At 41.3% G+C, this 69,826-nt stretch overlaps 7 protein-coding genes across 8 annotated transcripts; 1 reads left to right on the forward strand and 6 right to left on the reverse strand.

Moving 5' to 3' along the window:
* Positions 1-3,688: 3,688 nt before the first annotated feature.
* Positions 3,689-4,825, reverse strand: s100w (S100 calcium binding protein W). Its single transcript, XM_086309984.1, has 3 exons — positions 4,669-4,825; positions 4,217-4,368; positions 3,689-4,111 (listed from the first exon to the last, which is right to left on the reverse strand). The coding sequence occupies exons 2-3, from the start codon at positions 4,358-4,360 to the stop codon at positions 3,917-3,919; spliced, it is 339 nt and encodes a 112-aa protein (XP_086166110.1). The 5' UTR covers positions 4,361-4,368; positions 4,669-4,825; the 3' UTR covers positions 3,689-3,916.
* Positions 4,826-11,297: 6,472 nt separating this feature from the next.
* On the reverse strand, positions 11,298-12,505 carry s100a10b (S100 calcium binding protein A10b). Its single transcript, XM_086311720.1, has 3 exons — positions 12,358-12,505; positions 11,716-11,870; positions 11,298-11,586 (listed from the first exon to the last, which is right to left on the reverse strand). The coding sequence occupies exons 2-3, from the start codon at positions 11,851-11,853 to the stop codon at positions 11,434-11,436; spliced, it is 291 nt and encodes a 96-aa protein (XP_086167846.1). The 5' UTR covers positions 11,854-11,870; positions 12,358-12,505; the 3' UTR covers positions 11,298-11,433.
* A 1,441-nt stretch (positions 12,506-13,946) lies between these two features.
* krtcap2 (keratinocyte associated protein 2) lies at positions 13,947-16,623 on the reverse strand. Its single transcript, XM_086311719.1, has 5 exons — positions 16,470-16,623; positions 15,851-16,005; positions 15,611-15,674; positions 14,305-14,371; positions 13,947-14,202 (listed from the first exon to the last, which is right to left on the reverse strand). The coding sequence occupies exons 1-5, from the start codon at positions 16,471-16,473 to the stop codon at positions 14,082-14,084; spliced, it is 411 nt and encodes a 136-aa protein (XP_086167845.1). The 5' UTR covers positions 16,474-16,623; the 3' UTR covers positions 13,947-14,081.
* A 301-nt stretch (positions 16,624-16,924) lies between these two features.
* Positions 16,925-19,828, reverse strand: LOC147319257 (transmembrane protein 107-like). Of its 2 annotated transcripts, none has more exons than XM_086309986.1 (5): positions 19,456-19,828; positions 18,284-18,351; positions 18,106-18,206; positions 17,517-17,613; positions 16,925-17,389 (listed from the first exon to the last, which is right to left on the reverse strand). In XM_086309986.1, the coding sequence occupies exons 1-5, from the start codon at positions 19,540-19,542 to the stop codon at positions 17,320-17,322; spliced, it is 423 nt and encodes a 140-aa protein (XP_086166112.1). In that variant the 5' UTR covers positions 19,543-19,828; the 3' UTR covers positions 16,925-17,319. The 2 variants fall into 2 exon arrangements, with proteins under 2 accessions (XP_086166112.1, XP_086166111.1); XM_086309985.1 differs by lacking the exon at positions 17,517-17,613 and adding an exon at positions 17,686-17,782 and having other exon boundaries at positions 16,940-17,389; positions 19,456-19,827.
* Positions 19,829-20,324: 496 nt separating this feature from the next.
* Positions 20,325-28,914, forward strand: trim46a (tripartite motif containing 46a). The gene is made up of 12 exons (XM_086311721.1): positions 20,325-20,566; positions 21,334-21,592; positions 22,068-22,215; positions 22,998-23,196; positions 23,275-23,421; positions 23,514-23,609; positions 24,005-24,258; positions 24,346-24,467; positions 24,565-24,894; positions 25,541-25,770; positions 25,887-25,954; positions 27,205-28,914. The coding sequence occupies exons 1-12, from the start codon at positions 20,507-20,509 to the stop codon at positions 27,650-27,652; spliced, it is 2,361 nt and encodes a 786-aa protein (XP_086167847.1). The 5' UTR covers positions 20,325-20,506; the 3' UTR covers positions 27,653-28,914.
* An 8,748-nt stretch (positions 28,915-37,662) lies between these two features.
* slc50a1 (solute carrier family 50 member 1) lies at positions 37,663-46,918 on the reverse strand. The gene is made up of 6 exons (XM_086311723.1): positions 46,716-46,918; positions 46,338-46,415; positions 46,142-46,265; positions 45,893-46,054; positions 38,948-39,067; positions 37,663-38,827 (listed from the first exon to the last, which is right to left on the reverse strand). Exons 1-6 carry the CDS (start codon positions 46,781-46,783, stop codon positions 38,720-38,722), a joined length of 660 nt encoding a protein of 219 aa, XP_086167849.1. The 5' UTR covers positions 46,784-46,918; the 3' UTR covers positions 37,663-38,719.
* Positions 46,919-51,809: 4,891 nt separating this feature from the next.
* Positions 51,810-62,316, reverse strand: efna1b (ephrin-A1b). Its single transcript, XM_086311722.1, has 4 exons — positions 62,055-62,316; positions 53,482-53,777; positions 53,202-53,390; positions 51,810-53,059 (listed from the first exon to the last, which is right to left on the reverse strand). Exons 1-4 carry the CDS (start codon positions 62,150-62,152, stop codon positions 52,938-52,940), a joined length of 705 nt encoding a protein of 234 aa, XP_086167848.1. The 5' UTR covers positions 62,153-62,316; the 3' UTR covers positions 51,810-52,937.
* Between the last annotated feature and the right edge of the window lie 7,510 nt (positions 62,317-69,826).

Consider the following 69,826-nt stretch of genomic DNA (forward strand, 5'->3'; position numbering starts at 1 on the left):
GTAAAAGACACAAATTCAATATAAATTGGCAGCAGATGAAGTGTAAGGCCAGAATGCATGTGAGCGAGTTCATAGTTTAGTTATTTTACAGTGAACCGTGGCAGTGTGAATGGACTCAAACAGAGAGGAGTGACATACTGTAGAAGGCATTCCTGCCGATATGATAATTTGACTGCATTCTCCTTACTCTCTTCCAGGTGGAGCAAGTGTGCTGTGTATATCTGATTGATTTAAAAATCTGCCAGCAGCCAGCTGTATTGACTGCCTGCAGATATTACTCTTTACTTCTTCCAGGTGGAACAAGTGCACCTTATATCTTGGATGGATATGAGCTTCTACCAGCACTTTGGATGATATTAGCGGCAGTACTTTATGCATGCATGCATAACCTATTGTCAAAAACATTTTCCTTTGTTTCCTGTATTACCGATATCAGAATCGAGGGGGAATCTAATGTACATATTGCTGTGATTGCATATAATCAAAAAATTATAGTAATATTAGGCAAAGATGTCCTGAGAAAATACAAAATGCAATTTTTAAATGATGATTTAATTTATTATGGGAAAAAGCCAACCCACCCTACCAGGCTCTTTGTGAAACCTGATGATGACTGCAATTAAGGATTTGTGATAACTGACAATGTTTACGTCACTGTGGAGGCATTTTGGCCCACTTTACTTTGGGGAAATGTTCATTTCAGGCGCATTTGAAGGTTTTTAAGCGTGAGTGGCCAGTTTAAGGTCATACCAACGCTTTTCATTCAGATTTAATTAGGTAGCTTCAAAACCTTCCTTTTATCTTTTTCAGCGATTCAGAGGTGGACCTCCTACTGGTTTTCAGATCATTTCCCTGCTGTATGATGCAAGTGAGCTTGCGTTTCAGGGCATTGAATTGATGGCTGGACATTCACCTTCAGGAGTTTTTGGTAGAGAGCAGTTGCCCCTCCAACGGTCCTCCTTGAGCTCTCACACTCTGGCCTCTGGATGTCTGGGGCCTGGATCTCCTCTATGCCTGCTTCATGCCCTGGGGGATGGGGCTATGGCTCCCCACACCCTCAAGCAGATCGTTACATGGAGAAACCTTTTGAATACAAGCGTGCTCATCCACACACGTGTGCACACGGGTGTTCTCAGACACAAACTACACTTTTCTTGGCTGCTACCTCAAAGCACATTGTGTGCTGTCGGTCTTGTGTGCTGCACAATAGCATTCAATATTTAGTATTTACTGTTATTTACACTTAACTAGATTATTGCAGTGGTGTTGTGTTTATTATGTTGCTCTCTTTTTTGCTTGTTTTTTCTTTTTTTCTTTTTTCTTCTCTCAACAGGTGATCCAGGTGAATTTTTTAAGTGCCCTTTCTCTCTGTCTTTCTTTCCTTCCTATCCCCCAGTCAAGTCTGTCCTGTCTGTAACAACTGAAATACATTAAAAAAAAAAAGAATCATAAACTTTGATCTTAAATGAGGTGAGTGAAGGCTACAGTTCTTCGGTTCTTTTGTGACCTTCTGGATAAGTCGCTCATCTGCTCTTGGAGTTATTTCATGAGATGGGCTGATCCTGCGAAGGGTCTGCTACTGTTCCGAGTTTTCTCAAGGAGATAATGGATCTCACCATCATTCACTGGAGTCCCAGAGCCTCAGAAATGGCTTCATAACCCTTTCCTGACTGATCAATGTCAGTGTTTGTTTCCCATCTGTGCTTTAGTTTCTTTAGATTATGGTATGTTTTGTTGCTTTTTGAGATCTTTTAGCCTACTTCGCTTCATCAAGCAGATTATGTTTAAGTGATTTCTTAACAGGTCTGGCAGTAAACGGGCCTGGGTGTTGCAAGTGAAATTGAGCTCATCTTTCCAAAAAAAAAAAAAAATGTGGTTAATAACAGTTAAGTCATTATTTTACCAGGGGTTTAGGGGAGGTAATTAATTTTATAAATGAAATCTTCACTTAAAAACTACTTGGGTTGTCTTTAGATAGATAGATAGCAGGATGTTAAGGTTTGCTCTAGACAAGTTTTGTGCCAATTAATTACATTCACACACGAAATCAGCATGACATTTATATTCTCTGGCTTGCCTCTTTCATTTTAATGCCTTTGGACCAAAAGTATGATATCCATGCTTTAATGTGTAAGACCGCATGCGGGCAATTATAATTTGAGGCAAAGTTTATATTTCAAACAAGTATATGCAAATAGAGTACTTATTGATTATCTGAGCCAACATCTCAAAGTCCACATAAACACTAAGGACGCAACTTTCCCTGCTCAGAAACCTGTGTTTAGTTTTATTCAACCTCGTAGCAAATAGTTTAAAAAAAAAACAACCCCACTGCTCTGAAACATAAATTCAACAAATTATTGCAGACTCTCAGAGCTTATGTCTTTGTAGGGGTGGCTGTAGGGGTGGCTGTAGCTCAGGTGGCAGAGCAGGTCAGCCACTAATCAGAAAGTCGGTGGTTCGATCCCAGGCTGCCTCCTGGCTGCATGCCAAATATCCTTGGGCAAGATACTAACCCCATGTTTGCCTACTGGTGGTGGTCAGAGGGCCCGGTGGCGCCAGTGTCCGGCAGCCTCGCCTCTGTCAGTGCGCCCCAGGGCAGCTGTGGCTACAATGTAGCTTGCCATCGCCGGTGTGTGAATGGGTGAATGACTGAATGTAGTGTGAAGCGCTTTGGGGTCCTTAGGGACTAGAAAAGCGCTATACAAATGCAGGCCATTTACCATTTGTATCTCACCCTGATTTTATTTCAGAAATGTTTTGAATTAGGGATGTTTTTCCTTACACAACTTATAGTTATGCAGCAGTTACAGTCAGGTGTCTGGGATCACTTATACAGTAAACTGGATAATCCATGGGTATGTTAAGTATTCGATATCTGGAGGCTTAAATTGATCCAGAAATTAATGCATGTTTTAACTTTGATGTTGCTTGCATGACTAAAAGTGGTGGTGGATGCTTGTATCTATCAAACATATGCAGTACACTTGCTCCACCTGGCAGCAAACAGGGGGAATGGATAGATTAAATAAACTTTATTTCAGTGACTAAAATATTTCTGCTTACCGTGGACGTTTGATATCCCACTCCTGTTGTCAGTTATATTGGGTGAGGCTTTTGAACACAGGAGTCCTGCTTAACCTGTTTTCACTGTGCAGCTTTCTCACGAGAGCTTTTCAGACTTGTAACTTAACTTAATGTATGACAGGGTAAAAGAGATGCAGCTCTGTCAAATACTTTACGGATTAATCTATTGAGAAATAGCATAAAAATAGCCCCCCCAATTTCACTTTCTCTGTTTATAGTAAATACTAGTACTAAGAAATTTTGTTCATCAAGATGAAGGTAAAAATTTGGGATTTAAATTCTGATCATTCTTCGCGATGTCTGATGTCATGACACATTCATGGTTTAATACAGCTGTTTTGAAACAAATACATAAAAAAAGAAGAATACAGACAAACATTTTCATTTCCCTCATTTATAGCATAGAAATTATATATTAGATGAAGCTTTAACTCTGAATTAATAAGACATCCTCTGTAGGAGGACTGACAGTGACATGTGACTGAAGAACAAAGTGAGGGATATCTGTTTAAAGTGTGATGAGCCAATGCTTTCCTGCAATGACACTGAACACCCAGACACAACACATGAGGTAATTGCATGCATAGATGAATAAGGCCAGTTTAGACTTAATAGGTTTTATTTATTTTCAGTATGCGATGGAATGTTTTTGAAATCAAGTTTATACAGATGATGATGACAAATCTGGAAATTATGCACACTTAAACACAGAGAAAGCTCAATGGTCAAAACCCAGTAGCCTGCAGATATACATGTACTGTATCCATCACATGCACCAGACGTTTTTAAACATAACGCTACAAAATGAACATTAATATTTGTAGCTGCCTCAGTCTTCTTGATCGCACTCGTCTTTGTCATCTTTCCCCTTGCCTCTCTTCCCACCCCTGCCTCTCTTTTTCTGGTAGTAGCATTTGGCAAGGACACAAATACACCGGCAAAATTCACGGAAGTTGACCTCGCCATCATGGTTTTTGTCCAGCAACTGCATGGCTTCCTCAATATCACCTGCATTAATTTGATCCTGTAGAATACATTCATACAGTTAACACAATGAAGCTCATGAACAGAAAAGCTTTGTATTCCTCTATTAATAGATGTCTCATACAAATGAAGTTCAGTTGTTTACCTTCAGATCGGGGCTTTGAATTTGTTCCTCCAACATTTTCTGGAGCTCTTCTTTGTTTAGCTGGCATTTTTTGCCTTCACCATCATCAGCATACTGCATAAATATATCCACAATGTTTGGAATGACCTGGTCGAGCCGTGCCATGGTTGAACCTACACGTAAAAACAGAATGGCATTAAAAACTGCATGCAGTATAAGTTTAATGTTTGCACACACAAATGGAAGAAACGTCAACTGTGTCACCGTTAAAAAAAATCCTCAGAGCTACTTATTAAAGTTGTAGCGAATACTTTTCCCATATTAGATCAACCTTAACGGTGCTTCTTCAATCTGTCTTTTTCGTTGTATCATTCAAGAATAACGCTCTGTATCTAGACCGAATGCAACCATTTCCTTTTATTTCCTTCCTCAAAACTCGCTCCCCTCACACCCCGCTTCCCATCACTACTCACCTTAGAGCCCTAGGTGAAGAGAGATCGCGTCTGTGTCACCAGCTTGGTCCTAGGAGAGACTGTTGTCAAACTGAGAGGGAAAGCCTCCTCTTAAAGGGTACACCCACACACTGTATGACTCACACATGCACACAAACATACACGATGGCATGTAGGCAACCACACAAACACAAACCAGCAGTGATTCATGCTCCTGACATGTGCCTGACTCCACCCATTAGAGCTGTACCGGATCTGTCTCTGCTACACAGTGCTGTAAAATAAGGAGGACATTAATGTTTATGTGCAGAAAAAGTAGCTGGACTCGTTGTCCTTACATTAGTGTTATGTGCAGATCTGGTACACAAATTAAAACGAGTAAAGCAGGAATATTTTCACCAAAAAGCAGCTCGGCTGGAGCTGACCCTCTGGAAAAAAAATAGAAAGCCAGGCTAAATGGAAAGTTACAGTCAGTTGGTGCAATCTCCACACTGCATGTGTGTGTGTGTGGTTGCTAATGGCCTACGCTCAAAGGCATGTATTTAGTTTTTTTCTTTTTTTTTTTACCACGTTCAGGAAGCTTTGCAAATAAGTGCAGTGACGTGACCATAAAACCAATGCTTCACACTGCTCAGTCTCACTAAAGGTGTCTGTGATCGTCCTACTTTAATACTCTCACTACTTATTCAGACTAAATAAAAGCAGCTGCAGTTAAAACTCAGATTGAACGGCTTCCCTGTGTGCTTGAACATGTTTGTTCCTCATGACAGTCACCTCAGTCCATGCGTTATGTAACTCACTCTTCATTTTCCACTCCTCTGTTCCAAGGCATCAGAAAGGCAGCATTTTCTTCTTCTCTCTTGCCCCCCTGCCAAGTCGCCTTTATAGGTCAGTTCACTCTCTTCACTTAGGTCATATTACTTTCACTTATTGAATACTATCAGTTTCCCGTCGCAGGGGAGGAAAAGAGAATGGAGATGAAGTATCATGTGGTGTTAATTACAAAAAAAACTTTATCTTTCCACACTCTGCTGGCAGGCATATGCATTACGGTTTCACTGCTACAGAGGCCGTGAACCTTTTCGGTGGTGAATTCGTACCATGAGCATGAAGACTCTGTTTCTTTTGAAAGTTTCTTATTAAATATACATAACTTTAAATTCTTTTTTTCATGTTTGTTTAACCATACTGTGATGGGAGTTAATGTTTTAATGGTGGCTGTATAAAATACCCTTTGTGTAACATTCAGACTGCTTTTTTGTGATTTTTTTTTTATAGATTTAATATAAAAAAATCTGCATTTTCACATCAGTCCACATTTAATGACCCAAAATGATAAAGTGAAACTATGTCAGCGAGTAAAAGAGAAATAGGATGCAGACCTTTTTTCAATAACCAAGCCAGAAGGTGCAGATACTCTTTATAGACCCCTGCAGTTAAAATGATTACAGCAAAGGCATTAAATCATTTCTAATGCTTTTTTCAGAAAACACACTGGCCTCAGTGATTCTGACCTGCAGAACTCTTAAAGTATTGTGCAAAGGTTTGAGCCACCCCTCATTTTAAAAAATACTTTGCTAGGAAAATGTAAACTAGGTGCAGCAATTTATTGAAACTTGCAAACATACATGGGATTATAGTGTACAAAGCAAAAAGGGAGAAATTTTATTGAGCTTCAGAGCTTGTAATGTCTGTAAGTAGTCTTCAGGAATATTTCTCCAGGCTTCTTAAAGGACATTCAAAGCTCTTCTTTGGATCTTGGCTGCCTTTTGTTGTGTTCTCTGTCAGGAGGATCCCACACTGCTTCAACAATGGTGATGTTGGCACTTTGAGTGTTCCATAGCCTCTACCGTGTTTTGTATATGGCTGTAAACACTCACTGTTGCACCTCTCTCCTGACCTCCTCCATACATATGTGACGGCAATTTGAACCAAAAACTTCAATTTCAATTAACCACTCTATAAGACTTGTTGCTGCTGATTTTCAGTCCAGTGCCTGTGTAATTTGGCACACCTCGGTCTTTTTTTCCCGTTTCCCTTTTTTAATAAAGGCTCCTTGACACCTGCCCCTCTACTTAGACCATTTCTGATGAGGCTTCAGTGAACAATAGATGTCTCAACTCATGGTCCAGGTGTATTTTTCTTGGCTCCTGTGTCAGTTCTTTGCAAGATTTTTTTCCCGTTTCTTAAGAACATGACCTTCTCATACATTCATGAACTCGTTTTTAGGCCTGTCATGTCTTCTTTTGTCCTTGATTCCAATAATTTAGATTTTGTTCTTGTGTTCTGTTATGTGTAGACACAACACTGGTTAGTTTTTTTTATGCTTGAATGATTCAACGGTCAATGTTAAGGGACTTAACAAACATACAAACAGGAAACAATGGTGTGAAAATGCTCAGGTACAAGTATTGGACTGAAAATGATTGAAAAATCAAGAGTTTTGCACAGCACTGTAGTTTGCTGTTCAAAAGGAATTAGTGATTGAGAGAAGCCTTTGCCACTGGGGTGACCAGGAACACAAAGCTCTCTCTAGCAGAGCTCCAGAAGTCCTCTACAAAGACGAGATGCATGGCCATCTCATCAGCACTCCATCAATTAATCATCTGTAAGAGCAACACCAGTCTTGAATAAAAGGCATCTGACAGCCAGTAAGAAATATTTTAAGGATCGTTAACCAAACAGGATCCGTATGACCACTTTTTTAATGGCCACAGCGAACAGTCTATATAGTTATGTAAATAACTTATTTAAGTTAGTGAGTAACATTACGAGCTGATGGTTGGAGTGAAAATGCTTTCTGTTAGTAGAGTGTGTACTGTCCAGAAAAGCAACAAGCCACGTTTGCTAGAACTTGCAACAACATTGGAATTAATTGGAGCTTGAAACAAAAAAAAGTGTGTTAGAGTTTTCCTCAAAATAATTGGTGTGAGGGACAGGTTCCTCTGCATTCTGGTTTGCACAAACGCCCCTGAGTGAATCCAGTAATGGTGTTATGTGTCAACACTAGCAAATAATGTACATGCACATCAAAGTGTCACAGCTCATCACTCAACCTTCTAATCATCACATTTTTTTCTGCAATAGATAGTTTAAACCTTAAGCAGCTGCATTATGTGAATCATGTTTATCTCTTTTTCAACACTAGTTCTTATATAACTGTTACAGGTCTTTCGCTTTACCTCAATACACAATAGCAAGAGGAGCAATTGTGTATTATTGCCTTATGTCATTTTTTTCTACTTCAAGTTTATATTTTACTTTTAGATTACCGTAAAGGTAAAACACAAGAAAACACTTCATTTAGTTTACATGTGAAAAAAAATCATTCTTAATGATGTATGCTGTACATCCCCCACTGTAACTGATCATAGTCATCTTTCTTCTCAGATATTTTTTTCATCTTTTATGTAGCTCAAGTAGAGGTAGAGCAGGTGATCACTGCTCACACCAAATTGAAGGTTGGTGGTTCAATTCCTGGCTGCTCCAGACTGCATGCCAAATACCCTTGGGCAAGATATTAACTCCAGGTTGCTCTCATGAGGCATGTTGCATAAAGTGCTAAATAAGAAAGAGTCTATTTTCCATTAATGAAAAAACATGGACAGAGACCTGATAAAGCGTGTGCATAGCTATCAGTTCAAAGCAATTTTTTTCAGTCATCAGTTTAATCTAGTCAGTTAAATCCAGTTGTATTGACAAAGAGCAGCAGTACCAGACCTCCTTGGGTCAATCCAGGTATAACTCTGATCCATCTTTGCTTCTAGTAACTTCCTGAGTTTTAAAGGTTAGACTTTTTTTCATATAGTCATTCTTCCCACTTACAGCATCTACAGCCAAAGGTAAAGAGGTTATTAAGGGTTCAATGGGGCAAAGTGATCAGATCTGAGCAAAAGAATAGTTTTATCTCATCTTTTTCATGCCTTTTCTGTTCTCGTGTGTGCTCCTTTTCAACTCCATGTACTTCCAAACATCCACTATCCTCCGAATGCAACTACATCTGCCCTAATACATCAACTCAGAGCTGAAAACAGGGCTTCTTCTTAATTGGGGATGGAAAGAGGGATAGAAAAACCAAGAGAAGAATCACTGAGTGAACCAGCTCTCTCTAATTGGCTTTCAGGAATGTTTCGGCAGGTAGGGATAGAACTGAATTTGAAATTGTTCCAATTTTGTTTTACCAACATGATGAGCAAGCAATAGCAAAACACTGACGCAGCAGTGCTGTGACTGTATTTATTATTTAGTGCATGCATCAATGAAATGCATGAAACACTGTTATTAACCTTTTTTATATATCGGCCAAGCACACTTATTAAATCAAATTTAAAATCCAAAATTTGTATATTAAATTGACGTCGCTTAACACTGTTTTCCTCGAGGCTTGCTTCTTTTTTCATTGTCTGGCAGTCCTGAAGTTTAGACTACACAGTGTTTCAGGACTTCTTAAATGTAAATGTATTTATTCATTATGGTTGGTTTAAACATTGCTGTTTAAATGGAGCCATGCACGGCCTAAAAGTTACACGCACATCCTCTGTCGCCTGCATCGCTGCCTGTCTTCATTCCAAACACTGTAGCACCATCTTCTGGTCAAATAAAAAAATATGTCAAATCAAAACTTTCCACCAGTCAATTCCAGTGCGTTTCATTTTTTATTTATCCCAAAATGTGTCAGATTTCAAAAGCAATAAATCAAACAGGATGCAGCAGTCACCTGACTCATTTCAGTTCAGTAAAGCATGGACTCGACACTGTGTGGCTACAAAAAATGTCTTGATATAGAAAGAGTTACATCTTGTATCATAGCATTACAACAAATCACATGACCATTTTAGTGTGTGTGTTTTTTTAAAATTCACTTTTACTCACAGATTTCCAAACTTTTCACCCATCCATCCTCTTCTTGATGCATGAAGAATCCAGGTAAGTAAATCCCCAAAGTTTGATTCTGTTCATATGGACGCAGCGTTTTCAGAGGGCGAAACATTTCGTCAATCATCCAAGTGACTTCTTCAGTCGAAGGCTGACTGTTGTTTATAAGAGTGGCGAAACTTGACTGCAGGTTTCCCCAATCTTATAAACAGTACGTTTGCATAATGATATGTGAAAAGGGAAAGACCATCTATGAATCGAGGGGGGGCCTGAGGGTAAATCTTTCGCCACCTTACAATCCAGAGTTGGACTTCTTTTTATATTCCTTGGTGGCTTCATTTAATATAAAATCATGATCTGTCTTTTTTTTTAAGTTCAAGAATAGAAGAAGAACCCCTTGCAAAAAACAAACAAACAAACAAACAAACAAAAAAGAAGATGTGCAAATGATTTCTGAAAAAAAGAACGAGCATAAATCTGAGTTATACACTGGAGTTAACATTTCTCAGTTAACTTTATTTACCTCAATCTCCTCAAGATTATTTAAAGTTCACTTATGCTACATTGACCTGTGTGGGGAAAAACAACTGTTGTGCACCTTAACTCTGTAACCCTGTGCCTTAAAAATTGAACTCTGTGTGTCCTTGGGGAATCTGCACCTCTGTGCTGCATGCACTACATGCTGGCTTCAGCAAAGTTGGCTGGCCATGTCATACAGTCAGTATCAAGTCAACTTGAGTATTAAATATATATTAAATAAAATACAAGCAAATTAAAAGCATGAATAAATATGCATAACAGAAAGGCAAATCTGAGTAAAAACAATAAGATAAGAATAAGATTAGAATAATAAAGTCAACCTGGGTCACAAGCTGAGCAGAAAAGGTGGATCTTAAGAGTTGATTTAGTGATGTACAGCCTTTTCTGTGTCCTCGGCACATCCAGGAGCAGCTGGTAAGCTCAAGTGAACAAGCGGGAAGGGGAGTCCGAGTGCAGCAGCCCAGAGAGATAGGGCAGGGCGAGACTGTTTAAGGACTTCAAAACAAATAAAATAATTTTAAAATGAACTCTCAAAAGGGCATTACTGTATTACACTGTGAAGCACACAGAACATATTGATGTGTGTGTAGTTGGCAGACTGAAAACACTGCAAAGGCCAAGGGTGGTCTGATATGTTTGCAGTAAGAGAGATCCTTCACAGTGTAATGAGCATGTTAACGTTCACTTAGTGTGTATGCCTGTGTGCACAATATATTTGTATTTTTACTGAACTGGAGTTCAGTCAGTTTAAAGGTGGAATTCCAAACTTGTAATGAGCCAAGTAGTTAATGTTTACCAGATGGATCTGCACCAAGTTCAAAAAGTGCAGTTTGTATCTCATCTGGAGGAGTTCTGTGAGCGAAACTCCACCATCTCCAAAAATGTTACTTATTTGACCCACCCTAAATAAATCATGAGCTCACGCCTCACAGGCATGTGTGCTGCACCACACTTCAGGCTTTTTAGCACAAACATCTGATCCTGACACGTTCCCGTATCGAAGCAGTTACCCCCTCACGTTGTGTAGAAACTGCTGCCTCAGTTGAACTTTCGATGAGAAGTGAAATGATGCACATTAGATATTAATTCATGAATACTCTCACTACTTTCAAATCCAGCTTCTAGTTTTAAATGTGTTGCAGAAGTCAGCTATCAGATAGTAACTAAAACTCTAGCATACCCAATGTTTTTGAATAAAATTTACAACAAAGTAGCCAGACACACAGTCGGGGAAATTTTGTCAAAAGCAGTTTTTACTTGTAAATCCGGCACACAGTTGTGCAACACAATCAACTTTATCTGTTACAAAAAAAGAAAGAAAAAAAAGACAAGCATTATTTTCTCTTACAGTGTATTTGCACATCAGTTCTTTCACTTCTTTTTAGCAGACATGGAGCAATATTTTTCACAGGCCATTGTGAGGCCGGCGATGAATGGCATAAATTCTTCAAAGTCCAAGACATCATCTTTGTTCTGGTCCAGATCCTTCATGATATGGTCCACGGAGTTGGCATTCTTCTGGGTCTGAAACAGATGTAATAAGAGACAAGTTCAGGGTGCAAAGCGCATGAGCAATAACATTTTTAACTTAAATATGGACAATGATTCACACTGAGGATAGAGATCAGGTATGATAGCAAGAAAGATCCTTACTTTCAGAAAGTTGGGAAGCTCAGCCTCAATTAGTTTTCTTAGTTCTTTCTTGGTTAAGGCCTTTCCGTGTTTGCCATCATGGGCATACTTGTTGAACACGGTTATCATGGAATCCATGGATTTCTCCAAGTCAGTCATGGTTGCAGAAATGAGTGCTGAAAGGACAAAAGGCAGGAATGGACATAAATATAACAGGGTTTTTTTTTTACTTTTACTGTTGGCTTGTTACATTCACACTGGAGAAAAATGAGTGAAAAATGCAGCCAAGCATTAGGTTACAGCACATTGTTTGAAGAGGATGTGGGTGTTGGTTTTTACTGGCACTCAAAGCAAATTCTTCTGGCACAAATCACCTTCTGGCCCCAAACCCAAAATCCATATATGGGTTCTACCTCCCCTCTCTTTATAAACTTTTCAGTTTCAGAAAAAGAAAAAACTAGGCCCGCAGACACACAGTAAAGATAGACTAGAGAGAAATAGGCCTAACGTTTTTGGAGACACCCATTCCTGGCATAGCAAAGGAGGAAAACCCTACGTAATGCACCAACAGCACCTCAGCCCACCCAACGTAACATTCAATGGAAAAAGGAAAAAACAAACAAACAACTTTCTAACTTTTTAAATAAGTTTTAATAGCCTTACCGGATCACGAGGATGCAGAAACTGTGGCAGAGCTTAAGTGGAGTTAGACGTGGGCTGACTGAAAGTTTATTCAACACTTTATAGTCATCTAGGCAACGCCCAAGTGATGGGAGGGAGGAGGGATACAGAGAGGCAGGGAGAGCAAATAAAGGAACACTGTCCCTTTTTCCCACAGTTACTGCAAGACATAGAAGGCATTGACATGACGATGCTACCTCACAAAAATCTACACTGTTTGTGTTTCATCATGCAAGTAAAACAAAAGATGGCACAAAGCAGAATAACGCATGCATGATGGGACCTGCTAAGACTGAGCAAGTCTGCACTGGGCCGTCTTCTTTACCTGTAACAGTCGGCACACCTGGATACATGACAGCAGCAGGATGCTCTCCCGAAACAAGGCGAGCCGGGGGAAGGGAGTGTGAGGCTGTGGACAATGGACAATCTCCACTGCGAGTTTATTCCCAGATACCGCTTTCAGCAGCACTGCAGGAGCAGCCTGTTCAAACTGACCCTTCACTGTCACTTGGCAGTTCCTTTAAAACTTGCTCAACAGCTCCTCTGTGATTTCACTCTCTCCTGTTCTCCAAGGAGATGAAGAGTGAACGGCCTGAAGACTGTTATGGTTAACTGAAAACTGAAGTAAAACTTAAAACTGAATGAAAAATTTTAAATGATCAACAGAAAAATGAAATCTTAAACAATATTGTTTACTTGCAAAGCTGAAAGAAAACTGTTACTACATTGGTCGAAGAAGCATGAAGACAAACTGATGCATGATTTATTCAGTCAAGGCTCTCTCCGTGTCCGCATCAAATACCTTGAAGAAGTGTTGTCCTTAAATTCTCTGTGCTGAACTTGTAAAATTACTCTCTTAGCATATATCTCATCGATATAAACATAAAAAAAACCCATTAACTTTCCTACTGATGCTAATAAAAACTAAATGTTTCCTAAAAGTGGAAAACTCAAACAAAATCATCAAACCCAATCTGGCAACTAATTGAAACACAGACACAAATTTAGCTGAGAGAAAAGTGAAAACTAATAAAACTTTAAACTCTTGTGTTACCACTAGAGCCACCAGTACTTTTGCTAACCTTTACACCACTGCTGTCCTCTTTAAATGCATATTTCAGTATATAACAGAAAAATAAGTGGGCTGCAGCACTCTTGACTATGGGAATGGCTGCACAAGGAATATTTACACATATGCCACTGCATGATTTTATTACATCCCCACACAGCTAGACTGCAGATTACAAACTGAGCAAAGGTAGAAGGAAGCACAACACATTGAAAGTCTTTCAGAAAGTTTAATTACAAAAATGGATTTGAAAAAACAAAACAGAAGAAAACTGAATACACAGGAGGAAAGAATCTCTTTGCAACCTTTTTAAAAAGAGCACTGATTAGAAAGGGATGGAACGTAAAACACGTTTGGCCTTATATCTACCATTTCTTTGTGATTCAAATTTAAGAGAACTGTAAAATAAAATAAAAAATACACAAACAAAGGACCAGATTAACTACTACAGGCTTGTACTCAATGAAATGATGACTTAAAATAATAACCCCAAACCAAATTTTATATACCTAAAAAAAGCCTAATAACAAAGGATCATTGTGACAAAACTGTGCATTCAGCTGTGTAGCAATGACCACCAGCACCTGGGGAATAATGACTGGTCGAAGTGTGATACAACTGTGATCCAGTGGGCTCTTTAGTTCTTCCTTTTGCTCTTGCTGCCAGCTTTGGCTGGTGTTACTACAGGAACAGCTGCTTGGTAGAGGGCAGCAGACACTTTGTTGATGTAGTACAGGGCAAAGAGGGAAAAGATGAGGCTGAACAGGAAAAAAGAAAGAGAAGTATTTTAATAATCAAATACATTTAGAAGTGCTTTCTAGATGCTTTGGGTAAACGTGTTCTGCAGAGGAGTCACTTACCAAGTAGTGACACAGACACGGTGTACCAGGCCAGAGGCAAACAGTGAAAGGCACAGACACAACAGAACTGCAAGATGACACAGTAAATCATATAAGTGATGAGCATTAATATGAGCCTACAGATGTGCATCGAGGTAATAATGTTAGAATGTTATTTTAAATTTGCATTGGCTGTCATGATGATACGCAAATCTGGACCAGAGGGTAGACTCAGCTCATTGAAACTAGCATCTTGCCTAACCAGTCAAAAGATTTGTTTGTGTGTTTGTGTGTGTGTGTGTGTGTGTGTGGGAAGCCTAGAGTCCTCCTGCACAGAGGTAGTGCAGGAGCTTACCTCAAGTCTAGTAGCAGTGCTGTGTTTTATTTACCTTGGCTAACTAAAGCACACACAGAAACCAGCTGCCGCTTATAAATGCTACTACTACTAATCATCATCATCATCATCATCATCAGCAGCACCCTAAATTCGTTGTCTGAGTCAACATTTATCTAACTTTTATTCTCTCCATTAGCTCAAATGTTTTGTTGTTCTGGTTTAGCTGACGTGGTAGATTTAACATCAGCAAGATGTTTAATATAATTAAAATGATTTTTTTAATGTTTTAATTTATTTTAGGACTACCTAACAACATTAAAAAAATGCTCCTTATCAAATAAGCACTTTACATTTTCTTCTGAGGAGATTCTTATATTTGCACATGAACTCGACAGTGAGACATTTAGTGAAGACGTTGCATTTTCGGTGAATGTTTCAGCTTATTTTTACTGTAATAACTGTGTTACTGACATTGATTGGAACAGTATTTATAATTAGCATTTTAACAGGCACAAAAACCCTGAACAGGTTTTGCTGTGGCAATCAGAAGCAAACCACTGTAACTGCATGTAAACTGTGTTACACTAAATTACTTTGCAGATGTTGATTCCTGTAGTGACCGCTGGTCTTCAGCCTGCAGAAACCAGCATACAGCGGCTATATATTGAGAGGAACAATTTAGCTTTATTATTGTTAATTTAGTCAGGCTTTTGCTTCTTGATTATTTTTTGCAAGGTTTGTGTACAAAATCAAACATCTTAGAGAAGATCACTTCACCTGAACAGGGACTTAAACCAGCGATCTGGGTTACCTGGCTTCTCTAACCTCTGACCTTTACCTCAACCAAGATTTCCACCTATTATTTAGGCTAGAGTTTGGTATAAACAATTCTGATGTTTCAGGTAAAGCTGAGCTAACAGTTAACTCAGCAGAAATATTAAACACCATGTGAACAAGAAAAAGGCCACTGCATGGGCCATCATCACTTACTCTCAGGGAATATCTTGGCCTGGAATCCCTTTCCGAAAACCAAATTTTCCAGATTATTAAATGCCTGAAGCCAAAGTTAAGGTGCGACTCTCCTCAGTGACATCTATACATTTTTATGGAGAATATATAATAAAAGTCTGAAAGTTGTTCAATAAATACCGATTTCCAAAAGAACTGTGCAGTTTACTGATTAACAACATTGGCAAAGCAATTCAACTCTACATGTCACTTAAAGGATACAGTCAGGGAGCAGATGAAGAGGACTGAGCCCAGAAAACCTCCCAGGATGGTGAGCCACTCGGTGGATGCCAGCTGCTTACTGAACATCTGCATCCCCGCGAATACCAGCACAGAGAGCAGACTGGATAGCACCAGGGAGGTTCCGGTGTTCACCGCTACAAACAACAGAGATAAACTGTCATCTGGACAAAACCTGAGGCTATCTGAGGCTAAAGAGTTATCTAGTATAGAACTGTAATGCAACCGAAAGTAAACGATGGTTTTAAATGTCATATCTCGTTTGAATTGGGCAGTCATACGCCTTGGAACTTAACGCCACGTCAGTGTTCACGCATAACGTTTCCCACGTATAGCTGTTAGCTCTGTGCTAATCAACTCACATCTGCACCAAAACACCCCTCTAATATAATTTCCTAAATGCTCAGCACATAAAAACTTTTCTGGTACTTTACAGTAATGCTGGCATTGCTAGACTGTAAGAAAGAAATCTGTGTTAGCGTGGTTTACATTTAACATTAGCTACACAGGACTATAAGACATACTGCACACTGAGACTGAGGATATCTGCACATTATGTCTGTGCTGACGATGTGTCTATTGATAATTATGCAATACATACCCATACTGTAATACTTAATTATAGTCTCCGTGACGAAGCACCAGTAAATTAAATTTAACTTCGACGAGCCAGCTAGCTGCCCCGGCTCTAGGAACTAAAAAACAGATTACCCGGCTCTAAAGTCAGGTGGGACCGGTGGGAGGAGCCACATGAGCTCTCCGGGTGAAAAAAAAAGCAATAAAAGAATAAAAATCCAAATAATGGTTGTTTGATTCCACTAAAGTTCAAATCGAAACATTTATAAAACACAATTATGTGTTTGCATTACAATTACATTTCTATCGTCTAAATACACACAAACACACACACGTACGTTATATACATTATGTTTATATGTTTTGTGGACTTCTAAAAGTAGAACTTCATGGTACAGTTCAGAACAAGTGTGTAATTATGCTAGCATTAAATAATTTAACTCAATTTCAATTTATTTCAACAGAAATTACAACTTAAATGTATTTACCAAGAAACACTTTGCAGTAGATGCACTAGAACAAGAAATAATTTGAACACACACACAACCAAAGCAACAAAATAATTACAAGCTTTATTTACTTTTACAGAGTAACTGACACTACAAACACACTATATAAACAAAACACTCCAGTTCCAACATACAAAAAATAGACATAAGGTAAAAACGTATGCTGCATCAACTTTATTCAAATGATATAAAAATAGATTAAAAAACATTTTAAAAGTGTGTTTTATGCATTCCTTACTGTTGGTGTTTTGTACTGATATATGTCTGGTATCCACTCTTTTTCTGTAGCTACAGTATATCTGCTAACAAACTGACAGATGTCTACATCCAATCTCGGTTTGTACCATCGTACATCCGGACTTTCCTTCATAAAGGCTTCTTCTTCAGTCCAAAAACGGCTATGAACAGAAGAATCTCCACTAAAGCCGGTAGAACACTAAAGGAAGAGCCAGAGAGACACCAATGTAGGTTATACTTCTGCTTCTAATGCTTAAAAGAGGCTATGTCACTTTGAACTAGAGACATAAATACTAATATTCACATCAACATGCATACAAACCAACCTGCAGGTGGCAAAAATAACCCAGTAAGTCCAGCATTCCCACTTTTCAAACACAAAAAAAGACAAAGACACTGATCCGCTGCAGTGGGCAGCCAGTGCTGGTTGAAACGTGAGTCAGGGAAAAGAACTTTGGAAAAATACAACAACATTGAGCAAGCTTATACACCAACCTGCAGATGGCGAGGATCCACCAGTAGATGTGACACTCCCACTGCTCAAATAGAAAGAAAAGCAGAGCCACTGAGGCACTGGCATGGACTCCTGTTGCTATACCAGGTAAAAGATAGTCATGGAAGTGTAACTGATCACAAGCACTTTTGAAATTATTGCTTTTCTTACACTAACATCATTGCAGTTGTTACTCAGTTACTACCATACATCTATCTGTTTGCCTTGGCGTTACATATCATCTCAGTTACAACTGCAAGCTTTATATTTATTTGGTGTATTTGCATGTTTTTGGACAGCCAGTCACAAATAGTCCTAACAGAGGATGTGGAATATATATGCATAATAAGTAATAAATGTAACCATTTGGAATCAAAACACAAACGATAAATAAGAGTGTAAAATGTGAGTGAAAAGGATACAAAGGAGGCTTTGGCTACAGTTGAACATGGACACTCCTGAAAAGAAACCAGCCAGCTCTATAGCAAACAGACCGAGAGTCACTGATAATGCCACCACCAACCTGAAACAGAGAATACATATAATAGATTGGAAGATGTGTACACAAATGTGTCAAATGTGTTTAAAATATTTACTTACTGTCTGTCCTCAGTGTCATACTGCTCCTGTGTGAAATCCAAAGGCAAACAAGCTTTCACATTATTTTCCTGTAAAGTAAAAGTTACAAATTGGTGTAATTACTTCTTAAGACATGAGGAAAAAGAAGCAGTGTCAACTCCAATGCTTCTGTTGTGATGGACAACTTCCTCCTGACTCGCTCCATTTTCAACATCCTTTGTCCAATTTATCCACTATTTCTTCTCTGCACATGTCCAAACCCTGTCAGCCTCGCTTCTCTGACTTTATCTCTAATCCTGAGTCGTCTCTCATCTACTCATTCCTAAACCCAGGTATTTAAATTTATCCACCTCGACTGCTACACCCTTGCAGCATCACTGTTACATCTGCCCACCTCTTATTCACACACGTGTGTTCCTCTTCTCCCTGGATCATAGCTCCACTTCTCCACCTGATCCTTACTCTAACTACATATCACAATGTTGTCTGCATACATCATAATCCACGAAGACTCATACCTGATCTCATCGGCCAGCCTGTTTATCACCACTGGATACAAGAAGGGGCTCAGAGCAGACCTCTAATGTAATCACACCCTCACCTTCAACCTGTCACACCTACCACACACACCTCATGTCTCACTGTCCTCATACATTTCCTACATCACCCTCATGCTAGTCCTTGAGTTATAAGTACCACAGTTTCTCTTTTGGACTCTATCATATTGTTTCTGGTGGACATCAAAATCTTTGGCTTCCTGATGCCATGCAGCTGCTCCAGTTCTTGTTTTTTATTTATTTATTTCTATTTTATTTATTTATTTTTCCTGACTTCATCACCTGACAAAGATTATTCATATTCATTTATTTTTCTTTTTGTTTCGTACATCTTGTAAGTCCAGATTTGAATCTGAATTTGAATTACTTTCTACCTTGGCAATTTCTTTCTTCTTTAGCGCATTGGGAGAAATGAATTATGTCTTCTTCTTTTTAAGTGGTAAACTCTGAGGTCTCTCACATGTTGACATTTTAAAATTTATTTTAGTTTTTGTTGTTGTTGTTTGTTTTTTAATTTTCCTGTCGAGCTTCAGTGCCAGTATCTGCAGATTATCGTCACCCTTTATTGTGTTCATGGATATTTACAACAAGTTATCACAGAATACAAAAAAATGTTTGCCATGCTTGCTTACTTACCCTCGACCAAAAGATTGTGATCACGATGACGAGGTGAGCTATGATGGTGAGAAATCGTGCGGGGACAAGGCTACTGACCGACGACATGCTTGAATAAAGTGTAGCTAGACAACAATTCAGAAAAACTACGGTATTAGTGCTGGACGGGAAATGCAGCTTTTCGGCAATTCAAATGCGCCTAGTAGCTACTATAAGATAGCAAAAAGTACAAATAAGATAACTGCAGCATAAACACATTCGCCCATGTCACTCATTTAACTCGTATTCCATATAAAATACGAACTAATTCATCCGATTTCCCCTTGCTGTGATTATTACACGAAAGGCGGATGCTCTGGTTGCTACAACAACCAGCGAACGGGTGCATCCAGTATTACTGACCCACCGCATGAAAAAGCAACATACAAAGGTTCCGGACATGGAACAACAATTTAAGAACTCGTGTATGTGTGTGTGTGCTTGAAAAAACAAAACATTGCCATCTAATGGCAAAACGAAAAACTGCCACCAGCATATGTATCAACATATAAATACTACGGAGGAGCTGCACGTTCAAGGAGCTGGAGGTTTATTTCGAAAAACTGAACTGCAAATTGTTTTAAGCTGTTTTAGACACACATCCACAATGCCATGCGTGAAAAACCCTATAAAATGCTGTAATTGTATAAATGTTAATATGTAATCGGACATTTTTATTTGAAGGTTTGTCATACATTAAAATAAAATAAATCTAGCTCGAATATAATAGTGCCAAGTTCCATTCTAATTGTATTAATCGGTCTTTGAGCAATGCGACTGTGGCAGCTGTAGCCTAAACCAGTACAAATCCCCCCCCCCTCCTCCCATCTGATTGCTACGTGGAGTGGACTCGTTGCTTTGAGACAGACGGCACTGAATCGGCGTGTGTGAAAAAACACACCTCTAGCACGGCTACATCAGGTCGAGGCCCGGGCTTGCCATACCTCGGTACGGTAACCCTGCTCAGCCTTTCTCCAGACGAAAAAAAAGGCGATCCGTTATTGTATCGCAGAGTCATTTGCATCGAAGGAGTATGGCAGAAGCGGACTTACAAACCTTTACATCTATCATGGACGCGCTGGTTCGCATCAGTGTAAGTGTGACGCTCATTTTATTAGCCATTTTTTAACCATGTGTGCTCTTTTTAAAAGCGATCTGTTTACCACCTGTGCATTTACCTGTGGATCTTTTCCATATTGCACATATGTGCGCTGATGATGAAGGAATGTGTGGCATTTCTTCCTTTGGAAGGTATTTTTTTGCATCTTGAATCAACGAGAAATGGCAATGCTCTAGCACTGTGGCTGGAAACGTAAAACGGGGCCACTGTGACTACAAATGCATTAATTAAGTAAACAAAAAGTTCTAGTAGATCAAATAAGTGTTTGAGCATTAAAACCAATTAAATATGTTGGCGAGTAGTAGGTTAAAATACTCGTGATGCACATGATGGGAAGATGCACGTTGTCATAGAAACGGGATGCTGCGTTTAAGTAGCTGCAGCAATAGAAAGGGGCCTCCAGAACCAGTAAAACTGATGCTGGTGGACAGAATGAGCAGAAAAATGCATTTTCATTTTACAGATTTAAAAATCTCACTGCTTTGTACTTCTCTGAGTTGTGTAAAGTGCATCTAAGTTTTTTTTACAGGGTACAGGTAAAGCTAGATGAGTATTCAGGGGAAAGCTATTTATTCATCCACGTTGGCCTTCTCTGCTCTCTGTATATTCAATGCCAGCCTCCTACACATTGACTATACATTATATCACAAGACACAGAATGTATAGAGCAGCCGATTCCTTATTTATTCTAGTGATTCAGCTGTTATTTAGTCTTCAGCCTCTTTCGTCCTCCTCTCCAGTCCAACATGAAGAGCATGGAACAGGAGCTGCTTTGCCCAGTGTGTGATGAGATGGTGAAGCAGCCCATCATCCTGCCCTGCCAGCACAGTGTGTGTCTGCTTTGTGCAGCTGAGGTGTTGGTACAAAGAGGCTATCCTCCTCCAGATCTCCCTCCAGAGCCTTACTCACCATCCTCCACACCCAACACCCGATCCCCACGACAGACACGCAGACCTGCTCCCAGGACGCCTGATCGCCTGGAGCGGGTCCTTAGAACAGGTAAAGGAAATGGTTTGTGTGTGTGTGTTTGGCATTCAAATGAACAAGGATGATGTTGACGTAGCATGATGTCACTGTCCTCTCAGACTGTCATAGATGATTTAACAGACACATCAGCATCCTGCCGCACATCCAGAGCTTTATGGATTCATCTAATGACTTATTTAAGTGTGTGTAGAGCAAGAAGATAGAGTCCGAGAGTCCTTACCTCAAGGAGACACGAAAGGCAGTAAGCATCTGCCGAGCAGGTGTGTCGCCAAGGTGTCTATGTAAGCAAATAGTTTTTCCTCGAGAAGTTTATTTTTCATGATGATCTGCACAAATGTGGAGGCAAATTAGAGTTTTGCTTCCTTCCTTTTCTCACTAGTCCGCCTTTGTTAAATTCCTCATAAACTATCTCTAAAAACCTTGCTTTTTATTCTTCTGTGTCTGTGTTTCTTTCCTTTTTATCCCCACACCTGCATCACTCTCCCAGTGTGTGGGACATACCCAGGGCGACGGCGGAAGGAGACCCATCCCCCCATGCTGTTTCCCTGTCCTTCCTGTCAGCAGGATATAGAGCTCGGGGAGAAAGGCCTGACAGACTGCCTTCGCAACCTCACCCTGGAGCGCATTGTGGAGAGGTATGTATATGCACCAACCCCATGAATATCATATAAGTGCTGTAGCATCACAACCTCAGGTCAGGCAGAGAAAGAGCAGACACCTTTTAGCTCCCCCATGCATGTCACCTGGCTTTATTTTATCCAGTGGGAATGTCGCATTATAAGAGCTGTAATAGTTTTGGAAAAGCACTCTAACCAGTCATGCAGGCAATGTGTAAAGGCAGCGAATGAAGAGTGAGGCCAGTGCTGCTTTATAAATGAGACAGGAAATCATTTGCTGGAAGGAGTTGCAATAATGATCTTTTTCCTTTACTCTTGATCCAAGGCTGAGAGCAAAGTGCAGGGGCAGCTGTAAAAATGCAGTGCAGCATTGGTTAAACTGTTCATTTTTATTTGGACTGAAACACTCCTCTGGCTTTTTAATTCCCCCACCCCTTATCAGCTCAAACAAAGGAGATCAAAGTGAGAGGAGCTGCTTCTGAAGCAGTGAGACAGGGAGAGACACTTTCACACGCAGCAGTTTGTTGGGTGCCGCTGCTTCCTCCCCTAGAATCACTGCAATTGGTCGGGAAAGTGTGACGGTGCATGTTTTACTGTGCAGGATGCAATAACAAGGCAGCTGCTGGTGATGTATCCAGGTCAGGCAGTTGAAGAGTTGCCTTCTTAACTACTGAAAAAAGCAGGCCACAGTCAGATGAGCTCATTATTCCCATTTATTTTTTTTGTTGCTTTCTTTCTTTGCCGCTGCAGAATTATCACAGCCTTGCCCTTATCTCCATGTACACATGTCTGTCCTTTAGGTACAGGCACACAGTAAGTCTGGGCAGCGTAGCCATCACGTGCAGTTTCTGTAAGCCTCCCCAGTCTCTGGAGGCTACCAAGGGCTGCGCTGACTGCAAGTCCAACTTTTGCAACGAGTGTTTCAAGCTCTACCACCCGTGGGGAACGCCTCGAGCTCAGCATGAACACATTCTACCTACCAACAACTTTAGGCCAAAGGTTGGTCTCTGTTTTTATCTCCGCACATGATACAAAGTTGCATCTCTTCCAGTACATTAACCCACCTTTGTGTTATAGGTTTTAACATGCACAGAGCATGAGCAGGAGAGACTGCAGTGGTACTGCCGTACCTGCCAGAGGCTGCTGTGTCCACTTTGTAAGCTACGCCGTATCCATCATGGGCACAAGGTTTTGCCTATAGCACAAGCCTACCAGGCACTCAAGGTGATTTTGAGGGTGGTGGTAATATGTTTTTACTGTGCTACAGCCCTGGTGATTGCAGCATAGCAGTGTTAGCTTTCTATTTGGTTTTCCAGGACAAGATTACCAAGGAAGTCAACTTCATTTTGGCAAACCAGGAGACAATACAGAGTCAGATCACTCAACTGGAGGCTGCCATCAAACACATGGAGGTGTGCTTCTCCTCTGCTTTGTTAAAGTAGCTTTTGATCTTTGTACAGGTGCAACAGTATTTGCTAGGGCTTCAAATGCAGTATTTTGGGGGTTCATTTTACATTTTTAGCAGAAAATATGTCATTGGGATATCAATACTGTCCAGATCTTACCTGCAGCTTTCTCCTGAGTTTCTCAGCAAAAAAATGTAATTATTTCACCGAATTTAGAGGAACTGTGATGCTTCAGTAAAGTATGAATGGACTTCAGTTTAACTGACCACTTTCTTTTAACTACAATTGCAACACAATGTGTAAATGCCATTCTAAAAGCATCGTGATTTTTCCCTGAATAGCAACAGTATCTCCAATCTTCATTTTTTCCAGCTGTTTTTGCATCCTCTCTCTTTCTGCAGGCCAACAGTGCAGTGGCTCTACAGCACTTGACTCACTGTATCCATGAGCTGGGAGCGGCTGTAGCTGAGCGCCAGGGGTCTTTGACCTTGGCCTTGGAGGGATCCCGCAGCAGAAAGGAGGAGGCCCTGTCCTCTCAGGTCTTTGAGAAGCAAGGCCTGCTGGAGCAGGCCGGTCTAATGGCCTACACTCAAGAGCTGCTGAAAGAGACGGATGCACCCTGCTTTGTGCAGGCTGCGAGAATAACACACAACAGGTAAGAGATTCAGCCGTTTTCATTCAGTTCGATTTGTTACCTTTATTTGAATTTTCTTAAATTCCTTTTATTATCTTATTTCTCCAGGCTGGTGAAGGCTATAGAAAATCTCCAGTGTTTCTCTCTTGCTGCCGAGCCCTCCTTCAGACACTTTCACCTGGATGCATCCAAAGAGATTAAGATCATAAACAATTTGGACTTTATACAAGGTGGGTTGTCAGCTTCTTTGTTCCTGCAATACATGGTATGTTAAAGAGTTAAAAATGAATAGTTTAATCTCCGTATCTTTGCAATTTTTCTCCACAGCTCCACTGGCTCCAGTCATTGACACTCAGAAGACGTTAGCTTACGACCAGCTTTTTTTATGCTGGCGGCTCCCTCAGGACTCAGTTCCAGCATGGCACTTTTCTGTTGAATACCAGAGGCGAGCAGGAGGAGCTGCGGCCACGTGGGGTGGCATCAGATCCCCTAATTCGGCCACAGCTTGGCTGCGCATCGATGAAGTGAAGGGTACTAGTGCTGTGGTCGCTCGACTGCAGATGGACAGCGTGTATGTGCTGAGAGTGAGAGGGTGCAACAAGGCTGGCTTTGGAGAGTACAGCGAAGAGGTTTACCTCCACACTCCACCGGCACCTGGTAGGATGTGTACACACAGTTGTTTCAGTACAAAAAGTCTTCATCTCGCCACTCTTTTAATTAAATTCTAAGATTAACAAAAGCTGTTTTTTCCCCCCAGTATTCATATTGCCAGTACTCATTTTCAGCCAATTGACTAATCTTTGTTTCTTTTCTCTCCATCCCTTGATTTCCTCCATTCCCATTGTTTTAGTTTCTGCAAAAGCCTTCCTTTATTTGCTCTGCATTCCAGTGCCATCCCAGTCATACTAAATCTGCTTCTGTCTTATATGCCACAGGTCTGTTTTTCTGCACTTTCCAAAATCATTTGTGTTCGTACATTTTGTCCATTGTTCCTTTTTGGTATTATTCTAAATAATATTAAATTCAAAAGTATTTGTCATTATAAACATATTTGAAAAGGTATATGTACAAATCAAATTTTACTCTTTACCTTTATTGTTTTTCATGTTTTTGTTGTAAAGCCGTTTCTTACTATTCATCTTGAAAACAAAGTTTTCTTTTCATTTGTTCTTTATGTGTTTGTCTCATGCTCCTCTTAGCCCCTTTTTCATTTTCTATGCCTGAGCTGCAGGATCTAACCTTTCCTTCTTTCTGATTCCTTTCCTTTCTTGTCATCTCTCTCCTTCTTTATCCTTCCTACCAGTCTTGAGTTTTTCTCTAGACTCTCGCTGGGGCTTGCATGCAGACCGGTTGGCACTGGGTAAAGGCCAAACCTACGCCCGCAGTGTGCCAGGCCTCTCCCTTCTGCAGGCTGCCGATCGCACACTAACATCTTGCCACTTGACCTCTGACTTACTGGTGGCAGACTTGGCTGTCACTCAAGGCAAACACTACTGGGCATGCTCTGTAGAGCCTAGTTCCTACCTGGTAAAGGTAAGAGAAAGTGTTGTCGATCATGTTGTGAAGGAAGCTTTTTAAAAAATCTTTTACATGCAGACTCACAATGGATGTGACCAAAGCTTCTTTCTTTTTGCTCCTCTCATTTGCAGATAGGAGTTGGGCAGGAGGCTAAGCTACAAGAGTGGTTCCATCTCCCTCAGGACATGGCCAGCCCTCGGTAACTAAACCTTACCCTTTTCAACTATCCATACATACATCGTCTTCTGCTTGTCCTTGTCAGGGTTGTGTTTGAGTTTATTTAAACTGATTGGTTTCCTGGCATGTACCCAGCTTTTAAGCATAGTGTTGAGGTCAGGGCTTTGGGAAGGCCGTTCTAAAAGCTTAATATTAGGCTGCTTTTTGAATTCCACAACCAGTTTAGATGTATGTTTGGGATTACTTTGCTGTTGGAGCACAAAGCTGTGTCCAAATTTAAACCATAAAGCTGTTGATTTGAGGTGAAGTTGAAGAATTTGGAGGTAGTCCCTGTCCGTCATTATCTCATTAACTTTGTGCATTATTCCAGTACCACTGCTAGCAAAAAAGCCCCAGAGCATGATGCTGCCACCATGCTTGACAGTTTTCCTCAGGAGGCTTGTCAATGTGGCCAGCTGCAAATTTCTATTGAGTTTAAAGGTGTTGATTATGGAGCAGGGGTGTCTTTCTCAGTTGGCACCCTCCATGGTGATGTAAAACTATTTTTTTGCCGTGGACAGTGATGCTGCTGTTCCAGCAGTTTCCAGTTCATACCAGACTCGAGCCTCTGTGGTTCCTGAGTTGTTCCCAAACATGCTAACCAATATCCTCTCATCTGAGTTTGACAGTTTGGGTCTTCCCCATTCAAACTTATGCACACAACTCTTGTTATGTGAAGTCATTAAACATGTATGTACATGTATGTATAGTTATTCAATGCTGGAAAAATCATTAAAAGCCTCAAATTACCATGACATTAAGATCCATGATAGAAATAGGAGTGTCCTGTCACCTATATTTTGAGCTGCTTGCTGGTTGTGGCTGAGGTAGTAGAGCCGGCCATCTATTAGTTTCTATTATCAGAAACTTGTTGGTTCAGTCTCTGGCTGCTCAGTGTGCATGCTACAGTATCCTTGGGCAACATACTGAAATAACTTAGACATGGAAATGACTGTTTTTATGAAATGGTGAATGAGACATGTACTCAAGTAACTTTAAAAGCACTAAATAAGAGCCAGTTCATTTGCCATTCAGTAACATGCCTCTTATTCAGATGGATAGGAGCCATGCCAGTAAATTAAATATATTTCTAACCACTTGGGGGCAACATAATAGCTTGTAAACACATGAATAACATTACTACTGTTGGCCACTGCTGGAAACAGCATTTTAAGTAGAAGAAACTGAATCAGGTCTACTCTAAGTTTTGCTCTTACCTCCTCTTCCTCCCAGCTGCGACCCAGACAGCGGCCATGACAGTGGGGCTGAAGATGGCCAGGACTCCCCTCCATTCTGCTTCCTCACTATGGGCATGGGCAAAATCCTGCTTCCTCAAGGACACAGTCAAACTCAGAGCCAGGGTGACAGCCAGAGCCATGGAGCAATGCACTCCCACAGTAGCAGCCACAGTAGCATGTCTCACCCTCACACTGCTCCTTTGCCACCTCGGCTAGGAGTGTGTCTGGATTGCGACAAAGGACGAGTCACCTTCTACGATGCCCACTCTTTGCGTATCCTATGGGAGGGACACGTGGATTGCTCCGCTCCGGTGTGTCCGGCATTTTGCTTCATCGGCGGCGGAGCCCTGCAGCTGCAGGACCTCGTGGCCAACCGGAGCATTGAGGAGCCACCACCTCGGAGAGTAACCATCCAAACAAGAGCAACGAATCTAAGTAAATAAACAGCTCAGAGATGAGTCTGTGAAATGATCCCAGGCAGAAAATGCTCTCTGGCTGAACTGTGACTGCTAAATACAGTTCTAGTTTTCCCTTCAGTGTGATCAATATAAATATCTGATGTTCTTTTACAGTTGCACTTGGCCTGAATTGATCACATTTCTCTTTTGGCTCTTTTTTTTTCTTATTAAAAAATTACTTTGGAATGCTACAACTAAGGACACTGTAGCCAAAGTGGTTTTAGACTATGCAGAATTTTGTTCACAGGGTCTCCTCAATAATCTGTGTGCAACGCAAAAAAAAAAATCTGCTCTCCCTTTACTTTTGGCTAATTTTTTCCCAGAATAATTGGATAGCATAAGCTGCATGCAGGTGTAACTAAGATTCATAACTTGCGTATATGCAGATAACTGACTGTCACCTTGTGAAAATAACTCAGATGTACTGTATGCCTAATTTTTTTTATCTTAAATTTTTATGTAGCGCCAGCAATGTGAATATAAAACAAAATTAGAGAATGTGAATTTTCTTCCGTAGTTGAATAAAAAGCTTCAGTTTTGGTTTTATATAGTCACTGTTTTGCATTTCAAAAGAATCGTGTGGCTTTTTGGCTGCGTAAACATGCTCACAGTTGCCTACATTTTTTTGTGTGTGTGATTATAACACAAATCAAAGAAACCTTCTGAAGGAATACTGTTCTCGTTATGCTGGTTGACATAACCATGTGAATACATTTCAATGTGTCACATTTTGAAAAGTTGGAAATGTTCATGGCTTGTTTGTGTCTTGTGTTTATGGTGTTTGAGTGATTTACACATAAGTGTTAATGATCAGGTAAATGAAGTGGATTACTGAGGAGACAAACTGAAGTACACTTTATAGTTCACTTTTCCTCCCTGTACCTTTTGAAACCTACAATATTAGCTAAGTTACTTATTTCCTGTTATGTATCATTTAAATGCAAAGAGTTTACACTGTAGTATTTTCAAAATGACAGGCTCTGACTGTATTTTGATATGATTTTTTTTGTGGGTATGTGTGGGTGTGGGAGCTCTGGCTGTAACTTTCACCCTTTCTGTGGTATGTATGTGTGTGTATCCTGTCCTGTCCTGTCTTGAATAACTCATCTATACCCCGTACATATGTTCCAGCACAGCACTTGAATGACTCGAGACTGTAGCATCTCAGAAATCAGAGTCCTCCTGATTTAGACTTTGCCTTGCTGGCGGAATGTTTCTATCAAGTCAAGAGAAAACAATAAATATAGTACTGTGAAAAAGTCTTCAGGTATCCCTCGTTTATTTTTATTTTTCTTGGAAAATGGGAAATGGGTGCAACAGTCTATTGAAACATCTGCAAATGTACATGGAAAGAATACAGTAAAAACAGACGTTGTGTAATTCTAACAGCCACTGGCTGAAATGAAGCCAAAACCATGACACAGCCTCCACTTTGTTTTACCGAGTACCGTATACACCGCTCCCCTGACCTCATCCGTGCATACTGACATCAACTGGAACCAAAGATTTCATATTTGGATTCATGACTCCATCAGACCTGTTTCAGTTCTTGTGTAATACAGCACACCTCAGCCTTTCCTTCCCGTCCTTGTAAATTGCTTCTTAACAGCCACCCTTCCACTGAAACCATTTCTGATGAGACTTCAATAAATAGTAAAGGACCAGATACATCTCCCAGGACATGACTTTCAGATGCTTTTCATCTAACCTAGATGGTTTTTAGGCCTTCCACTTCTTACTTATACTTATCCAAATTGTCCAAAAAACACACTGCATACAAAATATTTACGGTTTTCAGCTAACATCTCTTCGCACTTAACCCTGTTGGTACAAAGATACTATTTTATGCCTGCCAAAACTGAGTCTTTGCCTTTTTCTTTTCTTAAAAGAAATTCAGCTAAAGAAATGGGAACAACTGAAGTGTTTTTGCAACTAGCTACGTAGCAAAGACTTAATTTAAAATCGGTACTTTCTATATTGTCTGCTGTGTGTAGACATAAGTTCTATAACTTATGATCAAACAAACAAACAGAATAAATCATCTGACATTGTTCAGGTACACAGGCTGGACTGCAAATAATTGGAAAAGCAGCCAATGTCCAAAGAAAACCTTTAAAAGACTTTTCTACAGCCTGAGGAGCTATTGCCCCAAACCACCCTTGATTTCTTCAACAAAATATGAAGAAATCAAGGGTGGCTCAAGAGTTTTTCACAGTATTACATATGTATATGTATCAGTAAATTATCTCTTTTCCCTGCCCTTGAGCACCACAACATGTGAACACAAAGGTTTCTCTGTACTGAAGAAATCACAAGTAGATATGCATGACAATTTCTTTAGTGCTTCTTAACATTTTGTCTTTTAAATTTGAATCCCCCCAAAATGAACTCCCTTAAATTAAAGCATTTCATCATCAACTGACATGTTTTCATACAATACCCAACATTAACATAAACACAACTAGTGGTTAAATTGCTGCACACAATAAAGACTTTGACTGACTGCAGACAGCAGAACAGTAGTCTCAGAGGGCTTACCAAAACAAACCCTATTTGTTTGCATGTCATGGAAAAAACGCCTCTCAGCGTGTGATGCCCCATTGCGTGTAAGGGCAAGTGTGCCAGAGCTGCTTAAATGAATAAAGTGGATGTTTTGTGCCACAGGGTTTAAATATAATCAGCCAAGACACACCTTTGGAAATCTGACACTAAAAGCAGCAGAAAGATTTCAACATTTGCATTATAGCATGTTAACACTAGACGGGACAAGGTGAGTGGGTTGTTGTTTAACAGCGTAGTCATCAAAGAAAGATATTTTCCAGAAAGGTAGATGACTTAGATACATCTTACGCAATCTCAAAATTTCTCTGAATTTGTCGTTGTCCTTTGACATCAGCAGGGAGCTGTTGCAATCAAACCAGAGCTGAAGCTCTTCCACTTCAGGAGCTTGCAGTATGGAATATTCAGCATTAGGGGGCAACATTGCATTGTCCAATTGTCCTCTTTTTTGTTTGGAAAAAAAAAAGTTCACAACAGGTGCACACTGTGTCAACGCCAAGATGTCTGGTCACAAATCTGTGATGACATGTCAGATAATGTTAGGTAATGGGAGCATTCAGCTTCTGTTTGGTTCATCTGAACCAATCTTTGTGGTGTTCATGGTGTTAGACCTGGAAGAATATTAATCTTGCTCGTATCTATCTCGTCTTTCTTTTTCTTCTTTTTGGGCACAACAGAAAAAGAAAGAAAACCTCCCCAAATCTAAAAATCCACATTGACAGCACACTGTTTTCCAGTGAAGCGTTATACAGACACGTTCTTGCTTTTTGTTTCCTGGTGTTTTTTCTCACCGCAGGCCTCTGTTTGCCCTGTGGCTTCACCATTTCTTAGCTACGGCTGAGTTTAGCGTAAACGTGTTTACCAGAGAAAACCCAGCATCACAAAACTCTGTATCTGCACGTAAACACGTAACTGTGTCTCAACAGAAATTTGTTGTGATTTGTGACTTCAGTGGAATCAGTACGTAATCATGAATCATCTGCAGTATGCACCTATACCTTAAAAACTTGGATTTCTTTTTAGAAGAAATCTTAAGTGATAACAAGGAATTCTAACCCTCATCTTAGCCCAGCTATTGTTAGTGACTAAAATTCTTATTAAATTCCTGTTTGTGTATCATACTAGGGGCAGGGATAGCTCAGTAGGTAGAGTGGTCACCCCATGATCGGAAGGTCGGTTTCGAATCCACCGAATGGCTACTCTGAGGTACCCCTGAGCAAGGTACCATCCCTACACACTGCTCCCCGGTGCGCCTGCTTAGTGGCTGCCTGAGTGAATGGGTCAAATGCAGAGAGAGCAATTCCACCACGGGGATCAATAAAGTATACATTACTATGCTAGACTGTTTCCTTTATCTATAAAGGACATTTTAAAATGTTTCAATGTAATTAATCACAGGTTTCCATATTTTTGTAATGACAAAAAGTGTTTTGTATATATATGTATTTAGATTTGGTGTCAGCAAAACTATAGACAATAATAGACAAAATGTGATGAAACTCACAGCAGGCTTGAGTGAATTATATTACAGTGAAGTAGTGTCATTTTGACATTAAAAATATAGATGAACTAGTGACTCCATGATATTTTTTGTCATTATAATTGTGCAGGGTTTCATCCTAACTTGCCCATCTCGTGATCCTGATCAGAACAAAATATAGACAAATATGTTCCGTGTAAATCTACAACAGTCTAAACACTGAAATATCTGAAAATATAACCGTCAAAATCAGTGCCTAATTATGGAAAAAATACCAGTAAATTACAAAGAAATCCAAGCCTACAGTGTTCACAATAAAAATAAAAACAATTCAGATATTTCCGGGTCATAAATGAAGCCACACAACTTTCCGCTGTCTTTGCCACACCTTTACAGTTCCTGCTAAATTAAAAAAAAACAAAGCCCTGTGGAGAGTTTTCCGAGAAGTAAATTTATGGTAGGAAACATTCTTAGATTTAAAAATATCTCAACACATGTGTATGACAGGGGTCACCTTAAAGTGATCAGACTTGGCCACTTGCAGGTTAAAAGGCATTTTGATTTCTTTACATATTTGATATATCACAAACTAAAAAAATAATGAAACAAAGTATCAGCTAAGTAAATATAGTTGTTTCATAACAGGGAATAATCTTAAACTGGTATGCACACCTGAGATTTTCTGTTTACAGTTTTACTGGGAATACTGTTAAAAATGCTGCCATGCAGAATAAGTTTCATATGCAATGAAATGCAGAAAAACTTTCAAATGTGCATACAGTGCAAGAAGCTACAAAAATGTTTGCTAATGAAAGCACAGGCTCCAAATCCCCTGAACAGCTGTGTCTCCCGTTTTTCAGCATCTCTGCGCATCGCAGTGGACGCGTACATCGTACGTGCAACCACGCAGATATACACTCTTCCTCAGCTCCCTCAGAGGACCTCAGCAAGCTCCAACTGGTTGAAACTTTTTTTCCCCTCAAAAAACAGAAAAATTTAACCAAATATGGCAACATTACAACTGGCACAGTAGATTTGACACATTTGCGTGTCCCTGCACAGAATTCCACATGCACGTAATCAAATTCAATTCCACTTTCCAGCTGCCATTCAAAAACAGAACCAAAACCACACGCAGACACACAAATCTGTGATCCATCTGCACTCTGGATGGATGCCAGAATGGGATGGCATGCTCAGACAGGACCAGTGCCCCACGGGTTCTCCAAGTAGTTACGTCTGTGTGTCATTTTTAGACCGGAAAAAACATTACCTCTTTAAAAAGTCATTAAATGTTCTATACCACCTGCTCGGCTTGTTTTTCTTCAGAAAATCTCACCTGTTTCTTCATATCCGGTGTACAGTATGAGTCATGTTTTACAAAGAAATAAAAACACGTAAATAAGTTATAAAACCACCAAAGGAACGACTTAAATTAAATGTTGTGCCTAAGACATCTAATGCCTCTGTTGTTGGGTCCACTGCTGTCAAGCACAGCTGGGGAGTCTCAGATATGTTCTGGCAGTAAAACAAGAGGATACCTGACAAATGATTTATATCAAAGGTGAAATGTGTATGTTCATCCATGCTGACAGGGTTTTGGTCCATGGGCTCTCCTCTGACAGCTTAATGACTAGCTGTCACATATCACTTCACTCCCGGCTCAAATTTTGAAGGGCGACAGAAGCAAGAGGGAGAGGAGGAGGAGGAGGAGGAAGAAGGAGGAAGAAAAACAATCTGGGAGACAGAACACGCCGAACTACACTCAAACCCTTAAGACACACCGGAGGTTCTCCCTGTTAATCTTCAAGGTACAGAGCAAATGTCTTTCAGCAGCTGCTGGAAACAGTGAAAGAGCTTAGGAGTCACATTTGGCATGTTAGTCTGTGTGTGCATGTGTGTGTGTGTGTGTGTGTGTGTGTGTGTGTGTGTGTGTGTGTGTGTGTGTGTGTGTGTGTGTGTGTGTGTGTGTGTGAGATAAAGAGAGAGAAGGAGGAAGGTGGTCTCTGTGTGCAACCTACAATGTGGGCATTTTAGGTTCTTCAGCTGTGCAGCCTCCAGGCTCTGAGGAGAAAACGCTGATTATAAAGTCAAGGTGGAGACGCTGGTAAAATTAGGAACAGAAAACCACTTGCTGCACATGGCTCATCATAAATACCTATACCAACAACTGTACAGAAAGGGAAAAGCAGGCATATACACGCACACCAATAAAAACACTGTAACTGACAGTTTCAGTATAATTGGTAACCGGGTGAATTTTATAGTTGTCTTCTGCCAGTCAATGAGATCTGTTGCATGAAAATGCAACAGCATCTTTTTTTCTTTGTAGTCTTATCCTTTCTGCTCTGCTTATATAACCTATATAAATCTTTGACTGTCAGATTCATGGAACTGACTTTCACTGCAGATGATCTGAGCACGGGGCCACGGAGACAATTTCGAGGCGTGTAATGCAAAGCAGGAGGGAAACTGCAAAAGAATGCAAAGATGTGAGTAAGAAAAACAATGAGGCAAAAGACAGAGGAAAACACACAATGAAGATGAGGACAGAAAAAAAAGATGCCAGCATTGAGAAGAAAAGGAAGAACAGCAGCTGACCATGAGAATAATTGGATAAACAAGTAAAGGGAGGAGGATAACAGAGATGGTTGGGAAGGGTGAGGGGCTCACAGGAAAACTGAGAGAAGCACATTCCTTTTTCCCTCTTCTTCCCTTCAAAACAGCAGCTGGGACAGGTGTGCTTTTACTGATGGCAGAAAGTGCACAAGCTGCTGACTACCTCCCAGTGTGCTGTGTGTATGCCTTGTGTGTGTGTGTGTTTATATGCTGAGTGTGCACACTGTTTGGTTGCTGACTGCATGTTAGCAAAGACTTTGTTGTGTGTAATTACGGGGGAAACAAAACCCACGGATCAAAATTTGCCCGTAACGACAAAAATAGACATCTGAATGCACACATGGTGTTTGCGAAGGAGAGGCTGTGGGAGTGTCTGTGTAAGACACAACATGCTGTAGTTGCTGTATATACAATGCGTATACGCCTATGTTTAAAAGGACATGGGCAAAAGTACAAGAGTGTGTGTTGTTTAAGGAGACAGTCTCTGTGACAGGAAACAGAGGGATCCTGTTTGTGAGTCGTACTCATTGTTCAGCTCCTCACCCCCTCCTCATCAACTCTACTACACCACACACACAAACGCGCTCATGTACACAAGATAGAGCTCATTTTACTACTTGGCTGCCGACCAAAGACGTGTACTCATCAGCGTGAGGTCTGTGTTTTGATTTCCTGCCTCGCACTTAACACGTTGTCCCTTCACAACACAGCCACGGTTTCTAATTAGGGGTGTGTCTGGCCAGTCTGACTCCAACCATTGTTTTCTTCGTCTTATTGATGTCTATCTGTTTTATACAGAAGCATGATTCCAGCTTCCAGTATTGCCTTGTCTTCTCCACGACTCATCATTTACTGTTTCTCAAGATACTCCTTTTTCCCTTTCAACCTTCATGACTAATTTCTACTCACAAAACTCCGACTTATTGTTCAACTCTGAGTCACTCGTCTGCAGTATCCTGTCACAGGTTTCCTTTAAAATAATGTTTTTATAATTTACCACACAAGTAAAAAGCTCTAACAGCTTGACTTTAGGGATGGCAACGAATGGATTGCTTTAAACAGATCAATTATACATCATCATACACTCAAGATTGCCAGTGGATGAACTTGGTTTATCCTTTGGCATGTTTTGGACACACAAACTGTTTTATATACCTTCTGCATGTTGAAGGTTTTCTTTGTCCACCTTGGACAGGACTGGAAACCACTGTAGATCTGAAAGGTTTCACAGCATAAGATGAATTTGAGTGACTTTAAGATTTGTTGAGCTTTAAGTGTTCGTTGTTTGATTGCCTACACAGAAGACAGACAGAGTCAACGTGTCGTCAACCAGTAGATGTATATTTATTAATTCACATTCATATTTTAGGGGCTCATTATTGGCGTTTAGGCTGCTGCTACAAATGCCACTAAGCTTGGTCATTAAAACATTACGGGTTTAATGTACAGCTAATGTAAAATTCTACTCAGCATACCTGACGCTCAAACTGTTTTTAGACTGTTAAAGGCAAGAACAGCACAGACAGGATGAAGAAATATAGTTAGTGATAGTGGGGCCTAGCACACTTGATGTGGTTACACCACCTCAGAGCTGTTATAAAGTGAGAGAAAATCTAACAAGGACTTTTTTAATACTGTAAAGTTGTATATTTTAACATGTATTGACATTCATGGAATTGCTACATATTGAAGAAGACTTTTTTAAAGTTTAGTGGACTGCAATGAAATGAAAAAAAAAAAAAAAGCATAGTTCCACCAAATCTACAAGATGTTCGTTCTCGTTTACGTGAACGTTATGTGTTTCTTTAAAGGCCTAAGATGTTTCTAAGTTACAAATCTTGCATAGATTATTATGCTATTTTAATATAAATAAAAACAAATAAGTCAAATGTTTTTGTCTCCTAAAGAGATTTGTGCCTAAAGTAATGAACACTCGAATCACACTGTTGTGAGATCCTGGTTCCAGATTCACTTTTGACTTCTAGAGCTAAGCATGGACAAGCATCAGTTTACATCAGTGAACTTTTACATCAATGCATTCAAAGCAGATCCCTGAGGTCATGTGATCAGGACCTGCTGGCTGTGCAAAATACAAGGCTGAGGATGAAAGGAGACTTTTTTTCTGTCTTTATTTTAGCATTTCATTGTAAAGCACTGGAATATTATTTTTATCTTGAATAAAATTGTATTTACTTTATTTACGTAATTGTTCCTGACCACAGGTTAAATTACTTATCGTGATAAAGCATTTATTTAAGAGCTTCTTAGCGAGTGGTCCCACAGCAGTGAGGGGGCGTTATGTATCAGGTCATTTCTGCAACAGTCACATTACTGAGCATTTAGCCAAATGTACAGATGTGAGAAAATAGGGAGGTTATTAACTTCACCTTCAACCTGTTTTCTTATTCTCTACAAAACTAATTCTGCCACCTTTTGCATGTACAATCAATAACAGCACCATGAATGTTTTGGAGAGACTGTCTGAGAATGTGTGCTGTTATCTTTAGTTGTGTATCGATTGCATTAGGGAAACGAAAACAAGAAAAACTGAATTCCTAGATAGAGATCCGACAGACAATACGATACAAAGACCAAATTGATTCATAAAGGTCAAAACTGGACTTAAAAAAAGGAAATCAGAGCTCTGATGGAGGGGTAAAGACACTCTATGCACATGTCCTTATTGTGTCTCTCCATGAAATACTAGCAAACAATACTTAAAGAACTGTGCTACATAATTACAACCTATTAGAAGCCAAACCTAAATTTATCCGTGAAATTCCTTTATTCTTTTCCCACGCTTTACTACCTCCATCTCATTTATACATCCTTTCTTGTTGCTTTTTCACCTGCTGCTTATATTTCCCCCACGTTTCTTTCAAGTATATCTCATTTATCTCCCACCTCCAGTCTTCTCTTTGCCTCTACATAACACTCAGCTTCCAACACAATACTGTCTTGTTGTTGTGCATGTGTGTTCTCTGTCAGGGGCAAGCTCTTTGAGCTCAGGAAGAGCGGTCCAAGTAGCATTCATGCACACACACACATACACACACACTGAGGATGAGAATCTCTGCCATAGCCTTTCCCACCGCTGCCCTCACTAAATCAACAGGCTCACACAAACAAGCTCATTCGCACTGCTGCACCATCAAACAGGCTTTTGTCTCTCCTGCACTGCCACTCCAATCATACACACTTACCTCGTCACATGCATGAAAGCTCGTTACTGAACCCAAAACAAAACCTCCAAACTAAAGCACAAATTCCTCTACTTCAAAGGGTCAAGTACAGCCTCAGCAAGGAGAAAAAACACCAGACAGTGACAGTTACGGTAAAAAATTTTTATTGATATGGCACCTTTCATTATTTAATGATAAAACACATTGTTTGTCCAGCAGAAAATGGACATAAATTTCTTCCTTTACAATATTTTCCCTTTTTTTAAATATAACTGTAACAAACTGCATGTGCTGTTATATATCCATTCAGGCTTTCAGGGAAGCTGGAGACTGTCATATGTGAGAGATGAGGTACACCCTGAAGAGGTCGCCAGTCTATCGCAGGGAAAAAGCTTAATTTATACTTCAGAGTCTAAAACATAAAACAGCATAGCCTAAGCAATTGGCTAACGCTGCTGTTAGCATTCGTACTTCTGTGTAGTGTGCCCGCAGAAGTCTGCAATTTCACCTCCAAGACACTAGTTGGCAGTAAACTTTTAGTTTTGAGCTTATCCATTCTCTTCCAGTTGGTTCAATAATTGGCATCACATTTTACATTACATTTCTAGGGAGGTGCACATTGGTTAGGGTGCAGGGTTTAAGAAGAATTTGTGATTATGACGTTATGGAGTAGATTTAAATCAGAGGTATAAATCCCACTAAACATTCACACCTATCGCCAATTTAGAATCCCCAGTTAAACAAATGAGTGCATCTCTGGACTGTGGAAGGAAACAGGCCAGAGCACCCAAAGATCAACTCCACAAGAAAGGCCCCAGCTTGCCAGTGCATCCAAACCAGCACCTCTCTGCTGTGAGGCAACAGTGCTAACCACTGTACAATATATACGTTTTTAACCTCTAAAAATTCACATAAATCTTTAATGGCAAACATTACCTAAAAGAAGGCACTTAGAGACACAGAGAGAGACACAGAGAGAGACACGTAGTAACATGTCTAACAACTATCCGCAGAACAGTAACAGTTGAATCATATTAAAGACATCGTGAAATTTACTCTCAGCTGAGTAAAAGTCCACATTATTCTTCCCCCCCAAAAAGTAAACAAAACACTTTACACGTCGAGTCACTCGCTGAGTTTGTTCCAACATGTAACTCTAAAGCTTTGTTGCCAACCGTCCATCCGTGAAGATGAATTTTTCAACTGTCAACATCATATGTGCACGGGTTTGTAGGAAGGCGAACCTTGATTGACTGACGCAAATTTCCAAAATAGATAAAATCTGATGAGGCTAGTGAAAATACCCGGTGTGTTTGGAACCTGGAAAACAAGCAAAACAAGGAAGAAGAAGAAAAAAAAAAACATGTTATCGCTTCAATCCTCACACAACACTGACAGCTGAGCTTACAGGTATCCAAGTGCGTATTCATGATGTCTTACCACAATATAGTAGTCGCTCAGCTGAAGGCCGTAGAAGACCCAGGAGGTTGAAGTGAAGAAGGTGGCTACAGTCAGAGGGAAGGACAAGCACTGCACGTTACCACTACGCACGATCTCTACCTGCAAAGGCAGAGAGGAGGAGGGATGCCATTAACATACACTTCAAAGCTGGATTATTACAGTTTTTAATATTTACAAGGGATCGAATTACCAACTGCTACATGAAAGGTGCCTTCAGTGATGACCCCTGAGAGAGAGAATTACTCTATTCAAATATCAACACACCAGCATGCCTCTTCAGAAGTGCTCTCTATAGACGTTCCCACAGCTACATTGTCACACACTTCCAATGCCGGAAGGAGTAAGTGTGCACTGCTTTGCCCACATTTTAACTATTGTGTCTTGCGCCACTTTATGACTGGCAGACTCTTCATGCTGCTTTTAAAAGGGGCCATTTGGAAGTGATATAAACACTGGGTACTTCTAAAGTGGTCAGATGACACACTGTACTCCATTTTATTTGAAGGTACCGAAACCCGAAAGAGAACTTAACTAAAGTGTTGATAACTCAGGGCAAAGGAAACCTATGAGTGTTTTAAATTAAGAGCTTAGGCAGTAAATTTACATTTATAGCTTTGTTTTACTTTGACAATATATTTAGTTGTCCTCTGGGTTAGTTTAAAGTATACATTATCTGGCTGCTTGTTGGAGTTTTTTTTAAATTCAATTTTGGCTTAGAAATTTCACCACATTCCCAACCTGTAATTTAAAAAAACAAAAATGATCTTTAAGCAGGCAGCTTTGGATTTTAAGTAATTTGTGCAGTGCCTACATCATTTTATATATGCATATATAGCAGAAAACATAATGGAACCAAAGGGCCAGGGAACACACAAGACAGAAACTGGGAATAACAGGAAGACAGATGAGGGAAAGAAAGGCAGGAAGCTGACTGGGGGTCATTCGGTGCTGTGAGGCAGATGGAGGGAAGGAGACGAACAGGATAGAAGACGGAACCAGAAGATCAAATACAGTGACAAAAGGAAAGAGTGAGAACAGGGGATTTATCCCTTCACTGCATAGCTGAACATGCAGACTGAGATGATGTGAGCAGATGAATTAAAGTGAGCAGCTGCTGCCGGTGCAGTGGGTTCAACGAGGAACACGTTCAGGAAATGAGAAGATATGAGGTTCCTATTGTAGATACTAAACACAATCAGTGTTATCATGAATACAGTGAGGGTACTATGAACTGTAATGCATGTACACAATCACCTGCCACTATATTAGATACATCTATATAAATGCTTATTAACGCAAACATCTAACCAACCAATCATATCGTAGCAACTCGGTGTATTTACCCACGCAGACATTATCAACATGACTGCTGAAGTTCAAACTGAGCATCACAGTGGGGAAGAAAGGTGATTTAAGTGACTTTGAATATGGCATGGTTGTTGGTGCCAGACAGGGTGGTCTGAATATTTCAGACTCTGCTGATCTTCTTGGATTTTCCCAAACAACCATCTCTAAGGCTTGAATGGTATGAGAAAGAAAATTCCTGCTGACTGGATATTTTCTCTGAGTGCCTTGTTGATGTCAGGAGAATGGACAGACTGATTTGGGCTGATAAGAAGGAAACACCCATTACAACCAAGGCACGCAGAAGAATATCTTTAAATGTAAAACATGTCGAACCTTATGTCAAAGGTTCAAGCTGGTGGGGGTATAACAGTGTAGGGGACTTTCTTGTACCCTCTGGCCACCTTGGAATCAATTAAGGATTTAATCGCCACAGCCTGCCTGAGTATTGTTGCTGACCACCTTTATGATCACAGTGTGCCCATGGCTGCTTCCAGCAGTATAACACCCCATGCCACAAAGTTTAAATCATCTCAAATTGCTTTCTTAAAGATGACAATGAGTTCACTGTACTCACAGTCACCAGATCTCAAACCAATAGTACATCACAGATGTGAAACCAACAAATCTGCAGCAACTGTGTGATGCTAACATGTCAATATGGAGAAAGATCTCAGAGGAGTATTTCCAGCACCCTGTTGAATCTATACCATGAAGAATTAAGGCAGTTCTAAAGGGAAAAGTAGCAAGGGGTACCTAATAAATTGTCCAGTAAGTCTATATTGCAAAAAGGTTTACCCAAACAAAAATCTTCCTAGTAGCAGCCATTAGTTCAACTGATTATTTAACTCGCTGCTGCAAGGTTAGGTTCAATAGAATCTTTTAGATAAATGTTTGAAGTGACTCACAAATAATTTGAGTTCAAAGAATAAGAAACAATGTAACACTATTAATGCTGTGCTACATTACAGAAAAATATGACCACACTAACAAGCCTATAATATATGAATTGTACAAGGGCAAGCACTGTGTGGGCTGCCTGTTAATGGAAAAAGCAATAATGATTCTGAATGAGCAGCAACAACCACCAAGGAGTCCGCTACTAGTGGAGTTTCAAGTTTCAAATAGTATACTATGCTGTTTGAGGTTGGCACATAGTAGAGGAGTATTTGCTTCGTGGGGCTGTTCTTTACCCTCTCAACCCTTTAGATTTCCTGCCTGACATTTCTAATCTATTAACTGCAGGCACAAGACATGAAACTGACACTGTCCATGTGTGAGCGAGTGTCATCATTCTGAGTTCACTGTGGAGGTCGACCGACCAATCAAACACTTCTTTGATTACGACACTTTTCATCTACTAACTTTTAGTTGAGGGGGGAGGTGTGCAGTAAAGCGCACACAATATATGCTATTAAAGATCTACTTTTCTGATGCCTCTGGTTGAAGGAAAGTCCTTTTGAATCCAACCACCTGTCAAATGACTGTTTTTAGTGTAACACCCAATTGTTGAGATGTTCTCATGTACTGGACTTCCTGACCAACCGCCCCCAACATGTCCGGCTGGATAACCGCTGCTCATCTACCATCACAATGAACACCGGTGTACCACAAGGCTGTGTGATGAGCCCTTTCCTCTACTCCCTCTTCACCCACGACTGCAGACCTGCTGATGGTTCCAACACCATCATTAAGTTTGCAGATGACACCACGGTGATTGGCCTCATCAGTGACAACGATGAGGCCGCCTACAGGGAGGAGGTGGATCGTCTGGCTGAGTGGTGCGACAGAAACAACCTGCTGCTTAACACCGAGAAGACCAAGGAGCTCATCGTGGACTACAGGAGGAATGCTGACCCACATCCACCCATCCACATTAAGGGGACGGCTGTGGAGCGTGTGAGCAGCTTCAAGTTCCTGGGAGTCCACATCTCCGAGGATCTCACCTGGACGACCAACTGCTCCAAGCTGGTCAAGAAGGCTCACCAGCGCCTCTTCTTCTTGAGGACTCTGAGGAAGAACCACCTGTCCTCAGACATCCTGGTGAACTTCTATTGCTGCACCATCGAGAGCATCCTGACCAACTGTATAACAGTCTGGTACGGGAACTGCTCTGCCTCGGACCGGAAGGCGTTGCAGAGGGTCGTGAAAACTGCCCAGCGCATCGCCGGAGCACCACTTCCTGCCATAAAAGACATCTACAGGAAGCGGTGTCTGAAAAGGGCTGGGAAAATCATCAAAGACCCCAGTCACCCATCACATGGACTCTTCACCCTCCTGCCCTCTGGGAGGCGCCACAGGAGCCTCCGGACTAAGACCACCAGGTACCGGAACAGCTTCTTCCCCACAGCTGTCAGACTCCTGAACTCTGCCTCCTGACATCTGACCCACGTTAAACTCATGGACTGAACATACACACACCCACAATGGACAACTGTACCCTCAAACACAATAATAACATGGACTGAACCACCACTCACAACCACTAGCACTTTATATAGCCTCTGTAGAAACTATCTACACCCTCACTTATCTTAACTGCACTAATGTATAGCTCTGTGTAAATAATCATTCTGTACATTCGATAATCTTTAATCCTACAACTGTTTACAACTTGCATAGTTCCCATTTCTGTATAGCTGTATATCCCAGATTCTGTAAAGTTATTTATTTCATATTCTGTATAGTTTTTCATATTTATATCCTGTTCATATCCTGTACATAGCTTGTACTCACTACAGCCTGTACATACTTATAGTTATAGAATATTCACAACATACTTCATACCGTGTACATTATAACATACCATAATAGACCCATTTCTGTAATATACTCACATATCTATATTATTGCTAATATATATTGTAATATATCTATATCACTAAAGCACTTCTGGATGGATGCAAACTGCATTTCGTTGCCCTGTACCTGTGCATGTGCAATGACAATAAAGTTGAATTCTATTCTATTCTATTCTATTCTATGTAGCACAGGAACGTCTGGACTTATGTGCAAATGTTCTTCAGTAGTTTGGATAGAGATATTGTTGTTGCTCTGAACGAGAATTATTATAATAGCTGTGGCACACCACATGGCTCGATCCTGGGACTAACCTTCTTTAGCCTTTAAATGCTGCCCCTTGGGTGTATCATCAGGAGACACGGCACCAGTTTTTAGATAGGTGTTCATCGTAATCTGCTATGCTGTATCATAATACAAGTCTTACTGATGCCCCCACTGAGGCTTTGATGGCTTAGCTCTTTCACGTGTTAGCCAAATGTGTTAATAATGACACCACAGAGACACTTCTTCACTGTTGTAAATATTCAGTTTGATTTAGGGTACTGCCTGGGTAGAGTGTGCAGAAGGCAGAGCACATGACACTGACTCTCATATCAGTGAAAACAGATGTTACGTGGACTTTGATCCTGGCAGATTAAATACTGTTTAACACCTGATCAGACTCTGCTGGGTTTTGCATTATCACAAGAATCTCCTTTGGGTAAGTTCTAAGAAAGCTCACAGGTGCCGTGCATGTGTAAGATCGGCATATGTAAATCTTTTAAGACTCATAGCCAGTCCCATTTCTGGGCTCCTCGAGGACCTCAGAGTTTGTGGGGAGATTAAAAACAATTACTTTACAAAATGACTTTTGCCCCCGGTGGCTGACTTTATATAGTGCAGAGGAAGGGAATTAATTTTCCCAACAGAAACTGGGACTGTTTTTGAGGGGTCCAAAATTTGAACTCAATACTAATTGTATATCTTTATAAGCTTATTGGTGCAGCCCTATACAGCAGTCCCAGTTTCTCATATGGCTTTTAGCAAAAATTAATTTCCCCCCAATCTAGTGTTTTTATTATGTCCTGAAAAATTTAATTAATGGATATGAGAATTATGTAGTAACATATAGGACAGGCTAAACTGGAAAGGATGGAAAACCAAAACAAAACAAAAGTGAAAACAAAACCAAAAAACATTTACCAGCTAAGCCCATCACCATTTACTGGAAATGAAGCAGCAAACTGCAAACTGACTTCATTAACTGAACAAAAATAGTATCCGTTTGGTATGCTATTAATTATCCCCATATGCACACTAGTTTTTATAAATATTTTTGGCAAGTCATTTTCTGATTCTACTTCATTTGAAAAACGCTGAGGTTTCACACTAAGCTCTGGATGGCTTTACTTTGGCCTGTAGTAACACTGTGAGGAATCTTAGAGTCATTTCTTACCAGGACATTGCCTTCAACCGTGCACATTAAACAAATACCATGTACGTTAAACAAATAACATTGCTTTCTTTAGTCTTTGCAATATTGCTATGAGTAAAATGAAAAATGTTATATGTTTTTCAGCGGCTCCGTGTTGAATCCAAAGTTTAATTAAAATGCCATCTAAATGATCAAGCCTCGTCATATCTTCCTCACAGACTGCTAGCTTACTTGTGGTTCCTGGGGCATTTTTTAAATACTTTTTTTGGCCTTCTTCAGTGCAGTGAAGAAAGGACAGCGAGAAGAGGAGAGACATGCGGCCGCGGGTCGGACTTGAACCCAGGCTGACCGCTCTCAGCCGTATGGGTTGCCTGCTCTACCTGTTCTCAGCTGCATTTGAATAAAACACCAAATCCACACTTAAGCTTAAATTTCAAAACTTACATTTTAACTAATGATTTTATCTACTGTTCTGATTTTATCTCTTTTGATTTTATATACTGTTTTGTTTGTTTGTTTGTTTGTTAATTAGTTAGTTTGTTTGTTTGCTTGTTTTAATCAATTTTAAATCATGCTTTTTATTTGTTTTTGTTTCTAATGTCTCTGTAAAGCACTTTGGATCACCTTGTTGTTGAATTGTGCTATACAAATAAACTTGCCTCGCCTTGCCTCAATGCACTGAGCTAAACCAGCCGGGTTCCTGGAGCATTTAAAAGTAGAATGGGAGACAGATTCCTCAGCTTTTAAGATGCTCTTCTGTGGAATCAGCTCACAGTTTGGGTTGAGGAGACAGACACCCTCTTTACCTTTAAGATTAAACTTTCCTTTTTTAAAAAAGAAATTGTTTGGCTTTTAAATCAAAATGAGTTCTGAGTACTTTTAAATGTGTTTCTTTTAAATTCGGGTTTCCTTTTTTTAACTGTGTCATTAACTCGGTTTTATCCAATTTGATTACTTTATTCGTAAAGCACTTTTGTTGTTTTTAAATGTGCTAAAAATAAAAATAAACTTCACTTTTTGATAAAGATTATAATTAGGGCTGGAGCCCTTAAGCTGCATCAACATAGGAAGCGATTCGCAGTATTGTGCAAATCGACTCGCTTGCTGTGTGATGTCTTCCTGTTAAAAAGACAGTTCTTCCTCCACACCCTTGCTGTTGTTAGCAGGATTTTCTCTCTACTACTAAAAGTTTTACCTTTACAATATAAAACTCATTAAGGCGGGTTTTTAGGTACTATCATCCAAATGTAACTGACTTCCAGATCATGTTCTGAAATATTATTCAGTTCAGTGAGAGAAAACAAACACAGGCGACGTTCTACACGCTGCCTGTATGTTGTGTTTGTCTGTGGTGTGAATTGTACCAGGTCGGTGAGCGGTGACAGGTACATGCTGACGGTGACCACGCTGCAGGTGAGTCCCAGCTGGCTGAGACGAATGTCTCCATCAGTAAGAAACATGGTGAAGTAGAGCCAACCGCAGATCAGTACAATCCCTGCTGCAAGGGTCTGGGAGGACACTAACCTCTGAAACCAACAAATACAGAGACAGATAAATTAAAGATCCAGCTGCAAGTAAGGAGAGCGCTTTATGACAGGTCTGACTATGCTGACCCTCTGCTTCGTGTAGCGGAAGTACATGATGATGTAAAGTATCTGGAGAAGAGCACCAATGATGTTGACCAGGATAATCGTCTGATCTCTCTTCAGAATCCCATAATACATCCAACCAAGGTTACTATAGAAACAACAGGAACATTAGTGATGATGCATCACAGTGAATTATGCAAAAGCGGAAAGAGAAACTCACTTGAGGCACGTGGTGAGGAAAGGGAGAAACTGGATATTGTCTGTACTTTTGGATTCTCGCATCTTTTTCAGGTCGGTCCTAGAAACACACACACACACGCATGCACATACACACACACAGAAAGAATAAAAAACAAAAGAATAGGCTGGAGATGCTAATAGCAATTTAAACCAATAACTCCATGTTCAGTGTTAGTACTTTCTCGCATTCCTTCACTATAAAGTTGTTGTGATGCTACCAAGTGCAAGCAGTTCAGAAAATCTCCATCCTGTCTCAGTGGGATCTTGCTTTCTTCGTACTTTCTCCCATCCTTACAAAGTTAGAGCAGGAAGTAAGATAAAACATAGATGCATGCAATTAACGATCATTTAAACTTACAGTCCAGTCGAGAACATCCCGACTGTGAACACGATGCAGGCCCATGACAGAAGCGACAACAAATCCATAGAGCGGGGGAAAAATACGTGCTTTGTGCACAGTCTCCTTTTAATCACAAACTCTTAAACTGCCTGAGATGAAAGGTAAATATAACGACGCGGATGCTCTCACTGTATTTCCGTATTTGCAATCAGTGCCCTCCTGGTTCCTGTCCTCTGATTGGCTATAGGCTCAAAGGGCTGGCCCAATAGGGTGCTGAAACGATAAGGAACGTAGCGCTGGACGTAATTACGTTGCAAGAATTTTACGAGTGACTGCCAGAGGGACACGGATGTGGGAAAGCTCATGGCACTCGTACAGTTTATTCAAAGCTTTTCAGCAGTCAGCGAGCATGAAAACATTCAGTATTTCCCGACCCGGAAGGCTCCGATTTTACACACGCATTTAACTTTATATGTCTTCTGTGGGGGCAGCACGGTGGTTAGCACTGTTGCCGCACAGCAAGAAGGTCCTGAGTTCAATTCCACCATCAGGCCGGGGTCTTTCTGTGTGGAGTTTGCATGTTCTCCCCGTGTTTGCGTGGGTTCTCTCCGGGTACTCCGGCTTCCTCCCACCGTCCAAAGACATGCAGCTTGTGGGGATAGGTTAATTGGATAATCCAAATTGTCACTAGGTGTGAATGTGCGAATGAATGTGAGTGCGAATGATTGTCTGTCCCTGTGTGTTAGCCCTGCGACAGACTGGCGACCTGTCCAGGGTGTACCCCGCCTCTCGCCCTATGACAGCTGGGATAGGCTCCAGCGCCCCCCGCGACCCTGAAAAGGACAAGCGGAAGCGAATGGATGGGATGGATGTCTTCTGTGGGTCTGTAATTGGCTTTGGATGAATGCATGTATGCATGTAGACACGGCCAAGACCTGCGGAAGTTCAAAGTGAGCATCAGAATGGGAGGGGCGGATGATTTAAGTGTGATGTTCAAGTTTTTGAACATAAAACTTTTGTAGGTGACTTGTCTGATCTGCTAGAATTTGACCACACAACCATCAGTAGGGTTTACGGAGAAGCTGATAGGAGAGCAGAAAAGCAGGTCTAAATCTCTAAATACACAAACGTCAAACTTTCAAGCGTATAAGCTTCAGCAGCAGAAGTCTACACCAGGTGCCACACCTAAGAACAGACAACAGAGAGTACAGTTCACATGGGTTCACCAAAATTGGGCAACAGACGATTGGAAAATGTTGTCTGCTCTGATGAGTTTTGATTTCTGCTGCAATTTCCAGAGGATAGGGTCAGAATCTGGCGTCAACAGCTTGCAAGCATGGATCCTGCCAGCCTTATATCATTGGTTCATGCTGCTGCTGCTGGTGTAATGGTGTGGAGACATTTCTTTGCCAGAACACCCTTACTAACATCTGAGCTTTGTTTAAGCACCGCAGCTACGTGAGTATTATTGCTGAGCATCTCCATCCCTTCATGACTACAGTGAACCCATCTTCTGATGGCTGCTTCCAGCATGTTGACCCGCAAAGTCACAAAGTAAAAACAAAGATCAAGTAAAATAAGCACAAAAAAAGAAATAAATAAAAAGTCTTTAAAATGTGAAAATTGTCTCGACAGCTGATAATTGTGGTTTATTAAAGTCTTAAATTTGATAAGTGGGGGTTTTTCTTGTGCAATATCAATACCCGTCATTTGATCTGTAATAAGATGTCCAAGATATTTGAGCCTATTACAGACACTAAGATTATTATCAGACAGTATTAAACTCAAGATTAGGAAATCTTAGATGTTTGTCCTCTTTGGGTCTGGAAACCATGACAAGACTCTTTAAAAAGCTGTATTAGATGTCAGGTTTCACACCATAAACAGAACATTATAACTGGAACAGTACAAATCGTGCACCCACTTTTACAAGCTTTCAACATCCCAGAAAAATCATCAAGCATTCGTACAGTAGTTATTAAAGGGACGCTGAAGATACGGGTTCTCCAAATGAAAAGATCACACTGGGAGCAATTTGATGTTTTCATTTTTTGTTATATCTCACCTTGTGGAAGTATAACACTAGGCTGATGCACAGAATAGGAAAATAAGGCAAGCTTTTCCACTGCTTCACATAATGCATCAGTCTTTCTTTCCAGTTTCTCCTTTCTGTGAATCACACATTTGTTTTTCACCCTGTATTCCAGTAGCACAGTCAAAAAAGAAAACCCAACTATTAGCCTATGATAAGAAGAAGGAGGAGAAAAAAAGCGTCTCATCATTACATCATTGTTCCAATCCCATATCACATGCTTGTAGCTTGATATCACACAGAACAGTCAGTGTGTGGATCCAGGCAAATATGCTGGATTTTATACTTTCAAAATGAGATGATTTCACTGTTTAAACTGAAAAATTAATTATGCACTCCACTGGGGTGCACCAGTGTTATTTGATTAATTTTATCTCATATGCATCATTTTTCAACTAGTCAGCGTGCTGGGTGTCATTTCATGGGTATTACATCCAAGAATTAAGATTCATATTTAAAAGTTGTGCATTAAAACTTTCACTTATTGTTCGTCTCTCGGGGTAAATTTAATACGAATCATCTAAAGTTTGCTCATTAACTTTTCTTTGACCCTTCTTGCCGAACCACCCCGCCTCGCCCACTCCCCCATCGTCACCTGACTGCTCCCTCCTGTGTACAGCTGTCAGAGCCGAGCTGCTTTGTCACTCTAGACATTTCAAAACTTGACCTTTCTCAGCAGTCTCTGGTGTATAATTTTCACCCTTCTTCTTTAGTCTTTAGCTTTTAGTTTTAGCTTTGCATCTGTTTGACATTTAGTCTTTTCACACATTTTTCTTCACTTGAAGGTCATTGCTATATTGATTTAGAAGAATTTTCTTTTTCTGATTTATGGTTGATCTTTTTGTTATTAAATTGCAATCCCTTTTCTTTTTGTGACAGTGTTTTTTATCGGAGCTGTTCAGACTCCTTCGAGTGTTGTGCCAGTGAAGCTGTTTACGTGTCTGCCTTTATTAAGTGAAAGTTAATGACCTTTTGTATTAGATAAAGCATAAAATAAGAGCTAAAGTTTTGGACAAGAAAGATGGTAAAATACACTCACTGGTCACTTTGGTAAAAAATTGCCTCTTTTCTATTCAGAGCTGCAAAATTCTTCATGGCATAGATTCAACAAGATCCTGGAAATTTGCTCCACTTTGGCATGATAGCATCCCACAATGCTCCATATTTGTTGGCAACACATCCATGATGTGAATGCCCTGTTCCACCACATCCCAGAGGTCGTTTATTGGCTTAACTGTGGAGGCCATTTGAATGCAGTGAGCTCACTGTCATGGTCAAGAAACCAGTGTTAGATCATTTCAGCTTTCTAACATGGTGCATTGTTCTGCTGGAAGCAGCCATCAGAAGATGGGCACACTGTGGTCCCAAAGGAATGGATGTGATCAGCAGTGATACTCTGGAAAGCTCTAGGGAGCCCAAAATATGCCAAGAAATACCCCTCACATCATTACACCTCCACCAGCACCCTGAATCAGTGATACGAGGTGGGATTAATCCATGCTTTCGTCTTGTTTATGCCACATTCTGACTCTACTACCCAAATGTTGTAGCAGAAATTGAGACACATCGGCCCCGGCAATATTTTTCCAGTCTTTTGTCATCCTATTCTGGTGAGAATGTGCAAAGTTTAGCCTCAGTTTCCTGTTCTTAGCTGACAGGAGTGGCACCCTGTGCGGTCTTCTGCTGCTGTAGCCCATCTGCTTCAAGACTTGATGTGTTGTGCAATTAGAGATGCTCTTCTGCATATTGGGTGTAACAAGTGATTATTTGTGTTACTGTTGCCTTCCTGTCTGTCCATTCTTCTCTGACCTCTTGTGCTGCTGTTCAATGGTTTTTTTTTTTTTTTTTAATTTTTGGACCTTTGTCTGTGAACCTTATGTGGGAAAATCCCAGTAGATCAGCAGTTTGTGAAATACTCAGACCTGATGCTCAGTTTGAACTTTAGCATGTCACCTTGCCTAAATGTGTTAATGAGTAGTTGTACATGTAAATGTAATTAAGTGCCCAAATGATTTATATTTCAAAAACTTCTTGTCATATGTAGTAAATCACAATTTTAAACTTCAAGTATTGTATTTTAGTAGAATTTTCTGCGATACTCAGATTTACTGCACTGGAATAAAACCTTAAAATGATGTTTCTACAGTTTTATGCCATGTTTGTAAAAGCTTGTCCTCGAACTAATCTGAAAGCTCACTTTTGGTTTATGGTATTTGCACAGCTAAAGGAACATTTTTTGTATTATAAAGCATACATTTACTTTTTCACATAATGCCTGACATAATGTTGAACCGAGACATCAAAGCGGTGGAGACTACCATATTTAATCCATCCCATCAGGCACAGTTGAATGATGTCCTGCTTTATCCTACTGTACACATTTGTGGGTGCAGCATTGCACAAGATACCTGAGACTCTGTGATCATCTGCATTGAATTTAAGCTATGACGTTATCACGGAAAAGCAAACAGCTCAGTATAATGTTCTGATTTTGAGTGTGTATGTTGTGCGGTTTTACAAGGAACGGTGAGTTTTGACAGTTTTCAGTCAGCTCTGAGGTTTGTTTTCTCCTCATTCCAACATACAGCTGTGTGGACGGATGTTCAGCTTTTCCTCAAAAGGCGATGTTCAGAGAAGAAAAAGAAAGGGCAAAAACAGGGCAAAAAAAGAGTGAAAGAGTATGAGCAAGGAGGTGAGAGTGACACTTTCACACCCAGCTGTCAGTTCGCTTGTGGGCCTCCCTCTCTCTGGGTTCTTGGGTGTTTTTTTTGTCCCCCTCTTAGTCCATGTTTGGTTTTGAGTCTGAAATCTAAGCCCGGGTATGTTGTATCAGAGGAGATGAAAGCAGGAGAGGGCAGAGACGAGAGGCTGGGAAAGACATGGGGGTGGAAATGTGGAGACGGACAGAGGATAGATGGCTCTGCCAAAATATTGTGTCATCCATCCAAATCTCGATGATCTCAGTGGGTTATCAAGATCCAAAATAAGTTATGATAAAAAACAGACAGATCTTTTTCTTCTTTTTGGATTACATCACATTTTTATTTCACTAAAGATTTTTCACATCTTAAAACAGTTTCATATAGTTTTCTGTATGTACAAATGTACATATAAACATTTACAAAATGACACAAGCAAAAAAAAAAAAAGACAAAAAAAAATGTATTCTGGGAGATACCTTCAGTTTGAGGTTTCAGGAAGTGCGAGTGGGGCAACATCTGCAAACATCAGCCAGTGTACCATGATACAGTCGAAACAATAGAAATGAGTGAATAAGTGCTGAAGATGCTGAGTTTGTCTTTGTTTTGTTCAGTGGCTCTCAACATTGGCTCACAACATCACATGAAACCGTGTAATTGACAGATGAGGACTTAACAAAAACATAAATATCACTGCATCTTTTTTTTTTTAGTATATGCATATCTTTAGGTTCTTGGAATACATTTTTAATCGTGGTTACATGAAAAGATTTCATCAGCATGAGCACCAATAGACATCACTAAAAGCCAGAAATCGGGGCGAGAACCACTGCTGCACCGTTAGAGCATCTGTTTTCTCAGGTTGCGTTACCACTGATAACATGTCAGATAACTTTAGAAATGTGGAGCATTATAACGAGGAGTTGAGTGCAACACAACATGGCAAATATCCTACATTATCCTACATATTGTGGCAGCTGCCGACAACAATACACAATATCAATAGTTTCTCTACATGTAGAGGAAGAAAAAGAGAGTTCACTAATGAAACGCACAGCTGTACCAGTGCTATGAAAATGTGTTGACACGTGACAGTGAGGATAATGTAATCTTGCTGCCGTCGATTTATAACAAAGCATTTGGATCGTTCTGTTTGCGACTTCGTTCATAATGAAAAAACAAAAATGTTCAGCTTAAATGGTCATAAGTGAGAATTTCAATCCTCAAAATAAAGTAAAAAAAAAAAAGTCTCTGAGGTCCTCTTTTTTATTTTGGAGCGATCCACGCTCCACATTCACACACACAAAAACCACATCAAGCGCACGCTGAACAACACACACTGTCCATGCTCGTATAAAAAAAGTCTGTATAAAAAGAATCTCTGATCGTTCACGTCCCGGTGACCAGCATCGGGTTAGTAATGTCTCTGTTGTGGAGCTTTCACTGCCTTTAGTGTAGCATCAGGGCTAATAAGACTGGGATCAGGGCAAAAAGAAGTGAACGAGAGATCAGCTGTGCTGCAGAGTTGCCGACACTCCTCTGGACATTTGGCTCCATCGCAGCAGGGTCATCTGAGAGAAGAGATGGGAAGGACCGTTAGGACAGGATTTCATCACTCAGGGATGGTAAACACACCCAGCTGAGCTGCTCTTAGTCACAGCACCGCTGTGATTATTTTCTATGTCTGGAATCTATTTTTTAAAGAATGCTCACCTGCTGGGAGACGGTTAGAGGGGTTGTGAACTCCTCCTGTAGCAAGGAAATTCACTTTTTCTCCTTCCAAGATTTTTTCTGTTTCACGTGCTTTGGATTTGTCATAGTGATTCTTTCCAGAGCCTTTATGTCCAACTACATCCACTCTCAGCCGCAGACAGTCTTTCCCATGGTGATGCATTGGCTTTGCTGACAAAGTGAGACGGAGGGAAAAGTTTAACACAAGGAACCTTCCTCTAACCACAGAAGACTGAGCAGAAATATCATTAAAGATACTTACAGATATAATAATAGCTCTCTCCCTGACGGAACTCCTTTCCTAGGGTGAAGGGGGTGAAGCGTTGAAACTTCTCCGAGAATTTTTCGGGAGCATGAGGAGCGAAGGGCCGCGAGCACTCCCAGCGGAGCTGATCGAAGGAGTGAGGCTTGCACACCTCGTAGTCCTCTCTCTCCACCATGTACAGCACGTAACGCTCAGCTGCATGCGACGGCACCTCGTCGTGGGTGTAGTGAGGGCAGATGATGTCCAGATAGTCATTGATGCGCACTTCCACCGTATACTCATTCCACTGAAAGCTACAGGGGAGACAGAAAGAGACACGAGGTTACTGACAAATGTCCTCACCCAGTTTTCCAAAATGAGTAACAGAGGCGGATCTCATCTGTTGTTTTCGACACACCCAGCAGAGCAGATAATACGCTGGATGTGTTCTGGATATTGATGAGGACTAGTTAAACACAGACACGTGCGGCAACTGAAAAGAGTCTTAGAGACATGAATAACACAAATAAACAGACAGGTAAAGCTGGGTGATGCCGTGTGAGGATGTGTTTTTCTGTGTGCTTGTGCAAACCTGTCTGAGCAACAGAATTAGAAAGAGGCTGATCAGGCTGGACTTGTTCAATTTGTTTTGGGGCGAGAAAACACACCCAGAATCGTACACAGCCCATCCCACCATCCCACACACTCGCACACCTTCTCTTTCTCTCTCTTCCCTTTGGGTGAGATGCACTTGCTTGAAACTAAATTACACATGACAGCTCAGCTCCAACAATCTTTTGGGGAGTTTTTTCTTCCCACTTTCTCTTTCGGTCCACTTTCCTCTCGGTACAGCTCACTGAGTCTTTCTGTCAAGTGTTTTTAAGCTCTTCTCTGGTTTCTGTCTCATTAATTTCTTCACCTGAATGTTTGTCCATCTGTGGCGGAGCTCCTGCCGTGACTTTTCTGGCTAATTTGCCGCCTCTATCTCTATCTTCTTTTTCTCTGATTTCCTCAAAGACACAGAGAGACTAGGTGGGGAGCCAGACTATCTCACTCTTTTTCTTTCCCTTTTCATCTTTACCCTTCATTTAGTTTTGTGGCTTCTTTTAAGCCTCCCCGGCTCCTTTTTGTGCTCACTTCCTATGCTTGTTTCGCCCCGGGAGTTCTAATGAAGTATGGAGAGGCGGTAGAAAAATAAGTATATTTCCTGTAAAGTCTCACTGCACATTAAGTGGTGACGATGTTCAGCGAGGATATAGGGAAAAAAAAAAAAAAAAAAGCTTCACTGTAGTAAAACTCTTACTATTTGTTAAAAAATAAGCTACTAATCCATTAGGACCAGATTTATCGGCGCAAAGGGGAAAGAGATTTTAATGAACTCCAACCTTTCAGTTTCATCATGCGTGCGAAGTGCAGCTGGGCTGTGCACAAATCTCGCCATCAACCAGGAGGTGAAGAAAGACTGATATTTGCACATTACTTCCATGACATCCTCAGGGATAAAAGCTCTAATCCGCAAATTCAATCTGTGCTTATGAGCAACTGCTTGTGGACGCTTGCGTCTCACATGTTGCGCGGAGTGAGAGTGACAAGAAAACAACCCCTGTTTATGTGCGTGTCCTGTCATCAAAGCGAGACGCGGTGCCTCTGAGACCCTCCCCCTTCTTCCCCTCCCGTTGTTGTGGCTCCCGTCAGGACACCCCTGACCAAGTCACAGACACCCTGGCTCCAAAATGAGGGCCTCTAACCCCTTCTTCCTGCCTCTGTGTGTGCGTAACTGTTTGTGTGCCTTGTGTGCGTGTGTGTATGGGTTAGTGCTGACCTACCTGTCAAAACACGCTTTGTTAGCTGAGCACAGCTCTATACTTGTTTTCCAGGGCTAATAAGCTGATCACTACCCTGAGCTTTCTCTCTGAAAAGGCCCTTTGTAAGTGTGTACACTTCTGTGCAGGTGTGTACGCCTTTGTTTGTGTGTTTATCTGTGTCTTGGGTCTACAAGGGCAAGTGCTTTACTGAAATGAAAAGACACATCTGTAGCAGCCTAATTAGCCAAATAAGCCGTGCCTCTCATGTTGCTCCTCTCTACTGTTTTCTTCAGTCAAACCAGTAATAACAGGGTTGGGTAAAACAAGACATTTGGAGGTCTCTAGTGGTTCCCTCTGAAGTAACGAGTAGTTTTAAATTGTATAGGATACACCTTTTTCCCCACAGTGTGTCCTTGTTAGCGGTCTGGCCGACCTCCATGTGAAAACGGGCTTGTCAAAAGCCAACAAAACAGATAGATTGTGTTGCTAATTTCATTCACGGCTCATGCTTTTAAGAAAACTCTCCTTTTATTCTTCTCTTCACCTCCTCACTTCCCCTCCTCCTCGCCACCATTGGTCTGGCTAATTAAAAGCTGTTAGGGGTCTGGGGCCAATGTGTTCTCCTGAAAAGGAGGGGAGGAGGAATGAATGGGATGTAATTATACCCTTTCCCTCCCCAAAGACAGAATGCCTGAAGGCTACACGGCCCCTTCAACCCCTTCTACCTTAACCCCTATGGAGCTTTCACTACCCTGGCTGCTGTTTACGTGTCTAATGTGTGTCCCAGTGGCTGATTTTGGTGGTTTAATAAAACCTTCTCACACTTCTGTATTATTTTAATTTCAATTAATGCTTCTTTTTTTTTTCTTTAAATCTCCACCTATTCGTGCCCACTGAATTCGCTCCGTCTTCAACTCCACCACCCTCTTTACGTCTTCATTCATCAAAGCTCTGCACTCTAGCATCTCCCCGCGTCTACACTAGCCTCTGACTGGCAGTTCTCGGGAGAGTGAGAGTCGCGTTAATGTGATAACTATGTCCTCTATGAGACGGAGAGCCAGGTGTGTGAGCTGTCGCAAACCTACTTTCCACATTGCATCCTCTTCTTCCCGCCTATTGCTTTGTGTGTCTGTGTTTTCAAGGGAGAGGGATTCTCTGAAGACCCCTTATCCAGGGCGTCTCATGCCCCGGGCTTATGAGCACATCTGTTTATCAAGGTCTGTTGGAGCCTCTTGTGCGTGTGTGTGTTTGTGTGTGTGTGCGTTTTCCTGCATGAGACTGAGGTATGGGTAAACAGCAAAGGTTGAAGGTGGCTCTAGTCTTCCTTTTCTGCAGGTCATTCCTCAATACAAAGTTACTCTGATTGCGGTGCATGTGTCGTGAAGGTACAAAACAGAATAGTTATTACTGCTCCTTACTGCAGGTGACTTTTGCAACACTTCTAGTCACTAAAGCTTTGAAGTTTTGCAATTGTCTTTGCTCTGCTGTTGGCTCCCCCCCCCCCCCCCCCCCCCCCCTTCCTGTCTCCCTTCTACAGCCCTTCCCACCATTTGTCCCCCTGAGCTCGCTCTGGGCTCGCTCAAACTACTGACACAAGGAGTCTGTCTTTCACTGTCCGTCTGGGGAAAGTCGCAAACTGGCAGCCAGGTCAAAAGGTTACAGTTCAGGGTCGCCACTTCTCACCCGCACTAGCATCCGAGTCAGCACCGAAGATATATGTTTCACACACACAAAAACAGAGTCACGAAGAGAGTCTGCACGTCTGAAACATCAAACACACGCACCACTCCCCCCTCTTCTTCCATTTGCTCCTCAGGTAATCAGTAGTAAGTGTACACACACACACAGGAATGTCACAGCAGAGGGGGCGAGGGGGGGTGGGGGCTGCAGTTCGGATAGTTTACAGTGTTCTCACAAGGCGCGCTCATCAAATTTCCAGCCCCACTCTTACACACTTTTACTTTGAGGTGTACACTTAATATCCGATTAATTTGCTGTGGTATGACAGATTCACACCTCCTTTCACACGGGCGTGAGGAGCTGTCAGTGGTTCTAATGGGTTTAGCTGCTCACTAGTGGGCAGCTCCATTAGAGCCAATCTAATATAAAATGAAAAGTCTTCCTATATTACTGCAGCTTCCTGTGTAATCTACTCCCTTCTTTCTATATCTCATTGTATTACAATAAAAACAAAAACCACGGGGGATTTCTTTCCCCACTATGTGCAAATACAACCTGATGTCGATAAAATGATTACATTTTAAGCAGTTTCAAGAAATGTGTGTTCATATATGAAGCAATCCTTTTGCAGGATGAGAGCCTTTAAAACTGTCAACAATGGCCTTTCTCACTTATTCACTTCTAAACTTCTTCCCTCCCTTCATCCATCACTGTCCGGCCTCTCCTCCCTCCGTCTGCCTCTCTTTTATTCTTGCAAATTTAGCCCCCACCCCCACCCTCCATCTTCTATTTGTCCTGTCTCTTAATGCTGACATAATATACCAGAGCTCTTCATCCAGGCTAATTTCTCAACACAAATCCCTTTCACCCTTCTCTCACCCTGCGCCCAGGCCTCTTTCCCGCCTCCTTTTTCTCTTTTCACCGGTCCCCTCCTTTTTGGTAGCCTCCTATTCTGTCTGTGATGAATAGAAAGAGGCCAAATGGTATCATGCTTGGTTTAATATGCTGGAGGTCATGTAGAGTTAATCTGTTGGCCCGTTTAGCTGAGGGAGAGAGGGCACAAGTTCACTAACTTCTAAGAATTTACATCAAATATTTAACTTTTTTTAATTAAAAAAAAAATGAAATAAGTTTTAACTGATGCAAAATAAACCATCTGCAAGAACATGAGCTGAAGTATATCTGCTGGTGAGTCAGCCTTAGGGGGGGCGCTAGTGAGCTTCAAGTGGGCAGCACTGGTCACGGTATGTCTGAAATTCTATGAATGAGCAGTGTACACATACGCGTGCTTGCCCATGCTTAGGACGATAACACCGGGCGAAAACAGGCCTCTCTAATGTTAGCAGAACGGGAGCTGATAGGTGCTTCGTTCTCCTCTGATGGAAAACTACTGGGGCAAAAACAGAGGAAGGTCTGTGAGGATGAGGGGGGACTGGTAGAGAAAGGGGAGGGGGGAAGGAAATCTGGACTACAGATAAGGAGCAGAGAGGAAGAGCAGAGAGTAAAACAGATGAGTCTGCAGACGTGATGCAAAAAAAAAAGCCCGAAAACAAACCTAAGAAACAATATATACTGTTGTTGTAAACTATGGTAACTAAATCACCCCAGGTGCTTCGGTGCTATCATGTGTGAAGATATGCGAGAACATTTATAAGCACATTAGGTAAGAGGACAGTTATATCAGCAGGGAATAGGCACAAAGCCTCCTGATAACGATGGGGCTTTTAAGTAATTTACATACATTCTAACAATTACACACACACACACACACACACACACACACACACACACACACACACACACACACACACACACACACACACACACACACACACACACACAAAAACAGAAAAACAGAGAAGCGTTACATCACAGGATCCCAGGGGCATATACATAGAATGAATATTCCAGGATGATGGTTTTGTGTCGGGTGTTCTGGGTCAGATGGTCAGATTACAAGCTGTCTGTACCCGATGTTAGTGTGTGTGCGTATGTGTGTGTTCCCATTCTGGTGAGATTACAGCCCAACAACCAGACACGACAGAGAGCGAAAGAGAGGGAGAAGGGTGATGAGAGGAGGGGGGCGAAGTGTGTAATAGTTGGGATTTAAAAGGAGGTGGGAGTACATTGACCCCGTTCACCTAAAACTGCAGGCAACGTGTACATGTACAGGCAGGCCTGGCTGCATCAATAACAGTGAAGGCAGGCTGAGCCAGACACAGGCTGAGATAAACAGAATATAACATTACACCAAACTCCTGATAAAGATATTTGCACAGATAGCAGAGGCATGGGACACAAACCCATGCCACTGGAGATGGATGAAGGCAGCCAAACAACTCAGATATGAAAGATTAAAAGGATGCAGCGGAGTAGTGTGTCGCTATCGTCCATATTTGGATTTAAAAATGAGGCGATCTCGAATGTGCTTGAATCAGTAAGTAGAGAGAAAAGGAGGGCTTGAGGCTAGCGGCCAGTCTGGGAGAAGACCCAACTGTTAAAAGAGAGGAGTAGGAGTGGAAAGATGGAGAAGAGGAACAGACAGGTACAAGGCAGAGAAACACACAGACACACACTCATGCACAGCTGACAGAGTTGAGTATAGTAACAGCGGGGTGGAATGCTGGCTGTGGCTAATATTAACAGCGAAGTCGTCCCCCTTATGCCCCCCAGTGTGTGGAAGTGCGAGTCACACATTTATCACGTCTCGGTGAGGCTGCTTACGGTAACCGGTCACTCCCTGTTTTGCTCTGACGCCGAGACACGTGAACTCCGAAGACCCAGAAACAATCCGTGAACTGTCAGTTCACAACAAAAACATAATTGCTTCCTGTTAAAAGCCAGGAAGTTAAATCTCTCCCTCTTTCTCTCTCTCTCTCACACACACACACACACACACACACACACACACACACACACACACACACACACACACACACACACACACACAGGTAGAGACAAGTAGCGTAAAAACAAGACCAGACCAGACTGTGAAAAACATGCCTCGCCACTTGTCGTGTAAGAAAACGATACACAAACAAAAACACTGGATCAAGTCCCTAAAAAGACTTGAAGTGAAGGATTAAGCAATAATCATTAAGTCACGCTTACACATGAGTACACATACAGATTGTATTAAGAGGCAAACACGCACACCTAAGGTGTTACCGGTTTCTTCATATCTCTATATGAGTGGGCAGGCTACTGCCATCTGGTCACTGTCCTCCACCTAAGACAGATCACTGCTGCTCACAATCCTACCAAGAATCAATTAGCATCAATTATCCACGGCCCACTTCCACCAAAGGTCGCTGATGGGTCTACTTAATCCTCTGAACAGGTGACTGATAGATCACTGGGGACAGTAGTAGGCAGGTGGGCTTTTAGTCGGGCAGGAAATCACAGGACTGCGAGACGATGGAAGAGCGAAGAGAAGAAGGAGGAGGAGTGAGAGTGAATTGGGGGATGGTGATGTAGAGCCGAGGGGATGATGGACTGAGGGGCTAATAGAAATCAGACTGTAAAATATGAGAAAAATAAAAATAAGTGGAATGGGGGTTTAGTTCCACTCCCTGTGAAAATGTGTTTTAGAGACAGACAATAAGCAAGCGAAAGTGTGCCAGAGTAGAAGCAGAATATATCCACAAGTGTCTCTGATCCATTAACTGTTCTATGAAGCTTATCTCTGCCCGTTTGTCTGTCTTTGTCAGAGTCTATGTTTAGCCATGTGGCACATTTGGGATTAGTGTTATATTGTGATTTTTCTTCTAGTTATGCAACTCCCTTTCTGGAGCAAAAATAGTGCAGAGTTGGATTAAAAACAGCAGACATAAGATCTGACTTTGTATTAGACCACCCTAATCTCTCTTGCTCTCTCTCTCTCTCTCTCTGCCTCCTTTCCCCCTCCAGCCTTTCTTATTTGAAGTAAGCCTCCGAGATCCAGTTTCTGTCCTTTATGTTGAACTGACTGGAAGACTCTGGTTACAAGTTTCCTTCTGTGAAGTTACCTTTACCTCCTGTCCCACCTGAACATGACTCCCTCCCTGGTTTGTAGTGACTCAGGTGTATAACTCAGGTGGGTCAAACCTGGTCTGTTGACTCACACACGGACTAACTTATGACACTAACAGTCCTCGTGACGACAGGACTTTTCCATTAGACTTCTTATCCAATTATCGGGACAATTGTTTTCCATGCTGCAGGGCTCTTTTTAGCCCCGCGTCTATTAACAATGTTAAAGGGCAATTAGAAATGTAAGCTAATCTGACTAAAAAGCCATAATGGCTTTTGCCCTTGTTTCTTCTCTGTGGTGGATTTTAATCGACCTATCTCGGCAGCAGAACCTCGCAGAGCGTCCTTCTGTTTCAGCTCGGTTTTAAAATAATACCGTCTTTCAAACGTCGGGATCACCCGCTCCACGCTAAAAGCTCAATAAATCGCGCTGCGATATGTCAGGCCCGATCGATCCCGCTGAGTGGTCGGATACCATTACATTTCTGACCTCAAAACAAACTAATCAGCAATATGCGCCCCTCTCTGTGTGACTCACCATCTCTCCTCTCCAATGAAAAACCTCTTTAAATTGCCTGATGCCGTATCTTTGTAAATATATTAGGGAATTAACTCGTTTTTATTGCTTAATAGAGTCATCTTTCCATGACACGCACAGTGCACACAGGTGCAAACCCTGCAGACAGCACTGGCCAAGTTCATACTCGTCGGTCTATTTTTTACTATTAGAGTATGTCTGTGTCTATGCGTTGCGGTTAAATATAGTGACGAATCTGTCCAGGCACTTGCTCACAGTCTTCTGCTTTTACATCCATCTGCTGCTGGGTGCTGTAGCACTCTAAAGCCACGGCTATAAAGTCACAGAGATCTTTAATTGACATATGAAGAAAGCATGGCAAGTCCGCGGATGCGAGTATGTAGGATAAGACTTTACATGTGTCAAACTTAAGAAAGTAGGATGTTACCGTCATTCCCCTCTGGACAAACTGGGAAACACCAGACAGTATGATTGACCCAGTACACCACTCACTTGGCTTCCCATGCTGCACTGAACATCCCCTATAACACTACACCAAAGCACAGATCAGCACTTACTTTGCGTTCGAGCTGTTCCAGTAGACGCTGTGTCTTTCCGCGGAGGCAAACCAAGAACCGATGGTCAGCACCAAACACAGCAGACACACCACATCCATAGCTTCTCTTCTCCGAAAGGAACAATGAACACCTTTAAAGCGGTAACTGACGTTTAAAGGACTTCACTTATGGAAGATGTTAATGCGCGCACGGAAACCAACTGAGGATTTTACGCGCTGTGTGTAGTAAGTAGTGCAAAGTAACGCTTCTCACTACACGCTGTTGTAGGTCTTGACTGTATCACAGAAGCGCAACTCTATTTTGTATTGCAGAAGCTCCGCCCCGTCGTGGTGTCACCAGTGAAGTCCCCGCCCCACTGGAGACGCGCTCTCCAGCTGCTCACGAAAACAACAGCCCGGCCCTACTCGTAGTAAACTGATAACTTTATAGAAACGAAAGTAAATATAAAAATTGTTTTTGCTTTGTTTAAGAAAATATGGTAGAAAACGCTACAGTACGGTGTTTCAAGTGTTGGCAGATCATAATTACCTCTACCTTATCATATAAGCAATACTATCTTAGCACTCGTTTTAATTTGTTTTAAGTATTTTGTTTTCAAAAAAACCATGGATTTGGATTAACGCGCGATCATGCTTAAACTAGACGTTTGTCCGGTATATGAAACAGTAATCGGAGAAATAACTAGTAACCAGCTCTACAGAAAATTTAGTGGGAAAAGCAGACAAAATTTCCTTCTTACAAGTAGTTGTAGAAATAATCATTTAAAGTACTACTAGATCACAAGTACTATAATTTTTTATTTCCTATAACTAAAAATTAATCCAAGACTTAAAGGAGATTCATACAGATTTCAGCAACTGTTGTTTTGTTTTTTTAAGTTGTTGTTCTTTTGTAACACTGCTATGTGTCACTCTTAGGCAGTGTTGCTTCTCTTTGTGACGTCTGTAGTTGCTGGTTTGTTATTATGCACTGTAAACCAGCTTGTTCACTGAGCTGTAAGCATACAGATGCACATAGGTTGCTTCAACACAAAAGAACTAAATATTGTGTATTAAACATCATTTTGGATCTGATTGTTTTACTACTTGTCCTTTGATCGCTTGAGAATGTTCTGCAGAAAGATGCACGGGGTCTTTAAGGGTATTGCTGTCTAGGCATGTTTTGTCAGATAGTAAAGAATTACTACAATCTTATCAGTAAGTCTAATCTTGTGGTGTCTGCTTATAGCTGTGGTCCTAGACAGGTAACTTTAGAAAACAAACTCACAGATGGAATGGATAAAGTCCAGATCATGGGGTGTCGACGGGATTGTGGCCTCAGCAGGAGAGGGCTTCCCTCGAGCAGGCATGGAGCGCAGCCTGGGTTAGCTGCTTCAGAGGCCCAAGACTTCAGGGAAAAGGCAGGAGGCAGTGCGTGTGTGTGTGTGTGTGTTTTATATGCCTGACTGTCCCTAGGCTTAGCTGGGCAGGCATACACACGTCCTGGATCACAAACACAGACACACACTGTATATCCTGCAGGCGGTGGGGGTTAATCATAGCTCAGGGTGCTTTTCCATAATGCCTCCCCCCAAAATAAGGGTAAAGTAAAGTAAGACGATGAAGAATTGAAAAAGAAAACTGGGACAAGAGGTCAGTTTGAACAAAAATCAACCCTTTTGGTAATTTGTTCTAATGCAAACCCAGACATTTCCACAGTCTTTTGTGTATATTTTTCTTCTGTGGGATGATAAATATGTCTATGATCTTTTCAGACTACCAACAACAGGACTCTCCAGTTCTCTCTCATACACAGCACCAGGAGTGACTGTTGAACTGTTTGTCACTGCCAGCACACTTCCGGCACTCATGCTCGGGGTCTCCCGATGATCTGTTCATCTAACACACAACCAAGCTTGCAATAAAACAGAAACCCACATTCAGAATTTCACAACCCCCACATGCACCTCCTTTGTGCTGCTGCAGCCAACAGTCAGATGGCTGGGATCTCCCATCATGCACGTGCATCATATATACATGTGTACAAGCACACACAAAGATGTAAGCATTCTCTGCGGCCGGTTTGACAGCGTTGTTGCCGGTAGAAACAATACATGATTCTCAGAGTGAGACTTAATCCTCCCATAGTGCGCCCGCACGCACACACAGACACACACATACACACACATACACACACATACAGAAAGGGAATACCGGGGATCCTGTGAATGACAGAAAGGCAGAGAATAAGAAGATGTCTGAAAAGGAGAGAAAAAAGCAGCTCACTGAAAAAGTGTTTCAGAAGATGGAAAATTTGACAGTTCTAAAAGTGGATTAAAGGAAGTTGGGGAAGACCTGACAGCCATACAAGCCTTTCAGGGAGCATAAACCATCTTGTTTATATTCCAAGGACTTATCTCCAGGCCTCAAAGTATCTGTCACATGTTGTTCAGCACGCTGTGGAAATCCTACAATTGCATAACCTGTTTAATTAAGACAGGAAGCTAGTGGCGCTACCTGTACCTGGCAATGCCTGTTTTTTCAGTTTCGCTCTCTTTCAACCACATCAAAAATGTGATCATCATTTTTACGGAAGATAAACACACAGCAGAGTGCTGTGTAAAGGAACAAATCTATAAAACCAAAACATATGGTGTCAGAGCTACAAGAGAAGTTTCGGTCCAGACAGAATAAATGTTTTGATTGGAGGAGTGAAGAATATGTGGGAGGCAGCTATGTTTTAAAAAAGGAAAAAAAAAAATCTGATTTCTATCAGTCTATTAAATTTTCAGTCTTGCTTCTTTCTTCTACTCCTTCCTCTCTGCTCTCATCCTGTCAGCCCCCAGGTGGGGATCAGAGCTGGCCAGGGATCTGTGTTTAAAGATTTGAAGAGGTTTCTTTAGAGACACACACACACACAAATGTGAAGGAGTGTTTAACAGGGAGGCAAGGATAAATTGGAATGAGGTGGAGTGAAACTTTGAAAGAACAACAAAGAGGTGTTACAGTTTAAAAGAGGCATGGAAACACTGGGCGTGAGCCGCACTGGAGTGCAACAAAAACCAAAACGGGGATGGTGGAGACCAATCTTAGCAGCTGTTGTTTAATAGAGTATCAACACATCTGTCCAAACACAATGGCACAGGTTTTTATTGTGGAGTTTAAAGATGTGTAGAAGTTCTCTGATCCCTGGTTTTATCTCTCTCGTTGGTGCATTAGCAGAAGCGAGATGTTATCCTTTTGATCACATGTCCGTCGTCTTTTTTGTCCCGATGTTATCACACCATCGCTCGTCTGCCCTCGAGCCTCTGCTGCTAGTGTACCATTAATGTTGCTTAACCTTCCTCACAAAAAAGAGCCTTAGCTAGCAATGGAAAAAAGGTCACATGGAAGATTAACATTATGCTATAATAAAGGGGTATAAAGGGGCTTAAAGGAGCTAAATCAGTGTAATTTGTGTATTGACTCTAGTTGATCACAGATTGTATTTCAAAGAGCTGCCTTTTGTTCCCCCAACCTCTATCATTACCGTTAGCTTAGGCTTGTTAACACTTGCCATTGTTTCATCTACACATGGACAGCTCGTCACCCTGCTGCCCTCTGTCCCTTTATCCCCGGCCTCCTGCGGACCCTTGGCCCTCTGGCTCATAGCGGCACACTTCGACAAGCTGCTCCTTCTCTGGCACCACAAAGGCACGTCTCCTGGCGCTCATTCAAACCCATTCATCTGCATACAGGTGGTCCTCTATTCACCCACTGAGAAGCACGCTTCTGCTTTGCAGATCTCCATGTGTCTAGATTTAGCCCCGGAGCAGGGAGGGGGGGATACTAATTCTTGTGGTATCACACACCGAGACATTAGCAGCAGAAACAACTCGGATTTGCAACACGTTTCTGCTCGGACCACTCTGGAAAACAGCCATGGATGCTGAGCTGTTTCAAACGTGCTGCACATAAGCTGACAGGGTATCAAAACAAGCCATGGACACACACACACTGAAACAATGTTATATGTGTGTTTCTGTGTGTCAGTAGGGGGTAAATGAGCCTCCTCCCTCCCTCCTGGACTAACACTGTCTCACTATTCAGACCACAGGAATCATTAACTTGCCCAGTCAACAGGCACACTTCCCTCGTTCGCTCTCTCACTGCCTCTCTGTCCTCCTTTCTGTCTCCCAGGGACTCTCGCACACATGCCCACGCACACACAAACACAGCAGCACACAAAAGCACAAATAAGCCCCAGTGAAATATTTAACCATGCTACTCAGCTCACATTGCCTCTGCCATCATTTGTTATACTGTATCTCCTTGTCTGTCTCGCTGCCTGTTCTCTCGGCTCATCTGTTGTATCTGCTGTCTTTCCTTCCTTTCCTTTCTTCTGTTCATCTGTTCAGTTATTTCCACGGAGCCCTCATCAGCCCCTGGCCAGAACGTACCGAGTGCAACTCTGCTTGATACTTTGCCTTTCTCTTGTCTTTCACACTGTGTGGCTTTTAAACATCGCCCTTTTCCCTTCCCATCTTTTATGCACTTTTCTCCCTTTTTCACAGTTCTTTCTCCCCGCCTGTCTTGATGTTGTCCAGTTTTCTTCATGCTCGTTGCCTCCTTGAATAATTTTCTTTTCCTATCTCATTGTGTGTGTGTGTGTGTGTGTGTGTGTGTGTGGTTTTTTTTTTTTCAATTTCAACTACCTTAAGCTGTGCATTGGTTTGGAGCAAATCTATTATCCTCATTCATCCTCCCACCCTCTGTCCTCTTTATCTCTCTGTGTCTCTTTCTGTCTGTTTCTGTCTCTTTTCCTCTCTCCTCTCCTCACTTGCTTCTGGCCCCAGCCCTGTATTCATTAACATAGTGTTAATGATCCCAGATGGACTGACATGTACTCTATGGTGGCGAAGTGTGAATGGCTTCTTCCAGGGTGTATGTGGGTGGTTGTGTGCCGGTGTGTGTATGTTTGTGTGGGCACGTACGGCTGTTGGGTACACATGTGCATAATTGTGTGTACATACGTGCATGCCTGTGTCTACGTACATGTGTGCATGTGTGGGCACTTGTGTGGGCACATGTGCTCGTATCAGGATTTTTTTCTTCTGGCGGTAGATTGCTCTGTTGTTGATGATAAGCATCTTTCATGCCCTGCTTTTAGAAAGAAAACAATGAAGCTGATCACACCACAGCCAAGCGCGTTCACAGGGAATTTATTCTGCATTTCAGTATCAAGTGAGTGCAAACGGTTGGGGATAGTAACAGTTCTGGACTTCACCGAGGTATTAAAGTCCTTTTTTTTTTTTTTACATTTTTGGGACAAACTTGAAAAGGCCTCGAAAAAAACAGTCTGAATGCTAAATTGCTTTGATGGATGTCAGTGGCACTGCATAAAAGTCACACATTTAAGTTTCACATTTGTGGAAACAAAACTAGACTTTACCAGTGCTTCTACAAAGCTACACATCCAGCAGCTTATTGTTTCTTAGATTGCCCCTTTAGCTTGTCTGCAAATTCTTCATGAGATTTCAAAAACCCATGTTCAACAGATTTTTGTGATTTTGTATACAGTCCCATTCGCAACAAGTCGCCTAAAGGCACTTTGCATTGTAAGGTAAAGACCATAAAATATTGGAAAGAAGGAAGTCAATAATACAGCGGTGAAAACAGGTGAGTGAAGAAGAAACACTCAGTGCATCATGGGAAGCCCCCCAGCAGCTTAAGCCTATTGCAGCAGAACTGAGGGTTGGTTCAGGGTTGCCCGATCAAGCCATAATTATAATCAGTCAATCAATTATCAAAAATCAAAGTTTCAAGCCCAATCTTAAAAGTAGAAGGAATGTCTGTCTCCCAAATGCACTGGGATCTGCGAACTGCTTTCTCAGAAGAGACTTTGGAAAACTATAGGTACCAAAAGTAGGTCTCTAGTCTGAAAGCAAGGAGCTCTGTTATAATAATGAGGTATTATGAAGTAGTTAAGATAAGGCCTGATTATTCAAGATTTTGTATATGAGAAGAAGGGTTTCAAATTTTTCTAGATTTAACAGGGAGCTGATGAAGAGAAACCAACATTGGAGAAACATGCTCTGTCCTTCTAGTTCCTTTCAGCACTCTCATTCTGCTTCTGGTATCAGAGACACCTAATAATAATGAGGTTGGAATATTGTCCAGAGTTGCTTTTTTCTTGTATGTAACACCGAGCTTCAGACATGTTCTCACTACTGGAAATATTAGTTTGGACAGGGGTGCTACTTGGACAGAGTGTGCTGTAGGAGGGGCACCGGACACTCATTCGCCCACTGCAAATTCACCAGAGTATTTGCGCAATCAAACTTCACACTGACTTTGTACTTGGAAGCTGGACAGCTAAAGACTGCAAGCTCTAGTAAAATACTGAGCTATTCCTGAAATGGTTTCAGGTCAGCCAGTGTCGCTCCTATTAACAAAAGTCTAAATCCTGTTGAATGCAATTACATTTTAGATGAGAAAGTTTTTGAATTTATGAGTATTTTGCAGAAGGCACTGCACGTGTCAATGTTCTTATGCACAATGCAAAGTGAGAAAGATCAAGGTCCATCAAGAAGTGTTTTAACAAATTTGGTATATAAAAACTTGACCTGTTTGCACAGAGCCTTGAGCTTGAGCTCAGCCAACACCAGTGTGATGGATTGAATGCTGACTGTGAGTCAGGCCTTATCAGCACCAGTGCAGGATTTCACTAATGTCCATGTGGCATAACCTGAGCAAATTTCTGCAAGCTAATCTTCCAAAATCTTTTAGATGTCTATAATTCCGAAAGACCCCGTTTTACTTTGCTCCTGCATCAACACTGCTTTTGACCATGCGAGTTGTTCATAAAGTAATATAGCTGCTTAATGATTAAACAATATATCATTCTGTGGGGGGCACAGACATGCATGCTATGTTAAATGCGTCTAGGGATAGGTCCAAAGGATCATCATGTTAGTGAAGGCAATAAGTTAAAACCCTGCTCAAGTTGAGATCCAACTGGTGCACACACACACAAACACACTGTGCACACACGTGTGCACACAGTCTGCTAAGGTTACAATGTTACAGATGCTAGGGCAGAGTGCATGTATATGTGTGTCACAGATGCCTTAGCATTCTTAAAATGTATACGCACACTTTGCCTGACCCACCCGCCAAATATAGTTTATTGCACTAGTAGGATAAATCTCAGTATGCATGCACCATAAACACCCACTGCCATCCAACTTCAGCCAAACAACAAAACGTACCAACCAACAACTTAACTTTATCTTTTAATACTTCTGAGCGGCGCATCTATTTTTTTTTCTATCTCTCTGCGGTGCTTCTTTCCTTTTCTCAGTAAGTTGTTCAGCCCTGTCACGCTGTTCCCTCTGCCTCCTGTTCTGTCTCTCTGTTCTTTCTTTGTCTATCACTGGCATGGTCACGATCGTTGCATAATTGCACAGTTGCTTAACTATCGAGAACACGCCGTCTAGCACTTGCCATGTCAGGGACCGGTCCATTTTCCCTTCTTAATGTAAGCACACACGACACAGACTCTGGTGCACACAGATGCACAATATCGATTGCTTTCGCTACCTAAACCATTATCTCTGCATCTTTTGTTTTTGGTTTTTTTGTTCCTATTGAGAAGAAGCATGGCATAAAGCTAATGTGCTACTACAAAGACACCTGTGGATGCAATTACAGAAAGCAACTTCCACCCACACTCCGTTCAGCCACACACCTAGAATTATTACGCTTCTCTTTTTGTATGCATTTTCTTGTGCACTTTCTGTAATTGTATAGCTT

This window comes from Aulonocara sp. 'chitande type north' Nkhata Bay, linkage group LG11 (genome assembly GCF_057382095.1).
Source record: "Aulonocara sp. 'chitande type north' Nkhata Bay isolate Kocher_YH1m ecotype deep benthic linkage group LG11, A_spYH_male_GT1.1, whole genome shotgun sequence".
NCBI classification, from domain to species: domain Eukaryota; kingdom Metazoa; phylum Chordata; class Actinopteri; order Cichliformes; family Cichlidae; genus Aulonocara; species Aulonocara sp. 'chitande type north' Nkhata Bay.

Bases quoted from the DNA above. Each gene is read 5' to 3' on its own strand.
- s100w (XM_086309984.1), bottom strand. From the start codon at position 4,360: ATGGCACGGCTCGACCAGGTCATTCCAAACATTGTGGATATATTTATG. The intron at 4,112-4,216 runs GTAAACAACTGA...TGTATTCTACAG, and splicing joins TTCAAAGCCCCGATCTGAAG to GATCAAATTAATGCAGGTGA.
- s100a10b (XM_086311720.1), bottom strand. From the start codon at position 11,853: ATGACTGACTTGGAGAAATCCATGGATTCCATGATAACCGTGTTCAAC. The intron at 11,587-11,715 runs GTAAGGATCTTT...CATCTGTTTCAG, and splicing joins AGCTTCCCAACTTTCTGAAA to ACCCAGAAGAATGCCAACTC.
- krtcap2 (XM_086311719.1), bottom strand. The intron at 14,372-15,610 runs GTAAGTGATGAT...GTCATCTTGCAG, and splicing joins GGCCAAGATATTCCCTGAGA to TTCTGTTGTGTCTGTGCCTT. The intron at 14,203-14,304 runs GTAAGTGACTCC...TTTCCTGTTCAG, and splicing joins CGTGTCTGTGTCACTACTTG to CCTCATCTTTTCCCTCTTTG.
- LOC147319257 (XM_086309986.1), bottom strand. From the start codon at position 19,542: ATGTCGTCGGTCAGTAGCCTTGTCCCCGCACGATTTCTCACCATCATA. The intron at 18,207-18,283 runs GTAAGTAAATAT...TCTCTGTTTCAG, and splicing joins TATGACACTGAGGACAGACA to GTTGGTGGTGGCATTATCAG. The intron at 17,614-18,105 runs GTATCCTTTTCA...CGTTTCAACCAG, and splicing joins CTGTAGCCAAAGCCTCCTTT to CACTGGCTGCCCACTGCAGC.
- trim46a (XM_086311721.1), top strand. From the start codon at position 20,507: ATGGCAGAAGCGGACTTACAAACCTTTACATCTATCATGGACGCGCTG. The intron at 24,259-24,345 runs GTAAGAGATTCA...TTATTTCTCCAG, and splicing joins GCGAGAATAACACACAACAG to GCTGGTGAAGGCTATAGAAA. The intron at 24,895-25,540 runs GTAGGATGTGTA...CCTTCCTACCAG, and splicing joins CCACACTCCACCGGCACCTG to TCTTGAGTTTTTCTCTAGAC.
- slc50a1 (XM_086311723.1), bottom strand. From the start codon at position 46,783: ATGGATTTGTTGTCGCTTCTGTCATGGGCCTGCATCGTGTTCACAGTC. The intron at 46,416-46,715 runs GTAAGTTTAAAT...GTGTGTTTCTAG, and splicing joins GGGATGTTCTCGACTGGACT to GACCGACCTGAAAAAGATGC. The intron at 39,068-45,892 runs GTACAATTCACA...CTGCCTTTGCAG, and splicing joins TGTCACCGCTCACCGACCTG to GTAGAGATCGTGCGTAGTGG.
- efna1b (XM_086311722.1), bottom strand. From the start codon at position 62,152: ATGGATGTGGTGTGTCTGCTGTGTTTGGTGCTGACCATCGGTTCTTGG. The intron at 53,391-53,481 runs GTAAGTATCTTT...TCACTTTGTCAG, and splicing joins AGAGAGCTATTATTATATCT to CAAAGCCAATGCATCACCAT. The intron at 53,060-53,201 runs GTGAGCATTCTT...CTCTTCTCTCAG, and splicing joins CTCTAACCGTCTCCCAGCAG to ATGACCCTGCTGCGATGGAG.